The 72,089-nt window shown below is 40.1% G+C and overlaps 3 protein-coding genes across 5 annotated transcripts; all 3 read left to right on the forward strand.

Moving 5' to 3' along the window:
* Positions 1-2,749: 2,749 nt before the first annotated feature.
* On the forward strand, positions 2,750-42,399 carry LOC104594065 (glycosyltransferase BC10-like). Of its 2 annotated transcripts, none has more exons than XM_010254187.2 (11): positions 2,750-2,988; positions 3,085-3,356; positions 3,444-3,560; positions 3,683-3,783; positions 6,197-6,268; positions 6,443-6,524; positions 8,843-8,923; positions 9,566-9,607; positions 40,534-40,593; positions 40,708-40,854; positions 41,512-42,399. In XM_010254187.2, the coding sequence occupies exons 2-11, from the start codon at positions 3,102-3,104 to the stop codon at positions 41,701-41,703; spliced, it is 1,149 nt and encodes a 382-aa protein (XP_010252489.1). In that variant the 5' UTR covers positions 2,750-2,988; positions 3,085-3,101; the 3' UTR covers positions 41,704-42,399. The 2 variants fall into 2 exon arrangements, with proteins under 2 accessions (XP_010252489.1, XP_010252490.1); XM_010254188.2 differs by having other exon boundaries at positions 2,802-2,988; positions 3,085-3,205.
* Positions 42,400-52,624: 10,225 nt separating this feature from the next.
* LOC104594063 (alpha-1,3-arabinosyltransferase XAT3-like) lies at positions 52,625-56,410 on the forward strand. Of its 2 annotated transcripts, none has more exons than XM_010254185.3 (4): positions 52,625-52,701; positions 52,811-52,945; positions 53,173-53,298; positions 55,072-56,410. In XM_010254185.3, the coding sequence occupies exons 2-4, from the start codon at positions 52,834-52,836 to the stop codon at positions 56,241-56,243; spliced, it is 1,410 nt and encodes a 469-aa protein (XP_010252487.1). In that variant the 5' UTR covers positions 52,625-52,701; positions 52,811-52,833; the 3' UTR covers positions 56,244-56,410. The 2 variants fall into 2 exon arrangements, with proteins under 2 accessions (XP_010252487.1, XP_088744108.1); XM_088887982.1 differs by having other exon boundaries at positions 52,644-52,701; positions 52,808-52,945.
* Positions 56,411-59,247: 2,837 nt separating this feature from the next.
* Positions 59,248-60,212, forward strand: LOC148803385 (uncharacterized). Its single transcript, XM_088895528.1, has 2 exons — positions 59,248-59,805; positions 60,075-60,212. Exons 1-2 carry the CDS (start codon positions 59,248-59,250, stop codon positions 60,210-60,212), a joined length of 696 nt encoding a protein of 231 aa, XP_088751654.1.
* Positions 60,213-72,089: the final 11,877 nt, after the last annotated feature.

Consider the following 72,089-nt stretch of genomic DNA (forward strand, 5'->3'; position numbering starts at 1 on the left):
ACTTAAACACAAATTGATGCAAACAAGTTTCACACACTATTGGAATGCTCATACAACTCTTGAATCATCTTCAATCGTAAGGCAAGAGACCCAATTGCAATAAACAAGTCATAGAATTCACCTTTCATGAACTGGAGACTAGCAAACATGAATAAAGGACTCCCCTCATCAATCTCAAGGATCTCTTTTACGAGGTTAAAGCATCGTTCCATAGAACTTAGTCTCTTGTCTTGGCCAATTTTATGGGTAGTTGATAGCTCAAATGCAGATGCAATTCTGTCCATACACTTGCTAATCCGCATAGCACCTGATGTCTTCTTTTTCCTGGTAGAGTTGCTACTCTCCCCTACGTCTCTTCTATGAGTGAGTGCTTGTTGGGACCCTTCCAACATCTTGCATTGTTTCAGATGCAGACATGGGTGTCTCTGGTTCATGTTGTAATTCCTCATCCATCTGGTCATCATCTAGAGTCGGTTGCAAGCATACATCCACCCAAGTTTTATGCAATTCAGGAGTCCACGTAGCCCGAGAACTCCCCCCATTTCTCCCTTGACTACTAGCCATAACCTACTAATTATGCAATACTAATTATGTTAATGTTGACAATAAAATAAAAGATAAATGGCTACAAGAATAATATACCTTAATCCAAGTATATGAATTATGTTAGTATTGACAAATATGTTACTTTGTTTATTCTTATTCAAATCAAGTTTTGAATTAAGGCTTGAGCATGTAATAGGCTTGGACTAGCATTTGCTTGGCCTTTATGGCCAAGGTAGAGTTGGACTTGGGTTTGAGATGAGGTTGGGCCTAAGGTGGGCTTCTAGGTTGGAGTCGACACTGGCCTTGGTTGGGCCATAGGCTGAAATGGGCTTGGACGACTTCCTTGGCCTTGGCAGATTTTTGATGTGGGTTGGAATGGTTTGGACCTAAGGTTACAGCCGGCCTATATGGCCTTGGCCGAGTTGGGCTGAGCATGGAATCGGTTTGAGATGAGCTTGGGCCTAAGGTGGGCTTCTAGATTGGAATGGGCTTAGGATTCTAGGGGTGTGTGTGGGCCTGTGGTTCCTTAATGCCAGCCAACCCAAGGCTATTAAAGAGAAGAACTTCATTAAGAAAGTTTTAACAAAATGTAAAGCCATCATATCTAATACTAAAACATGCAAACCCTAAGTAAAATGCAAAGAATTAAACAATATAACAATCGATTGGTAAATCATGATCATTCAATAAGTGAGCCCATACAGAACATCCAATCAAACCACAGTGAGATGATTACACGGGAAACTGAGCTACAACAACCAACCAGGTCACTGGCTGTGAATGCTGAAAGCTGACTCCCAAATCCCAATTGTATTTGTTCATGAGATACTACTGCTCGGATGGTTTATGGTTCAAATCCCTCAGAGCTTAGATTACCGAGAAATGAAGAAAAGATGCTTGGTTGATTTGGTCTTAATGAGGAAAAACAAAGAGCATAAAAACAAATGGTTTGCCACATGTATTTAGGCTTATTTGTATCAGCCTCTTGTGTTTTGGCCTTGAGTATTTATCCTGTGTATTACCTAAGATTATTTATTTGAATGCAACTCAATTGAAGAAACACCTATTAGTGTCACTGAACTGAACAAGGGTCAATTGATCTTAAGATACTTATCACTCACTCTGTTCCTGTATCATATCCAGATCCACCCAAAGAACTACTTTGTAAGTATTCTGTAATAGAATTATCTAAATCCTGTTATGTATTCTTTTAAATAATCTCATTTTGGATGTTTCTTTTGATACAGAAGAAGCTATGACAAAACATGGTGTGTATTGTCCAAATCCTTTTTGCAATGGTGTGGGTTGGATTTGCTAGATGAGTCAGATGTCGACAACCCAAAATTCTTCCATGTGGGATTTTTAATGGAATCCCAAAAAAGGCTCCATGTGTCTGTCATAGAAACAAAATTCTTCCATGTGGGATTTTTAGTGCCTTTTGAGTTTTCCAAATCCCACTTAATAGTAATTAATTTTACTATTATTCTATTAATCATTTAGTGTTTTTATTTAGTACTAATACTAACTAAAATTTTGATTGGGCCCAAAGCCCAAAGGGAAATTTAGGAAAACGTGTGATGTATAAAACAACAATTAAATTAATAAGACATAATACAATTAATATAAATAATTAAATGTATAATATAGTTATACACAATATATTATTTTGGTTTTTGGTTCGATTTAGTTAAATTTTGTAGATAAACTGAACCAATACCGAAAACCGATTTTTAATGCAACAAAAACCGAACCAAATCCATATCGAATTAACTTATTTGGTTTCTGATCCAAATTTGAACACCCTTACTACTGAGTTGAATTCTGAGTAGGTTTAACACACACCAAACGTTGTTGACTTCCTAACCGATCCAACCCCTTACCCCTTCCAAGTTTCCGGAGCGATTTTTTTGTACTGTTTTGTTTCTATAACAAAACTAACCAACGGTTTTAACGGTTAATGATGAGTGGATGTGGATCGCCTTCTTTAGAAGTTGTAGCCTGTGGGGCAGAGAGGGGACCACTTTCATGTTCTAGTTCTTCTCCCTGTTCCCGAGGCAATCGCTAATCCTGACCATCAATCTTGAATAAAATAGTAAGGACAAAACATGAGTCTTAGTACCGAAACAAATCCTGCATACATTCCAACAAAATAATAAAAAATTAAGGATTAAAGAATAAAAGAGTTGAAAGACACATGATGATCATATATATTCATGCAGAAAAGAATCGACCCCGAAACAGAATTCAGAAAACCTTATTCGCTTTCGCTCCGCTTTGTTGTGTTTTAAAAACCTCTTCCTGTGTATGAAAGAGCAACACAGAGAGAAAGCGTATGAAAGAGCAACACAGAGATGGAGAGAGAGTCACAGACAAGATGCGGTTTCATTTCTAATTTTAAATGCTTCCTTCGTTTTCTTCACCTCTCGAAACCATCCCCTCAATGTAAGCTCTACCTCTCTTTCTCTCTCAGGAGATTTTCTATTCGATCTGTTTCTCTTCTTCCTCTTATTAGTCTTCTTTGTTTTCTTATGCATGCAGGAGGTCTAGGAGAAGCGATGACGAAGAAGAGAACTCCGTGTACGGTACGCTACGTGCTCTGGTTCGGGTTGAAGCTCGTCGTCTCTATCTCGATCGTGCTCTGCATCTTTGCGCTTCTCAGGTTCCACTCTTATTCCAAGCTTCAATCTTCGTTTTCCTCTCGCAGATTCCATAGATTGAATCAGCACTACGAAGGTCCTCCCAAGATTGCTTTTTTATTCCTGGCACGGAGAGACCTTCCTCTCGATTTTCTGTGGGGGAGCTTCTTCGAGGTCTGCCTCCTTTCTTTCAGTTCTTAATGATGTCTCCTTTATAAAATAACATGGAAGATTGTGATGATTGAGTTCGGGAGTTTACAGAATGCAGATGCCGCAAATTTCTCCATTTATATTCACACGGAGCCTGGTTTTATATTCGATGAATCAACAACGAGGTCGCCTTTCTTTTACGGCCGACAGTTGAACAACAGCGTTAAGGTACTTCATTTTGAAAGGATTTGGCTTTGCTTATTTCTTATCCTTATTTTATTCTATTTTTCTATGGTGCATTTGGTTGGAGTTGTTTTCTTAATCTGATGGAATTGAGTCACCGGTTGCAGGTAATGTGGGGAGAATCGAGTATGATTGAAGCGGAGAGGTTATTGATTGGAGCAGCTCTTGAGGATCCAGCAAATCAGAGATTTGTTCTCCTCTCAGATAGGTAGATTTCTTATTTCTAATAAATAAACCTTTGCATCCGCTGTGGAAATATAGTGGTTTCTCTTGATTTCTTGGATGTCAGGAAAAGCTAACAGTTGTCATTGAGAATGGAGTGAAATTAGTTGATCTTTTCCACTGTGACTATGCGATTTTTCTTGAAGAAGAACTATAAAGCGTAAGATAGATGTCTAGGAAGGTCATCTAATTTCATAGTGAGAGGACTCTGGTTCTGGTAGTCAATACTGAGGGCGAATGTTGCAATCTCCCAAGAAAAAAGGTAGTTTTCTGCATCAAAATAAGTTGAATTGACAAAAACAAAACAACTCCTTTTTACTCAGAACTTTCATTGCCTTATTATAACCCATAGGAATTATTCCCTAATCAGCCCAACACTCCGGGGGCTGGTATTGAGGTTGTTTACCATGCATTAAGGCCACCTTCTACCTTCTATTCTTTGCATTTATTTACCAATGCCTTAACCACTTTTGTTACTTAAAAAAATTTCTTTCAGACTTTTAGATGTTGAGTTAACAAATTACATATGATTCTTCACTTCTTAGATCCTAAACTTGCAGCTCCTCATTCTTTGGAGACTCAGGGAAGTTTTCTCTGCCTTTATTAATGAAATTACTTCACCTTACAGTTTCAATAAAAAAAGAATCCCCTTTTCTGCACATGCCTTAATACGCCACTTGAATGGGCAAATATAAAAGGAAATAACCTTGAAAGTTCCCTCAATCCATCATGATGAATCAATTCAAGAAGATTAAATCCTTTGAGGAATAGTTTTGTGGTATACCGACTTTATTACTGGTAATTAGTACAACAACTTCAAATGGGATATAATGGTGTCTAGTTGCTTTGCAGGCTGTGATACCTGGATAACTGAACATGCTTAAAAGTTAAAATACATGTATCAACACCATAAAACATTGATACCAAGACTGAATACTGCATGGATGCTTCTGACTATATGTTGATTATTTTTCAAGGTTACTTTCTTAAGTCCTAAAAATTTATGCACATATTTTGTCAACAAAAAAATAAATAATATTTTTGAACTTTTATCATATAAAACTTTGGAAATATTACAACATCACTGAATTTGAAGGGATATAGGCATTGAAAAAAAGATAAGTAGTGCAAAAACCTAGAGTAAAAGAAAATCACCAGCACATTGGATGGGACAATAATACCTGTACCAGTGCTCTTAATTTTAAGAAATGAAGAGTTGCAACAACCCCATATCGGTAGGGATATCTGGGGGTCTTTGTCTGCAAAGATAATAATCAAGATATGGAGTCAGTTGGTCTCAACAGCCAGGGATCTTCCCTATAACTCTTCCGTTCATATAGGGAGTGCATCGCTTTTCCTTCTTCCATCCTATTTAGAGTTGGGGTTAGTGGAAAGTGGGCATGACTCATAAAGGTGTAACAAACCAATTAGAAGCACCTATCTTTGGTAACCTAGGATATATTTTTAATGTCTTTCTGTTATCTAACTTTATATTTTCAACTTGTTGAAAGAAGTCAGTTTTAGTAATTAAGATTCCATAAGTACCTAATACCATCGATGTGGGTATCCTTTATCTTCTGGTACAACTTCTTGATGATTGAATTTTGTGATGTAGTTGCTCATCAGCTTTTGGATTATTACCCACACCATCACGTTTTCATGTACAGTCAAAGCTACATCACTAAAAACTTGTTGAAAAATGTAGCTTTATTATATTACAGATGTACTTCTCCACGTGATATTTGGATCTCATAAAGCATTTCCCTGGTTAGGTCTTTCCTGTTTCAAGGTTGGATTGAAGCAAGGAGTTTAGTTTGGATTCCATTCATGATGTCTCAAAGGTTTTGGGCCATGAATAGCTTCATAATAACATCTTCCTTCTTGGATTTCCTTACTAACATATCATTTCTTGTCCAATCAGGTTAAGCTTATACTACTTATTTTACTGTTGAATGTCAAGGATAAGTAAAATTAAAATGATTTTGAAACTTTTCCTCAAATTTCATATTTTTCTTAATTCAAATGACATTTTAAAGAGGTACACGCCTCTGATTGAGGTGTGAAAATTGCATGCACCTCTCACGAAGCATGTGTTCCTAACTCAGTTATCCTTTTTTTTTGGATAGGCCTAACTCAGTTATCCTTCTAACAGATTCCTTAGACATTTCACTTCATACTTACAACTTTGGGTGTTTTGACCATGTTTCACCTTGAGTTCTTGCCTCAGACCTTACACTTTGAATGCTTCTGAAAGCTTTAATTTAGACTATGGCCTGTTTGTGATTTCATGAATAACTGGTTGCTTGTTACAGGTCTTGTCTATTGTCTATTCTGTTGGTACATCTGTTTTAATTGTTTTTGTTTTCTTATTGATCCAATTTGTTCCACCAACCCTGCAGCTGTGTTCCCTTGTACAACTTCAGTTATATTTATGACTATGTGATGTCTTCTCCAAGGAGTTTTGTGGACAGGTAACTGAAGTTTAATGGTTTCTCTTTGAAAATTTTGTGCCAATTCTCAAAATTGTAATTTAACCTTTAACAACATTGTGCTTTTCCACCCATTAGTTGCTTTCTGTGGTTATGGGAAAGAAGGCTGGGTTTTATGCTGTTTATTCATTGAACTTGTAGTTATTTCATATGCAGCTTTCTTGACATGAAGGAAGGTCGATACAATCCAAAGATGTCACCTGTTATACCCAAGGATAAATGGCGAAAAGGATCCCAGGTTTGCTTTCTTTCTCCGTAGTTTCATTTTGTCATCATACTGGTTCTAAAAATCTTAGGACTTGGAATTGACTATGGAACTTGGTGTACTCGTGTACCTAGCCGTTTTCTTGATTCATGAGTTCTATGTAAGATACTTAACAAATGCTAATCTAATTATTGCTTTAGAAAACATATAAAGTAAATTAATTATTTAATTATTACTGACCATGTTACATGCACCTGGGTGTGAGTATTAATTTCCAATCATGGGAAATTAATCATATTGTCTGGTTATTTAATTATTACTGACCATGTTTAGTAATCATATTGTCTGGTTCTGACCTCAAATCTTGGGAAATGGAGATGGTTAAAGTCAATCCACCAATTAGTACTAACATACATAGACATCATGCATTGGATAATAAATATTAATTTCCAATCATGCAAGTAACCTGTGTTTAATTTAGAAACATTCCATTACTGACATCTGAAAATGAAAAGCATCAAGAACAAAAGAAAGCAAAGATAAATGAATTAAAAACCCATAACATAATGGTGTTAGAAAATCCATATTTTATGTATTTTAAGGGTTCTTAGTAGAACATTTGTATATCTTTAAGCTTCAACTTCTAGTTTTAGTGTTTATTTCTATCACAAAATTAATAATTTATGTTGGGTATGTGTGTAATAAAGTGGATAAATATCTAATCCATCAAGATTTTGCATAAAAGGCATAAATGGATTTGGTTGATCCAACATATATCCCATGTCTGTAACCATGTTGTGTTATGTCCAGCACAGGTACTTGGGGTAAAATCAAGAATCCTTATCAAACCAAACCATCTGAAAATTCATGTATTTTTTTTCTAATGCATGCTATGTTTTCCATATCTTAATTTTTTGGGTTCCTGTAACTAAAAAAATGAACTTGAATGTGATAAAACCCAAGGTTTTATTGGAAAATGGAAAAGAAGAGAATGAAGTTTTGATCACTTTGAGGGGATTAGACCTCCTAAGCCAAAGCTTGAAATTTTATCGATTGCTTAAGAGAAGAAACTCATTATAGGGCTTGGTCCAATTTTGTAATGGATGCCAACCTCAATTGGGAAGTAAAAAATTCCTACTATTCTAATTACTAAAATTATGGGATCCTAAAATCCCTCTGGCCTTCAAAATAGCCTTGTCATGAAGGTTGTGTGGCGACAAACTTGAGAAATTTCTCCTCTAGCACCTGATAAGTTTCCCAAGTTTCATCCTCAACTGGTAGGTTAGACCACTGAACAAGAACTTATATGATTTATTCATCAAAAAAAGAACTTATATGATAGCCCAATTTTTGCATTTGACAATTTGATGATCCAAAATAGCTTGAGGTTGGACCTGAACCTCACCAATAGATGAGATATCCAGCAAATGATGTTGCACAACATCATGCTCTCCTATATTTTTCTTTAAGCAAGGCAATGAAAAATATTGGATGTATCTTGGAACTTGCCAGCAAGTTTATGCGATAAGCAACAAGGCCTATGCGTTCCAATATCCTGTAAGGTCCAAAGTGCCAAGGGGAGAGCTTCATTGAAGACCATACATTGACTGACATTTGTCTAAAAAAGGTTGAAGTCTAAGAAAGCCCAGTTACCCATTGAAAATTCTCGTTCACTACAATGCATGCTAACTTGTTAAAAGATGGGAAACGAGGTACTTCTTTGAGATTACTTTTGAATGCATAGAAACTCCTATTCTTTTGAATGCATAGAGAGGTTACTTCTTTGAGATTGCTCTGAAACTCCTATTTTTTTTTTTGCTTCTTTTTTAGTCAGCAAAATTAAAAATGAAATTTTATTAAAAGATGGGAAACGAGGTAGTTTATCCCTGAAAAATTTAGGATGAAGGCAGATACAACCACTTCTCACTGACCACATAAAGGGGCAAAAAAATCAAGGTTGACTGTTTTCATTCAATAATTCTCCATCCAGACCTTGCTTACCGCAAGTAATTCACCTCTATGCACTCCCTTGCAAGCTATGAAGTTTGCAATATTGTTGGCAGATCAAGGGGTCCAATTATTGATAAGAAAAAAAATGAGGGATCCAATTTAATGAGCAGTTCCTTTAGGTTTCCAGTGTCTATGCTTCTCTTATCAAATATCTTAAACGAGCATTGCATCAAGTTATTCTGAACCTTCCACAATCAATGGAGAACGAGATTACAAGAAGGATACTATCTCTTTTATGCTTTGAAACAGGAAAACCCTCAGATCAGGATGAGAATTTGCTTTTCCTTTCAATTGGCTATTTCAAATCAAAGTTCTAACTTGAATTAGTTTGGCTATTTCAGTGGATAACATTAGTTCGAAGACATGCAGAAGATGTTGCAGATGATGAAAATATATTCTCAGTTTTCAAGACATTCTGCAAGGTATTCTGTGCTCTTGGTTTGGATTCTCATTATGCTATTTCTTGCCATTTCCTGCCTGAAATATTTTCTATTTTTGACTGGAAACAGAATGACAAGGAATGGTGGGAAGAATAAGGAATGATTAGTTCATTTTGCCAATAATTGAAAGTTCTCTGCAAAAGAAACAATAAGAATGAGAAATATATTTGGTTTAAAAGAAATTATATATGATACATACTATAATATACAATATATTTTCATATGCTATAAAATCATTATATATCATATTCTTTTAGAAAAATAAATATTGTTTTGTATCATATATAATATTTCTTAAGCATTATATATTTTTATGTTATATATAGTATAAATATATCATATTATTATGTTGTATTTATTATCTATTTTATATTATAATTCCCACAATGAATTGTTTCTTGCTAAAACTTGCCCAAATGTAGTGCAACTTTTGGGCAAGAAACGAGCCTCATTTCTTGCTCAATGCTGGACAGAGATGGGCTAGAGGGCCAACCAAGCACCATTCATTAGGGCACTTCATCTATGTGTGTGTCTCCCCCTACCATGCAAATATAGTTAAATATGTTGATCATTATTTTATACTTCTGTAATGCATTATCTCAAAGCAATGCTTTCACCATGCAGCGTCGACCACCCGTCGATCCCAGCAAGGGGGAGCAGAATATTGTGAGTGATCTTTGATTTAATCCTAAAAAAGAAGAAACTCTTTCCCTTTTACATGTAGTTCTGACATCCTCACATTGGTAATACATTGAACTGATTCTTGCTATCATCAGCATAAACTTATCTATTCACGTTGACTGCTTTATGAAATACATGTTATTGTATAAGTTATTTCCAGATGATTTGGCCATTTAGTCCACAATTTGTATGTTCAATGAATGTGTTTGTGCAATGAGTGGTGCAATATTTGTAATTAATTCTTTAGTACTAAAAAATAACTGATGAATTACACAAGTTTGGGGACTGATTTAAGGACATTATGTTTTTGCCTGTATGTGTTTTACAATTTCTAAATCTCACTCTTATTAAGTGAGAACTGGAGTATCTGCCTTGTACTAATGGATGAAAACTTTGTATCCCATTGGTATTGACCCATACAAAATATGTAGAATTCTAATGAATTCTTGGATCATTAGTGGCAAGTTTTCTCTTCAAAAGTTACAGGTGTCTTGGAACCGCCTATCGTCTAGTCTTCAAATTGTGCCTGTGAACCATATCTGAATTTTAGAAAATACAATTCCCATCTTTCTTGAGTAATCCCACCTAAGAAATAGAGTGAAGAGTCCTGATAAAGTGGACCACTGGGCAAGCCATTTTTTTTGATCAATAACCAGAAACTTCATTAAATAGAATGAAGATACATTAAGGAGAGGTAACCTCTCTTAACTCTCCAGAAGAAAGAAAAACCAACAGATTACAATTGAGCCCAAAATAAAGAAGCCCTGTTCACCCCTTGTTTGGCTAATTCTAACCCATCAGCAAAAGAGTTAGAACTTTTAATCCAGCACACTCTAATTTCAATGCTCTGCGTTAGCCATTTGAATTTTTTCTTTTCATTACTGTAAGCCCATAGATTGTGCCAATTCTGTTTTTCCTTCAACCAGCTCACCACTAATTTGGAATCTCCTTCAATGATCAATTTGTTAACGTTCATCTCCTTGGTGCCTTGAACATCTTCCGAGGCTGCTAGGATCTCAGCTTTAAGGGAGTCACCACTCCAATCGGCTCAGAGAAGAGGGCAGCTAAATTCCCTTCCTCATTTCTTATCACTCCTCCAATACCTGAAGGACCTGGGTTCCCAACACTGCTGCCATCAAAATTTAGCTTAAAAAACCATTAAGGGGAGAAGTCCAATGTAGGACTGAGGCCTCCTTAACTGGGGATGAGAAAGCAATTGAATTCCAATTTCTTAGCAAGTTATCTGTTGAGAAGTCTTGAAAAAGCTCCAAGGTCTTCAGCCAGTAAGCTACTCTGATAAGAATTATTTCCATGATAGCTTGTTTACTTCTTTCCTTCTATGAGAAAATTCTTGAATTTCTTTCCTCCCAATTAGTCCAGCTAATGGCAGCTCTTCCACATCTCCACATCATTTTCCCCTCTTCTTTGGCCATCTGAAGAAAGTAGAAGCAAACAAGCTCTGCATGGTTGGTGGGGGGGGGGGAGGGGTCCACCTGCACCCAAACAAAGAGTAGAACCATTCCCAAATACTTTTAACAAAGTTGCAGGAAATTAGTAAGTGATAGCACCTTCAGCCTTACAAAGAATGCACCAATGAGAGGAAATGTAGCTTTTAGGTCTTTTTCTTTGAAGTAAATCACATGTGTTGATTTTTTCCAGAAAGGCCTCCTAACAAAAACCTCTTATTAGGCTTGGTAGGATCTAGGAAAACCCCATCAAGGATGGCCATTAATAACACTACTTAACTCTGTGCCCCTAATAGCCCTTCTGAAACTCAAATCCCAGCTGAACCCGGTATTAGAGTTGGAAGGAACCAAAAAAGCAGAAATAGGTTCAGTTTTATAATTGGACATCGTAAACAGAGATGGAAATTGATCCCTTAGAGAAGAATCCCCAACCCATATCCGTTCCCAAAACTTAATTCGGTTACCAGAATTTAAATCATACCTGATCCAGGGCAACAACAACGGAAGGATGGCTTGGATGACTTTCCATGGGGAGGCTCCAGTAGTCCTAGCCTGGTTTCCAGCATCCCAACCGTTTTCTGTTTGCCCATTAATGCGCACCACCACCTTTACCCATAGTTTTCCTTCCTCTACAACTAATCTCCACAACCATTTTCCCAAAAGAGCCAAATTTCTCTTCAAAACATTTATAGTTCCAAGACCTCCATATCTTTTACCTTTACCAACCATTTACCACCTAACTGTATGGTCATTTCTTTCCTCCCTTGGCTCCCAGAGAAAATCTCTCATTAGTTTCTCCAACTTGCTAGCCATCCCTACAGGAATTTTAAACACTGACAAAAAGTATACATGCAAGTTAGCAAGGGTGGATCTAATAAGGGTCATTCTCCCTCCTAGAGAAAGGTAGTTTTTCTTCCAAGAAGCAAGTCTTTTCTCAAATCTTTCAACTACTGGGGTCCCAAAGCTTCCTTTCCTAGGGTTATCACCTAGAGGCAAACCCAAATGACTTATAGGCCAATTCGAAACCACACAATACAAGATAGCTGCACACTTTGATATCTCCTCCTCCATATTGATTCTGACAATGCAACTCTTCTCAAAGTTAACTTTCAAGTTAGATATCTGCTCAAAGAGTTGTATAACCAACTTCAAGTTCCTAATCCACCTCATATGCCCTCCTTCACAGAAGAGTAAAATCATTGACAAATTGTAGGTGCGTAATTCGTACTCCTTCCCTGCCAATCCTCCAGCCTCTTATTAGGTTTCTCAAATCTGCTCTAGTGATCAACCTTCCTAAAACATCTGACACTAAGGTGAACAAAAAAGGGGATAAAGGGTCCCCTTAGAGCTGGAAAAAAAGTTCACCACTGTTCCATTCACCAAAATGGAATAATGACATGTCCTAAGACATCCCAACACCCATTTACACCATCTTTCTCCAAGCCCAAAATTAATCAATACCTCCAATAAAAAGGACCAACCAACCAAGTTGTAGGATTTTTCCAAATCAAGTTTGCACACCACTCCTTTCTTCCTAGACCTCTTTAAATCATCCACATTTTCATTTGCTATTAGGATTTGATCAATAATCAGTCTCCCTTACACAAAAGCCCCTTCATTAGGAGCAATGATAGAGGGAAAAACAAGCCTAATCCATTGGGACAACACTTTGGCTATAACCTTATATAGGCTATTAACCATGAAAGAATGGTAGGATCCATCTAATGGACGCCATAAAGGTTGCGGAATGGGTGGGGCGAATTTCAAAAATTTCCTACCTTCTCCCAACTGGGAATCATATTCCCTGAATTTAGAATACAATATTCAAGGATCTACTTGAACCCTAATCAAACCAGATCTGTACCAAAAGATAAATGGGAGGATTATACCTGATCCGGAGAAGCAGTATCTCCCAAAGTTGGTGTTCACGCCCAAAGAATGCTCCAAGATCTGTCCCTGCTGAAGATGACACAGCTGTGGATGGAACAAAACCAGCAGGGTGCGTCCTACACACTGGATCCTTCACAAGAATCCCCGGATGTACTAAACACTGAATTCTTTCAGTCTTTCTTGCAAGACTGATGTCAAGAACTGGTTTCTTGACGTTCTTTTCTGCAAAGATCAAATCTTGCAACAATGCAGATGGCGGCGGCAGGAGGAGATTTCTAGAAACGAAAAGGCTGAACTGTTTTCTTTTCTGGAGAGAATGAGATCTAATCTCAATTCGCAGGAACCTTTCTTGCTTACCAGAACCTCTTGGATCGAAATCTGATTTCCCTGTCTTGGTTCATTCGAAAATCTCCTCTCTTTTCTTCTTGATTAAGAAATCTCCTAATTAGGAGTTATCCCAATCCAAATCAGTATTTGGATAGAGGATAATCTTAATCCCTTTCCCAGATAGAGTTAGCTTACTCCTGATCTTATCAGGAGGTTACCAGATTCAAATCTGATTTGAATTTGGTCTCTAAGAGTGGATAAGGCTAAGAGCCCAATCCTTTTTTGCTAACTTCAATCTCAAATTCGCCCCATTGATGGGTGATCAAATCAGCCCACTTCGAAATGGGCTTTTGGCCCATTAAGTATTCAGTGTTTAATTAGTTTCCAATCTGCTGCCCAGTTGGGCTTCTTTGTATGGCATGGGACCCAAGCATTGATCTACACACCAGCCACATGGGTTCGGCCCAGCCTTTAATACAAGGCCCAGCCGAATTCACTGAAAATCTCAATGAACCCCTTGAGTCCATCGTATGAACCCTATGGGCCCAACACTTACATTAAGTGGTCCCTGGGCCAAGCCATCTTATAAAAACCCAGGGACTGTGGGCAGGTGCAAGATTAGCCCATCAGGTATTATCCTAAATGGTCTTACACTTAACCTCTCAGCCCTTAATGATCAAGCACTGCCCGACAAGAGAGGACCTCTCCCTCGGCTGCAAGGAACAGTGCCGCACTCTCCTCTCACATGGATCCCGGGAATTAAAACCATTTGCAAACATTTTGAAACCGTACATATATATGTAAATATATTAATTTTGCAAAAACAAAATTCCAACGATTGAAATCAACTGCCGGCAGTTTGGTTTCCATCAGAGAGAGTGCATTCCCGATCATTACCCTTTGTCCGACAAAGTGGCTGATTCTGTCACTATGACCACCCACTCAGATGGATTCTCAAACTGCCCCAACATACCCAGGTTTTGATCCCCACTAAGGATCTCACTGATTGGCATATCAAAGGCAGCCTGATCCAGCACCTAGTGAAGTGTCATAATCGAGTCTAGGGGTCAGGTGTAACTTTCCAGTTTTGCCCATCTATCTCCAAGGTCCAGGGCAAGACTGGAAATCTGGTCCGGTTCAAGGATTCAAGTAATCCCATGCTGTATGTGCCTCGGGTCTTACCCTGATGGCTGAGACAGGCCATCCCAACACTTGGTGGCACACCAGTATCAGCCTTGGCAGGATAAATCTCCCCAGACTTATCCAACGGCTGTGAACATTTAAAACTAACATGAGTCTCTACAAATGTCCAGTTTTAGGGTTTTACACAGAATTAAACCAAACAACATGAATCAAACATGCACTTTATTTATTTCCACTAAATAACAAAAGTACATCAAAATGATTGAAGCTAAGGGCATACAAAACTGTCTAACAGCTCCCACTTGCACTTAGGTCCAATCTGGTACAAGCCGGAGTCCCATACTTTCCACGTGTTTCTCAAACACCTTCTGTGTCAGTGGCTTAGTCAATGGGTCTGCCACATTATCCGCTGATGCTACCTTTTGAATTAGGACGTCCCCTCTACCAACGATCTCCCGTAGTACATGGTACTTCCTCTCGATGTGCTTTGACTTCGAGTCGGCCCGAGGCTCTTTAGCCTGGGCGATCGCTCCATTGTTGTCACACAACAACGGGATGGGTGATGTGCTGGACGGAATCGCTCCCAATTCGTGTATGAATTTCTTCATCCACACGGCTTCCTTGGCAGCTTCACTTGCGGCAATGTACTCGGCCTCGGTTGTGGAGTCTGCAGTGGACCCCTGTTTGCTGCTTTTCCAGCAAACAGCACACGATCCTATCGTGAAAACATACCCAGATGTAGACTTTCTATCATCTGGATCCGACTGGAAATCGGCATCGGTATACCCTAGAACTTGCAGTGAACTACCATCGAATACCAGACAAAACTCTTTCGTCCTTCGAAGGTATTTGAGTATGTTCTTCACAGCAGTCCAATGCTCCTGTCCTGGGTTTGCCTGGAATCTGCTTACCACACTCACCGCCTGAGCTATGTCCGGGCGAGTGCACAACATGGCATACATGATGCTCCCCACAGCTGAGGCATAGGGAACGTCTCTCATGCTCTCAATCTCCTCAGAAGTCTTGGGAGACATCTTCTTGGAGAGAGTGACTCCGTGCCTGAAAGGAACGTTTCCTTTCTTGGAGTTTTCCATGCTGTATCTTTTGACAATTTTGTCAATGTAGGCAGCCTGGGATAATCCAATTATCCGCTTCGATCTATCTCTATAGAGTCGAAGACCCAGTATGTATGAAGCTTCTCCAAGATCTTTCATGGAGAACTGCTGTGATAGCCATACCTTGACCGAAGTCAACATTCCTACATCATTCCCAATGAGTAGGATATCGTCCACATACAAGACTAAAAAGGTGATCTTATCCCCACTGGATTTCCTGTAAACACAGGGCTCATCCGGATTCTGCTCAAAGTCAAACGTTTTGACTGCAGAATCAAAACGGATGTTCCAACTCCTAGAAGCCTGCTTAAGTCCATATATGGATCTACTAAGTTTACATACCATGTGTTCCTGACCAGCAGCAATGAAGCCTTGCGGCTGCTGCATGTAGATATCTTCACTAAGATCTCCATTCAGGAACGCTGTTTTGACATCCATTTGCCAAATGTCGTAATCATGGTACGCTGCTACAGCTAGCAGGATCCTAATGGATTTAAGCATGGCCACCGGTGAAAAGGTTTCCTCATAGTCGATGCCTTCTTTCTGAGTATACCCTTTCGCCACCAAACGAGCTTTAAAGGTCTCAATCCTGCCATCGGGGCCCTTCTTCCTCTTGTAGATCCATTTGCAACCAATTGCTTTTACCCCGGAGGGCGGATCCACTAGAGTCCAGACTCCATTGGTCTCCATTGAGTCCATCTCGGCTCTCATGGCCTCCACCCACTTCTGGGAGTCTATGTCTAACATAGCTTCCGCGTAAGTCACGGGATCCTCTTCACTAGTCAAGGCTTCCACCAGGTAACTATCCTGGTCATAACCATATCGGACTGGTGGTCTGGATACCCGGGTGGACCTTCTAGGTTGGTCATTACCTGGAACTTGTGGGTCATCTCCCACTGCTCCTGAGCTCTCCTCATCAAGAACTATTTCCTGACGATGGGTGTCCAGGATGTAATCGGATTCTAAGAATCGGGCGTTTCGACTGCAGAACACTTTCTGCTCACTTGGGTCATAGAATAGATAACCCACCGAATCCTTTGGGTAGCCTATAAACAGGCAACGGCTGGTTTTAGATTCCAACTTGTCCGCACTTGTTCTTTTAACGTGTGCAGGACAACCCCAAATCTTCAAGTGTCTCACACTTGGCTTCCTTCTGGTCCAAAGCTCATATGGAGTTTTCGGAACTGATTTGGTTGGAACCCTATTCAGCACGTAGATAGCAGTCTCTAATGCGTATCCCCAAAAGGATGTGGGTAATTCTGAGCGTACGAGAAGTGACCGGACCATGTCTAATAAGGTCCTATTTCTCCTCTCTGAAACACCGTTGAGTTGAGGTGTAGCAGGAGGAGCTAGTTGTGACACTATCCCATTGGCCTTTAAGTAGTCCCTGAATTCGTCAGAGAGATACTCGCCACCTCGATCTGATCGAAGGGCCTTAATTTCTCTCCCTAACTGTTTCTCGACTTCCTGTCTGAACTCTTTGAACTTTTCAAATGATTCAGACTTATGTCTCATTAGGTACACGTAACCATATCGTGAAAAATCATCTGTAAAGGTGATGAAGTACACGTGTTGATTCCGTGTCCTAACACTCAGGGGACCACATACATCAGTATGTATTAGGTCAAGTGTGCCTGCACATCTTTCAGGCTTACCGTCAAATGGCCGCTTAGTCATCTTACCTTGGAGGCAAGGTTCACAAGTGGGAAGATTTTCTACGGTTAGAAAATCCAAAGGACCATCCTTTACCAGTCTTGTGATTCGGTCGACACCGATGTGGCCAAGTCGGTAATGCCAGAGGCACGTGAGATTTACTGTATCACGAGTCCTTTTCTTGGGATTTTCGACCGACGTAGTTTCGGTTAAGTTAGTTTCCAAAGAAGGATGCAGAACATAGAGACCGTTCTCTAGTTCCCCGCATGCGATGAATTTATTATTCCGTTTAACAGTAATCATATTACTAAAGTAAACAGTATATCCATCAGCACACAATTTTGAAACAGAAATTAAATTCCTTCTCAAGTTCTGTACATAAAGACAATCTTTAAGTACAAGGACTCATTCTTTAAAAACTAATTCTACGGTTCCTATTGCCGCAGCTGCAACACTTGCAGTTTTTCCCAAGAACAGTGTCACTTCACCTTCACTCAACCTTCTGCTAACTTTGAACCCCTGCAGTGAGTTACACGCATGAGTTGAAGCCCCGGAGTCAACACACCAGGACACAGAAGTAACTAACATATTAGTTTCTATGACACAAGTTTCGATATTACCTTTCTTAGATTCCAGGTAGGTAGGACAGTTCCTCTTCCAGTGGCCGGTTTGCTTGCAGAAGTGACAGACATCAGATGCCTTGTTCTTCTTCTGCTTCTTGGGTTTGGTAGTCTTCTTCTGGGGCTTCTTTGCCTTTCTCTTTCTCTTGCCCGATTTGTTAGCTTCAGCAAGCATAACCACAGGCTCATCCTTCTTGAGTAAATCCTCGGCCCTCTGCAACATATTGCTGAGTTCCTGGACGCTGACATTCAGCTTATTCATATTGTAGTTCATAGTGAACGCATTGAAGGAAGAGGGCAAAGAATTTAGGATGGCATCCACTTGCGTGCCAAGATCTAGCCCGGATCCAAGAGCTTCAAGTTCGTTGATGTATCCCATCATCCGAAGACAATGGTCATGAACTTTCTGCCCTTTGGTCATCTGCGCGGTCATGAACAATTTCAGGACCTTCTGTCGAGTAGAACGGTTCTGCTCCTCATACATTGTCCTTAGACTGTCCAATATGTCCTTGGCAAGTTCGATCTGATCGAACTGCCTCTGTATTGAGTTGTCTAATGAGGCAATGACAAAGCAGCGGGCTAGGGAGTTCTTATCCTCCCAATCTTGGTAGTCCCTCCTACGGGCCTCAGAAGCCCTATCACCCGGACGTTCCGGGGCAGGATTTTTCACTACCTTGTCTAACTTTTCAGAAGTTAGGACCAGCATAAGATTTCTGTACCAGTCGGCATAGTTTGGGCCCTTAAGCTTGTTATCGTCTAGAAGCTTTGCAAATTGACCGTTTGCCATTTTCTGATAAAACAGCAAAATCATTAGTCCACAACCTTAGTTTGATTCATGTTTACCTACATAGATATGGCTTTTAATCTATGTTCCATTCCCATTTGTTCATCTCTGAGATTTCCCTCCTATCTCAGTGACGGAGACGACGAAATGTCTCTGGAAATGTGGGAAATCACATGGGGTGCGTGAAGCCAACTGTTTCAGCTGCATAACCCCACCACCTTTCTGTGACGGATCATATCCACTCATCAAATGAGTTTCCCTTTGGCCTCTGTCAGACAAGGTTCAGAGCCGTTTTCAGGTAAACCCTTCTGTCAGTGAGTGCACACCCATCATATTCAGGTTACGCCAAGGTACCGTGAGAGAGTTCCCATTTTCTGGTGAAGCCCCTCCCACATCGGTCTATGACGCCCCTATCATCTTATGAAACACTCTAACAGATCCAACAGCAAATGGATAGCCCAATTTTATGGTGCGTTTCCTCATTACTGATGGACCCATCATTGTGCTAATGACGGAAGGCCTTTAGAGAGTCCATCATATGGATCTCCCTATCACTTGCATTCATATTTGCTGGAGGGAACAAAATCACGGCCTAGTTCTAATTTAGGTCAAACCAAAGTGGCTCCCACTGACTTTCATAAAGTCAGATTTCTGGTGGGCCTTCATCGGCTAGGGGTTCCGTACGCATCCCTTTTCAGGGTTGTGGGGCCCACCAGGCAAAGAGGGGGTCATCCAATGACCTTCAGGGACACCATGGCAATGATGTGCATTCAGCCATGGTGTGCGCAAGAGCCACTAACGAGTCATCACGGGCCAAGTACTTATGGCCCATGGTCGCAGCACATCAAACATCCAAACATCACATGTAAAGGAGGAATTGATCCAATCAATTAATTGCTGTAAAGCCCATTCAACGGCCCATTTAAAAACCAAGTCATTAACGATTAATGTCCACTAGGTGTATGGGCTGAATCGCAGATAGCAGTTCGGCCCATACAGCTTATCTCACAATAATGGGCTTTTGCAGTTTTAACCCTTTAAAACTGGGCTTTACAGGTGGGCCGAATTAATCCCTGTAATTGAACATCAGATTTGGAACAAAAGTGTGAGACAATTGGACTGAGAACAGCCCCTTTCGAAACCCAGATTTGGTCCAAACAGTTTTGGTCCAATCTAGTCCGAAATGGTCCAAAACTGATTTTCAATTCAAGAATTAATTATTGAATGATCTGAAATTAATAGTTTTGATTTCTAGCAAACACAAAACAATTATGGACTGTTCGCACCACCTGCAAAACAGAGGTTAATCACAAGGGTTGCAGTTTCATAAACTGCAAATCGCAGAAAACGATTTCTCCATCTGCAAATCTCCAGCGCCGCCATCTTCTTCCATCTTCTTTAATCAAGAAAAATAACAGAAATCCTATTTCTATTAATTACATTCTTGATCAAATCCTATACATTCAGTCTAAAAATAAAAAAAATTATTTACAGACCGAATTGAATGAAATAAATAAATAGAAAAGAAAAAGGGTGCGCAGACCATCTGCGCTAAAACTGCACTGCGATCTCCAGGTTTGAACAGTCCATTAAATCAAAATAAATAAAGAACAATTCCAAATAAATTTTGGATTTAATAGAAATTAATTTCAGATCAATCGCCCTTAACAAGAAACAGTTTCTTGAAAAAAAAGAAAACAATCTGCGCAAATCTTGAAAGAACACCTTCTATCCATCTGCGCAGGGTCAGATCTGATTTTCTTTTGGTTCAAGATTCGAACCTGTGGCTCTGATACCACTGAAAGAATGGTAGGATCCATCTAATGGACGCCATAAAGGTTGCGGAATGGGTGGGGCGAATTTCAAAAATTTCCTACCTTCTCCCAACTGGGAATCATATTCCCTGAATTTAGAATACAATATTCAAGGATCTACTTGAACCCTAATCAAACCAGATCTGTACCAAAAGATAAATGGGAGGATTATACCTGATCCGGAGAAGCAGTATCTCCCAAAGTTGGTGTTCACGCCCAAAGAATGCTACAAGATCTGTCCCTGCTGAAGATGACACAGCTGTGGATGGAACAGAACCAGCAGGGTGCGTCCTACACACTGGATCCTTCACAAGAATCCCCGGATGTACTAAACACTGAATTCTTTCAGTCTTTCTTGCAAGACTGATGTCAAGAACTGGTTTCTTGACTTTCTTTTCTGCAAAGATCAAATCTTGCAACAATGCAGATGGCGGCGGCAGGAGGAGATTTCTAGAAACGAAAAGGCTGAACTGTTTTCTTTTCTGGAGAGAATGAGATCTAATCTCAATTCGCAGGAACCTTTCTTGCTTACCAGAAACTCTTGGATCGAAATCTGATTTCCCTGTCTTGGTTCATTCGAAAATCTCCTCTCTTTTCTTCTTGATTAAGAAATCTCCTAATTAGGAGTTATCCCAATCCAAATCAGTATTTGGATAGAGGATAATCTTAATCCCTTTCCCAGATAGAGTTAGCTTACTCCTGATCTTATCAGGAGGTTACCAGATTCAAATCTGATTTGAATTTGGTCTCTAAGAGTGGATAAGGCTAAGAGCCCAATCCTTTTTGCTAACTTCAATCTCAAATTCGCCCCATTGATGGGTGATCAAATCAGCCCACTTCGAAATGGGCTTTTGGCCCATTAAGTATTCAGTGTTTAATTAGTTTCCAATCTGCTGCCCAGTTGGGCTTCTTTGTATGGCGTGGGACCCAAGCATTGATCTACACACCAGCCACATGGGTTCGGCCCAGCCTTTAATACAAGGCCCAGCCGAATTCACTGAAAATCTCAATGAACCCCTTGAGTCCATCGTATGAACCCTATGGGCCCAACACTTACATTAAGTGGTCCCTGGGCCAAGCCATCTTATAAAAACCCAGGGACTGTGGGCAGGTGCAAGATTAGCCCATCAGGTATTATCCTAAATGGTCTTACACTTAACCTCTCAGCCCTTAATGATCAAGCACTACCCGACAAGAGAGGACCTCTCCCTCGGCTGCAAGGAACAGTGCCGCACTCTCCTCTCACATGGATCCCGGGAATTAAAACCATTTGCAAACATTTTGAAACCGTACATATATATGTAAATATATTAATTTTGCAAAAACAAAATTCCAACGATTGAAATCAACTGCCGGCAGTTTGGTTTCCATCAGAGAGAGTGCATTCCCGATCATTACCCTTTGTCCGACAAAGTGGCTGATTCTGTCACTATGACCACCCACTCAGATGAATTCTCAAACTGCCCCAACATACCCAGGTTTTGATCCCCACTAAGGATCTCACTGATTGGCATATCAAAGGCAGCCTGATCCAGCACCTAGTGAAGTGTCATAATCGAGTCTAGGGGTCAGGTGTAACTTTCCAGTTTTGCCCATCTATCTCCAAGGTCCAGGGCAAGACTGGAAATCTGGTCCGGTTCAAGGATTCAAGTAATCCCATGCTGTATGTGCCTCGGGTCTTACCCTGATGGCTGAGACAGGCCATCCCAACACTTGGTGGCACACCAGTATCAGCCTTGGCAGGATAAATCTCCCCAGACTTATCCAACGGCTGTGAACATTTAAAACTAACATGAGTCTCTACAAATGTCCAGTTTTAGGGTTTTACACAGAATTAAACCAAACAACATGAATCAAACATGCACTTTATTTATTTCCACTAAATAACAAAAGTACATCAAAATAATTGAAGCTAAGGGCATACAAAACTGTCTAACAAACCAAATTGATTGGTCTAAAGTCATGGGGATGGGAGGCATCAAATTTTTTGGGGATCAAGGCCAAAAAGGTGGAATTTAGGCCTGGATTGATTACTCCCCTTCTGTGAAATTCCTCAAAGACTAACCAAATATCCTCTTTCAAGATATCCCAATAGTCTTGGTAGAAGCCATTGTGAGTCCATTTGGCTCAGGAGCTTTTGATCTATCCATTGAGAAAACTGCTTCTTTTATCTCTTTCAACTTGAACTTTCTTTCTAACCAATCTTTGAGCCCTACCTCTAATCTTGGCCAATCCAAATCATAAAATCCTACTATTTAGAGGCCTTCTAAATAAGGATTTAAAGTGATTCACAAAGGCCCCTGTAATCTCTTCTTGATGGGTATGAGTTGAACCCTCAACTTCTAATTTAGATATAAAGTTTTTCCTTCTTTTATTGTTGGCCAAAGTATGGAAAAATTTTGTATTTCGATCTCCCTCCTTTAAACCACTTGCATCTTGACTTCTGCTTCCAGCTTACCTCTTCTTTGAACAAGATATCCTCCAATTGTTTCCTCATAATCTGTCTTTGTTCCTTCTCATCCTCCTCAGGAATACCCCTTTCTTCCTTCAAGTCAAGCTCCTCAATTCGATCTGTCACAATTTACTTCATTTCTTCTAACCTCCCAAATTTCATCTCATTCCAGGCCTTTAACTTATCTTTTAGGTATTGAAGCTTTTTATGAAATCTCATTCCTTTCCACAACACACTAGGTTCATATTCCTAGGGGTGGCCACGAGTCGAGCTCTTCACGAGCTACTTGAGCTCATATCGGCTCGGTCTCAACCAAGCTCGAGCCCAGATTATAGGTTCGATTAAAAATGAGCCAAGATCGAGCCTAATAGAGCTCAGCTCGTGAGGACCGCGAGCTGGCTCGAATATATATATATATATATATTATAACATATAATATATATTATATATATAATATAATATAATTATAGAAAATAATATATATAATAAAAATATTCTAATTCTTATTTTTTTAATATCAAATAAAAAATATTTTTTATATATAATTTTTAATTTTTATAAAATATATTTTTTTTCAAATCAAGCTCGAGCCTATGAGGTTTTGACTCAAGCCGAGCTCGAGCTCAAGGTTTTAGCTCGAATCGAGCTCGAGCCTCATACTATTCCGCTCGGCTCGGCTCGAATCCACCCCTACATATTCCTCCCACCACTCTTTTATCCTCTTAGTGAACCCCAGGTGGCACAACTACATATTTTCAAATCTAAAAGGGAATGGCCCAACACTTCCGAAATCCTCCTTACAGATTACCATAGACCAGTGATCAAAGGTAACTCTTGGGAGAGTTCTAGAACACAAACCTCCCTAGTGTTCCTCCCAATCCAAAGTAAAAAGAAACCTATCCAGCTTAGAACAAATAGGGTTGGATTGGAGATTGGACCAAGTGAATTTGCTATATGATAGTGGAAGTTCCTTTAACTCAAAATCTTCCACAAACTGATTGAACTCCTTATACTTGTGGTCACCCTCTGCCTTATGTTTTTGGTTTCCTTTGTAAACCTGATTACATTAAAATACCCCCCCATGCACCAAGGACCCTTCCACAACCCTCTAATGTCCCCTAGCTCTTCCCACATCTCTTTCCTTTCCCTATAGTCATTAGGATCATAAATGTTAGGCATGACCCATTCAAAACCATCCTCCACTTGTCTAAATTTCAATGACATTGAGAATTTATCAATTAGATCCTCCAAGCCCATTTGACTCCCCTAACATTCCAAATACTCCTTGCCTAGGTTCAAAATATCGATACGCCCGATATGCCGGTAGGGGTGTATAAGGTGATATGATACTTCTTTTTTTACTTTTTTTAAAATTTTTTTTTCAAAAGCAGTTCAGGGGGGCCAGTTTAAGGCTCCACCCCCTGAACCGGTCAGAACCCCGATACACCCTTTGTAGGGGCGTATTGGGGAGTTCCCAGAACGATACGTATTGGCCGATACGGGCCGATACTTTGAACCTTGCTCCTTGCTCATCTTCTGTCAAATTCTGTCCTTTTTGATTCTTGGATTAAAACCACATCCAGATTCAACTTTCTAATCACTTCTTTTATTATAACTCTTTTCCTCGCACTCCCCAAACCTCTTACGTTCCAGCTAAGAATCTTCATTCTAAACTTGTCCTTTTTTGACCCTTTTACCACCAAGACTTGTTTCCTTTCCTTCTTTTCCCTTTCACTCTAAATTGTTTGTCCCATTCCACATCCATTTTTAACCTTTCCACCTTACTTAGTTTCCTTTTCTTCACCTTACAGTCCTCATTTTTTAAGAAAAGCTTCAAATCATTTGGGTTCTTCAACTTACATCCAAGATTTTCAACAAATCCAGCCAGCGAATCTTCAATAGTAGGTCCCTCTTCACCTCCCTTCTTAGAGTCTGACCTGCCCTCTGCACTACCCCATCCTTCTACCCTTGTTCTCAAGACTTCATCCTTCAAACTTTCTATTTCTTCTTTCAGCATCTCCCCTCCTTTATGTTCTTCCAAAAGGTTCACAATGAGTTCCTAGATTTGTTAACCCTCTCCACCTCAACCCCAGAATCAACCCCTTCCTAATTCTCCTCTCCGGTTTCATCCCTCTCCTTGGAGACTTCAGGTTGGGCTTTCTACTCTGAGAATGAGTGAGAATCTGGAACATTGGCTATAGACAAGGAGCATGTATTAGTACCAAAGCCAGAGAAGACAAACTTGCCTAAAATTAGGCTTAGACGAGACTTTGGAACTAGAAAAATGCAATCAAAGGGGTTTTCTCGTCTAGAGGATAAAGGGTTAAATTCCATTCTGGTTTGGAGCTATCCTTTGTGCAACACAAGGATTACTTCCCAAAACTTGCTGGTTATCCCCTTTTGGTGAATCCTTTTTCTAGCTTAAATGAACTTTGACTACCTCGTTATGAAAATCTTGCCTTAGAGTTTGATATTTGGTTCCGATTCTTCTCTGCTTGAATTTTGTCCCCCCCCCCCTCAAGGAGTCTTTCCCTGCAATGCACCGTATGCTACTGTTATGGCCACGGGCCAAGCTTCTCACAAGCTATTCGAGCTTGGCTCGTGAAAAGCTCAACTTGGCTTAATTTAAACTGAGCTTCGAGCCGAGCTTGAGCCCGATATATAGGCCCGTTTGCTAATCGAGCCCAGTAAAGCTCAACTTATGAGGTTCACGAGCCTAATCGAGCCTAGTAAAATAAATAAATAATTTTTTATTATATATGCATACCCATACATATACATATATATATATAATAAATAATTTTTATTATATATAATAATATTCTTATTTTTTATTAAAACAGTAAATAATTTTTATAATTCTTTTTTTTGTATGTAAAATAAAAACAAATTTTATATGTATATATTTTGCTTTTTATATGTATAATAATAAATAATTTTTATAATTCTTAATTTTTTGCATGTAAAATAAAAAATATTTTTATATGTATAATTTTTATTTTTTAGAAAAAGCTTAGCTTGTAGTTGAGCTTGAGCCGAGCTTGAACTTGCGAGCTTTCGAACCGAGCCGAGCTCGAGCTCAATTCTCTAGCTCGTGCCTAACATTATTTCAGTGAGCCGAGCTCAAATAGCCAAGTATTCGACTCAGCTCGTCTTGAATCCACCCCTACTGTTACCTCATCAGACAAGACCAAAACATTATCTCCCTTGCATCTTTCCTCGTCAACATGAAAAAGAGATTCTAGGTTGAGAGTTTCCCCTACATGTTTTCCAAGTTGATTTTCATCCCCAAAACTTCCTAAACTTGATGCTGCTCCCGAGTCATCTTCATCTTCTTCCACGCTACAAGTGACCCACTCAATATCCTCTTCTTGTCTCTCTTCCAGCCGATGCCTCATGCATCTCGGGTTCAGACAGTCACATGATGGTGGGATAGCACCATTTTCCGATGCATCAGGCCTTGGATTCCAATGGAGGGAGCTTCATTGCAAGTCTGCAGTCGCTGCACCTCTAGCATTCGATGGAAGGGAGATGACCACATTCTTTTGGGACAATGATAGATACCCAAATCTGTCTGGAAATGGGCCCTTCCCCCGACTAATGTGACTCTTTAATTTATCACATGGGTTTGGTTTTTGACTGGCCTAAAGGTAGACTCAAGGTGGGCAGCTGGTTCGACTGAAAAAAGGTGGTCTGAGTTCCCTCCTAGTGAAAGAAAGTTTCCACCCTTTGCCACCTTAGCATAAGATTTCTCACCTGCCCCTTTTTTCTTTTATTTTTTAAAAAGAATTTGAAAGTTTTTCTTTAAAAGGCAAGCACCCCAATCGAGAATCCCCAATAGACTGTTCAGCTTCCTGAAAAGGATCCCTCCTCATCCCTCTTCCCTCCACCTCTCCTTCACTTCCACATGGGATTCTCCTTGCCACACCACCTTCATCTTCAACCTTGGCGTCGTCCCCCCAAAGTGTCGCTTCCACTTCTGAAGCTACCCATACCCTATACCAAACTCCATCCGGACAGACTTCGATCGAATGGGGAAGGTTTTTTTGGTTTCACTCCAGCAATCCGGATCTTTGCGGCATGCAAATCTTGCAAATCAAAATCTTCAGTAGTCCCTCCCAGAGCTCGTACCATTTTCTCAAGGAAAGGTTCTTTCCAAAGATGAAAAGGAAGGCCCAACAATTTAACTAAAAAACTTCTGTCTGTGATAATCTTCTCATTGCAACATGGCATCCAGCTTTGCACCAAGAAACGAAGCTCCTCAGTATCAACTATTTTGAAGTATCTTTCCATATTTCCTATGTCGAGAGAGTATTGCTTTCCTTTCTTTGAATGGCAAGAGGAGTTCCGTATTCTTGATTCCCAGTTTTTCCACCACTGTACCAGAAGTTTTGCTCCAATTTTTTACCCCTTCCTCAAACTTAATCACCAGTCTCATTCCTAATCCCCTCTTTCTGCCTTGACTAACGGTTTCTGGACAGGTTTCAGATTGGAAATCATGACTTTACAAAGGGTGGCCATCTTTTCTTTTGAGCTAGAAGTTCTCTTTTCTCCAAGAGGCTTGTCTAAAAAAGCTGGAGAATTAGAGGAAAATTGTTCTCCACGCTCCTTTTTTTTGATAGGAAACGGTAACTTTCATTAACTAGAACATCAGAATTACAACTGTCACCTACAGAAGGATAAGGTGACCCCTGATCATAAAATCAAATTACAACACAGCCCAAAACAAAGACTCTCTATTCACCCCTTGCTTTGCTAGTAAGTCAGCTAAAGCATTTGCTGACCTCCTAATCCAATTAACAACTACACCCAACTCCCTTGTAAGGCTCAATAATTCCCTTACAGCTTGTCTTAGGGACCAAGTTCCCAGACCATTTGTTTGAGGGTTGGCCTTATAACAGAGCAGAGGAAATCCTGAAGTTTGCCCACAAGAGAGAAACCACCCTTTTTTTTCTTTCCCTTCTGGTACAAATCATTTGCCTCCTATTCTTGTGAAAAGATTCTGTTATTGCCACGATTCATCCCTTCCTATTTTTTCTCATTTCGGCCTCAAAGGTCTTCTGCATTAACATTGTATTTTTTCCACCCAACTTTAAGTGAAAAAATCGCACCATCGATGAAACCCTTTAGCCAGATTATCACACTTACGGGTAGGAAAATGATAGCCCTTCTGTCTTCTCTGATCTTCAAAGTGGTTCCTCCATTGATTCTTCCTTGCTCAAGTAGTAATCTCTTCGACTCAATTTCCAACTCAAATCTCCACCCGTTGACTTCTTGGAAGCTTTCTTTCCCAAGCGCACCCTCCATCCCATTCTTTTCTTGCTCCCCAAAGTTTTGTTTCTCTTGTTCTTTCCTAAACTTACTAGTTTTAAGATCTCCCCCCCCCACCCCCCACCAAAAAAAAAAAAAAAAAACAAAGAAAGGAATGAAACTTAGTGCAACACTTCATAATCTGTAATAGAATTGGTACACAAAACAAGAAACCTATTAGAGAGAACCTTGAAAAAATTCCCCTTTTTGTAATCCCTTGTTATGCAAAACAAGTGAAAGGAAACTAATCTGGAATTGGGGAAGCGATTTCACTCCCCCAAACAATTGAACAATTGCAAAAATCTTTGATTTTGAATTGTAGAATGGTTATACACAATGTCCACAATCAGACTTACCATTCTAATCTAGCCAAGAAATCTCGTATAAGAGGTGTATTCCAAAATGACTAGGAGATATTGGTTTATGTAAACTAGGAAAGCTTTCAGCCATTGTTTTTTTATCAGCAACACAGAACTGATTTCATTAATAAAAAACAGGCATTAGTACAACAAGAATTTGTGAGTTCTTTGTACCCCTTGCTTAACTAGACCATCTTCCGCCAAGCTGTTGTAGTTCTTCTCACCCAAGGTTTAAAATTTCGATACAATACGCCCAATACCGGGCGTATCGTATCGTACCTTTGAAAAACCGATACAGGATATGCATGGAAATCGGATGTTTTGTCTTTTTTCATGCGTATCGGACCCGTATTTGCGGCGTATAAGGGCGTACCGGGGCATATCGGTAGCGTATCAACGAAAAAGATACGGCCAAAAACTAAAAAAAAATTAAAGGTGGAAAGAAAGCTTCTTTTCCCCGAAATAAGCCTTCTTTCACCCCCAAATGACTCTAAAACTCCAAACTTCATTCCTAGAGTGCTAGATTTGCAAAAGTTTGCAAGAAACAAGCGTGAATCGTTAATTTTTTTGAAGATTTTTTCAAATTTTGAAAAAATATGGAAAAAATAGGTATTTTATAATATATGTGATTTCTTTTTTCTTGAATGTTTAAATTTATGTTGATCTATATTTCTTACATTCAAAATCACAATTTTTTTGTGCTATCACTAGATTTATGGAAATTTCATGAAGATATTTGGGGAAAATATAAATTAACAAAAAATTTGAAAATCTAAGTTTTTTCTCTGCCTATAAAGACTAAATATGTTTTAGATCTATGGATTTGTCTATCATATCCATAGAGCAATTGAAATTTCTTCTTTAATATTTTTTTTTGATTTTTTATATTTTTAGAATTAAAAAATAAATAATAATTAATTATATTTTATCATTTGATCACAACAATTGAATATATTATAATTCTATGGATGATCTATCATATCCATAGACCAATTGAAATTTCTTCTTTAATAATTATTTTTTTATCTTTTTTAGAATTCAAAATAAATAATTAATTAATTATATTTTAACATTTGATCACAATGATTGAATATATTATAATTCTATGGATGATCTATCATATCCACAAAGCAATTGAAATTTATTCTTTAATAACTATTTTTTGAATATATTATATAATGTTTACTTATTTTTTATAGCTTTTAGAAATGAATAATAAACAATGATTATTTAAAAAATAAATAATTATTAATTATATTTTCACATAGAAGTTGTGCCATTGCATGTTTTGTGGTTGGATAGGAGAGTTTGTTTTTGCTCATCGCATAAAACATTAAAACTTAAGAATTATAATTTATAAATTTATGTTAAGCATAGGATTTTTAATGAAATTATAATTAACTATAGTATATTTCTTCATAAAACTATTAAATAATATTAATTTAATGTATATACACCTCATTGAGGTCTTATATTTAGTGTTGTTGATGTATTTTTATGATTTATTAAAGTATTTATAGAGTTTCCAAGCGTATCTATGCGTATTTTAGTTTTTCTATGATACGCATGCGTATCTCGATACGTCTCTTAAAATTGCCTTTCCGATACACTTGGCGTTTCTGATACTTTGAACCTTGTTCTCACCCACTTAACTCTCTATACAACTCTTTGAACAGATGTCAAATCTTAGGGTGAACTTTGAAAAAAGTTGTATAGTTGGAGTCAATATGGGGGAACGGGAGATTAAGGAGTATGCAGATATGTTGGGATGTGTAGTGTCTAACTGGCCATTAACCTACCTGGGCTTACCTTTGGGGGATAATCCTCATAGAGATGATTTTTGGGCCCCTGTTGTGGAGAGATTTGAAAAGAGACTTGCCAACTAGAAAAGAAATTATTTGTCTCTAGGAGGGAGAATCACCTTAATTAGGTCTACATTGGCTAACCTTCCTATATATTTTTTGTCAGTTTTCAGGATACCGGTGAAGGTGGCTAATAGATTGGAAAAGCTAATGAGGGATTTTCTATGGGAGCTGGGGGAGGAGAAGAGGGACCATAGGGTAAAGTGGGAGGTGGTCTGTAGAGGTAAAAAGGAAGGACGGTTGGGTATTGGTAATATTAGGATTAGGAATCTTGCTTTACTAGGGAAATGGTTGTGGAGATTCTCATTGGAGAAAGAAAGGCTGTGGGTTAAGGTGGTGGGAAGTATACATGGACTAGCAAATAATGGATGGGACTTGGGAATTCTAGCACGGGCTACGAGAGCTTCCCCTTGGAAAGATATTCAAGCCATCTTGCCTTTATTTTCTCCATGGATTATGTATGATTTGCATTCTGGTAACCTTATCAAATTCTGGGAACATGTTTGGGTTGGGGACATCCCTTTGAAAGATCAATTTCCAGGCTTTTTTGCTATGTCTTCCCTTAAGAATGAACCAATTTCATCCTTTCTTGTTCCTTCCAATTCACCTTCTGGGTTTGGTTGGAATTAAAGTTTGAGAAGAGGTGTTAGGGAGACAGAGTTTGCCTGTACTATAGCCTTACTATCTATCCTTGAAGGGGTATTCATTGAGCCATCTAAAGCAGATAACAGAATCTGGACACTCACTCCCTCGGGTTCCTACACCTGTGCCTCCTTTTTCAAAGCACTGTTACCCTCTCATCCTGTTGGTTCCTCTTTTCCTGTTAAAGAAGTGTGGTGTCGACTTATACCTCCCAAGGTTGGGAGTTTTTGTTGGGAAGCCTTCCTGGGAAGAGTTAATATAGGGGATCTACTCCAAAGGAAAAGACCCAATAGCTGCTTGTCTCCTCATTGGTGTGTTCTATGTAAGTCTGATGGTGAGTCTGGATGTCATTTACTAATATCTTGTCAGTTTGTTAAAGCTATTTGGGTATAGTTTACTTCTCTGTTTGGATGCAGGTGGATTCCCCCTTTGAATGTTCCAAGCCTGTTTTCTTTCATGCCTAATTGGCCAACTAAAAGGGCTAAAATCATGTGGAGGTGTGGTAGAGCTGCAGTATGTTGGACAGTGTGGGAGGAGAGGAACTCAAGGATCTTCTCAAATAAAGAGAGAAGTGCGGAAGAAATAATAGAGATCATCCACATTAGGATGGTACAATGGTTGAGAACATTGGAGCTGTTCAAAGAGTTCTTAGTTGATGAGCTGTTAAGGAATTGGAAGGAGATTGCAGATTCAGGTTTATGTAGAAAGATATTAGAAGTGTGCTGGACTCCACCCCTTGGGTTCACTAAACTGAACTTTGATGGCAGCAGCATAGGCAACCCAGGGCCTTCCGGAATTGGGGGTGTGATAAGGGATGAAACAGGGAACTTGTTAGCCTTGTACTCTGGGCCGATTGGGGTGGGTGACTCTTTGAGGGCTGAGATTTTAGGAGCTATTGAAGGGATACAAAAGGTCAAGGAAATGAACATCAAAAAGGTGATTATAGAAGGCGATTCTGAAACGGTGGTGAAATGGCTAAAAGAGGACAGTGCTATGAAGTGCAAATGCATTGGCTGATGGTTTAGCTAGGCAAGGGGTAAATAGAGATACATTATTTTGGGCTGTTTTGTAATCACTGCATGGTCAGAAAGTTTCTTGGGTAGCTGGAGTTAAGACTTTTTAGCTCCATACGTATGTAATCACTGTTTTGTAAACCTGATTTTTATTATTAATAAAATTTTACTGTTATTGATCAAAAAAAAAATGTAACTAGGGGTGATCATTTCAGCCCGGCCCTGGGCCCAACTCAGGCCCACAAATTTTAGGGTCGGGCTTGGGCTTAATACTTCAAGCCCGGCCCAGGCCCCGGCCGGCCCGCATATATTTAAACTTACACATTTTTTGTATAATGTATACATACGTATACATGTTATTTTACATTATATTATATATTTTTTATATATAAATATTATAACATGACATGCATAACTTATACATGTTATGTCATTTAATATAAAATATTATAGATATGTAATGTTTTATATATGAAAGACATTGGCCCAAAGTCAGGCCCGGCCCGGGCCCATGTAGACCTAGTCTAGGGCTTATGTTTCAGGCCCAGAAACCCGGGCCTAAGCTATAGCCCTTATCATAAGTGCAAAGCCCTTTCTTCAGCCATTTCACAATAGTTCTCGAATCCCACTCAATGACTAGATTATCAATGCCCAACTCCTTTGCCTTCTCAACCCCGTATACTACAGCTAATATTTCTGCTCTTGCCACATCACCTTGTTTAGTAGGCCCAGAGTATAAGGCTATATTGTTTCCTTCCTCATCCCAAATTACCCCCCTATTCCTGAGGGACCCGAGTTACCTAAACAACTCCAGTCAAAATTCAGCCATTGTTAACACCCAATTTTTTCTTGGTCCTCTCATCCTACCTCTTTGCCACCCCCTTTCAAGGCCCCAAAATGTGAAAAATGACCAAATCCTTTAATATGTGCCAAAACCCCTAGAATCCCCCATTTTAGACACAATCCACATGAAACACCTGATCAAACCACATCAATAAAACTTAGAATGTCGGAAAACCCTATGATACCCAAAAATTCACCTTCAGTTTCCAATAAAATCACCACCCCTTTCCGATTAACAAGAACAACAAAATCAATATTGGACAATATTGGGGACATTAATATCCAAATCAAACACAATTCCGAGATTTAGGAAATTAAAACTCAGTTACACATTAAATTTCATGGTCAAACTCTAAAGATTCACCATTCATCGTACCAACTTTCCTTTTGATGGATCCGATCAATGCAATATTCTGACCTTGAATTCACAAAATCAAATCCAACACATCCATTGCTTTAAGGACACTAAGACATGATCAACCACTAAATTCTGTCTCAAAACTTTGATGATCAACCATAAAAATGGCCAAGATTCTATTTTGACGGCCTTGGATGAACAAAACTAGACCGACCAAGATTAACATGTCCTCTACCAGATCTGGACCTTCTACATGATCCAAATTCTTAACTTACATCTGCATTCCAAATTCTAACTCAAGTTCCATAAATTAATCATCTGATTGTTAAAGATTTCAATCTGCCACTTGTGATCAAACTGCTTTTCTTCTGACCAAAAAATAAGACCGAACCCCAATTTGAACAATAGACCTCACCATCATGTTCAAAGACCCAAAAAACCCTACAATGTCAAATTTCATGCCCTAATTCTACCCTTTGACTAGTGAACCAAAAGGTTTCTATGCACCGGATTAAATCGCCCTTTCATCTACCCTACTCTGAGACCTCAAGAGAGTGAGGTTTGATGTCAGCCCTACACTTAACCCCTCTAAACACTTGGACCAATAAAATTATGTCTATTAGAGTTAAAAAAACCCAAAAAGCCTAAAGATACCCCCACTTAATGCTTGGAAAAAACCAAATGGCCTTTATGGCCAACCCCAATTTACATTTTATGCCATTCGGAGCCCCAAATTTGAACCAGATGTGTTAGTAACGCCCTAGCCTCCCATTGGATGCACAAAACCCCTTGGAATCGGCCCCAAACCAAGGGGAAAGATTGCACCCATAAGGTAAGGTTGATTTTGCGCTTTCTCCATATTGAAAATCTTTTACTTTTTTTCATGAAAACGTTCTCTTGAAACTCTAGCCATGTGTCTGGGCAAGTTCTAGACCTGATTCACCCTTCAGTTCTCTATAAGAAGGGACCCAAATTGTGTCCAAATGGGGGGAGGAAACAATTCTACAACATTCTTAAGCATCTAAAAGAACTCTGATTTCATTTTTCACATGAAACACCCCAAAAGCTTGCAATCCAAGGTTCAAATCCGCCCCAAACAGTTGCCCCTTGCTCGTTGCCTTTCCAAATTTTGACTCACTTCAAAATAACTAGGGGTGTAAACACATTGAATTCGAATCGAAAAAGGCAATATCCGAATTCAGATCCGATTAGAAAACCCGATATCCGACGGATATTGAAAATTAATATTTGAATTCGAATTCTATTAAATATTTGAATATTTGATTCAAATTTGACCAATTGATTATTTTAGGTAATTAATAAATATTTTATTTATTTAAAGTATATAAATATATAAATTTTTTATATAGTTTAATTTATATATCTCAATTATGTAAAAAATTTAAATATTTTATATATTATATATACGAATTAAATAATTGGTTGATTTCGGATATTTATCGAATCAAATCAGGTCATATCCGAATTCGAATCCGATTAGCTATTCGATATGGATAGGATATCCGAATTCGACCGATTAGATATTCGAATTATCCGAATTCGATTCAATTACGGCGAATCTCGAATTTGAAATCGAATTTTTGAATACCATTGACACCCCTAAAAATAACACAAACCCTCTCATATTTTGCTTGGAAGGTTGATTGGAAATGTTCTACAAGGCCAAATTCTCCATCAAACACAATTTCCACTTAGTTTAATCACTAGAAGTTGACTGCTAAGGCCAAATCCGAGAGGTAGGTCCTTCAATCATCTATCTTGTTTCCTTGACATATTTTAAATTATTTGACATTAGCCTCTAGTAGTTTTCTCGCTTATCTTAGTTATTGGTTGCTTGAAATTTCAAGAACTTGAGGAATTTGCATTCCAAGCTTCTTTTGCACTTGGATTTGGATGAATAAGGATGCAAACAGATTGGATCGGATTCGGATCAGGGTATATTCAAATCTGATCTGACACCGTTCATATTGGATATTTGGATCTGATCCGAGTGGATCTGATAGGACTCAATTTGAATTGGAATCCTATTGGTAAGTCAGATCTTCAGATCTGATCCAATCTGACTTTTTTCTTTACAAATTAATAAATTATTAAAAGAGAAATAAAATATACTAATTTAAATAAAGTAAAAAAATACAAGCTTTTTTTAATTATTTTCATCATATATATACATGTTTTTTATAAAAAATAAATAATATAAAAATATATATTTATAAATAAATAAAACATATATATATGTATTATATATATTTATATTTATAAATATATAATATACATTGGATCGGATAGGAGGTGATCTGAATCTTATCCGATTTCTGATCGGGTCCTATTATTCGATCTGATCCGAAGATCCGAATAGGGGTGACCCGAATTTGACCAAATAGGATCGGATGATGATCCGATCCATTTGCACCCCTAGATGAAGAGGTAGAGAGATAGAGGGTTTTAAGGAAATTAGTACCTAATTCTTGATAACATCTCCTCAAACCAAGATTTAGAAGGACTTGAAAGCATTCTCCACTGAAAAGACACTCAATAGACTTATTTTTTTTTTTAATTTTTTTTGCAAAAGTTTAGATCTTTGTATTTGGGTTTAGTTGGAATACTTCAACTTGTAACAATTTTAAATTTAATTTTAATGCTTAATGAATTTCTTCGTTGATCAAAAACAAAAATCTTATGATTTTGTGATACAATTATTAAAAATTGTGCAGTTATCATCTGAATCTTATGATTCATAAGAGTCATATGATTCAATTAAATTGAGATCTAGTTCTCTACTCTGTCATTCCTTTGTTTCTTTTAATTTCTTTAAAAGGGTATTTGTTTTGAAGATCTTACTAGAATGAGATTCATTATTAGGTTATTTAAAACCCATTTAGAAATCATAGCCATCATATGTGAGTTAATTGACTTAATTCAAACTTAATTGCATCATCTTATGTTTCTTGTTTAAAGGTGGTAAAATCTGTTCTATTAAGTACAGTATGGTGGATGTGAATTAAAAACGGGGTATGTTTCTTCTTTGGTATGTATTGTTAATTTTTAAAAGAATCCTGTAAAACAATAGTATACTAAATAAAACGATCTTTAAAACAATCTTACAATTGATTTACAATATGATTCATGGTTCATCCTTCGTACACTTTATGATATGATTGTGTTTTTCAGAATACTATCATTAAAAAGTTCACTATGTCAAGGTTTTCCCTCCCAGACCTGTTACAGTTGGAGCCTTGGAGGTTAAATGAGAACCCTGTATTATTGTTTTTTGGGAGGATAGACAAAATTGTGGAATTCTTTAAATGTTCAAAGGAGAAGCTGAAATGGTGGGTAGTTTTCAAGGCACCAAGGTAAGGCAAGGTGGCAGGGGGTCACCTAGCCACCTAGGCGATGGATTTTTTTTTTTTTTTTTTGAATAAAATCCACGAAACCTAGGGTAATTCATTAGCTTCCACGGCAAGCAGCAATCATCTTTCACCAGTAATTGTCTATAATCATCATAAAAAATGTGTGAACTTCATCTAAAACATAGAAAATCAACATATTCATGAAGAAAATGGAAGAAGGAAAAGAAATTTTAGAAAATAGAGGGGCTGAGCCCCTATCTTTGAGGCTGTTTGGAGTGCAGTTTTGTTTTCAAAAAGACCTGTTGGCATTGCCATGGAGCTGTGTGATTTGTCCAGGAAAGGAAAGATTGTACGGGGAGTAGTTTCAGTAGCAGTGATGTGATCCATTTGGACAGAGAGAAATAGGAAGTTCTTTATAAATAAATTCAGCACAGTAGATACAGTCTTAAAAGGTTGTTGGGGAAGACTATACTCTTGGGCGGCAGCACACAGGATGTTCAAGAATATACCTTATAACTCTTTTTTTTTTTTATTTCAGTAATATTTTTGTATCAAGTTGACTGAAATGGGATTTTGGGTTGTAAAAAGAAAAGTACTTGCCCTGCCCAGTGTCTTATTGTGCAGGGCTTTGTATATATTTTGTGTTATCAATATAATAAAATATTTTACCTTATCTCAACAAAAAATAGAAAATTGTCCTAGGAAAAGTATATAATAGCACCATGTACAAAATACCTTGGCAATGAAGTGAGTGACTCCATGGGCACCTTGTTGCCTAGGCAGGTGCCTAGGTGTTGCCTTGACAACTACCTATCATATTGGGTACTTGGGAGGTTTCTTTGAGAAGAGTGTGTAGAAAAGGGGAGGATGTAGGGGCAGAGGTAGAGGATTAAATGGAAATTGTCTCCTCTTCCTTGACCAATATACCATACCCTTTTCTGGAATTTAAATTTCCTAACATATCCTATTAGTAGAAAATGGAAATTAAAAAAAATTACAAATTTATAATGTGGAGTCTAGCTGCATTGGTGCTATACACCTGTGAAAAGGATAGAAACACTAGACACTTTTGTTAATCAAAATGCCCCTAGTGTATTGTCCTTTTTTACAGATGTATTGGTGAAATTGCCCAAACAAGTAGCATTATTCATTACTCAAGTTTCCCATGACACTTTTCATTTACGGGAGTCCCTGAGTAAAGTCAATCAACTTCTTTACTTTTTGCTTTAAACAAAAAGGTGTTGAACAGGACAAAGCTGCCATGCTCTTAGGAGATCTGCCAATAGTTTAGCAAAACAAGGAGTAAATCGACAGCAGATGTACTGGGCTCAGTTGTAATAAAGGCTGTGATACAGTTAGGTGGGTTTGTCTTGTATTGGGTTAGACAATAGACAGTTTCTTCACAACCTCTGGTTGTAATGTTTCTCTTTTTTATTAATGAAATGAATGAATTTGTGTTGCTGATACTAGAGCTTTTGGTTTTTGGGCCCAAAATTGCATTCTGTTGCCTAAGGTTGAGAATTTAGGTTTAAAATAAAATTATGGGTATAGGTGTGACCAACTACTCTCCAAAACTTGTAGCAGAAGGGTTTAGGGAAACGAAAAGAGTAAGACATGTATGGGCTACTATAGGGTCTCTGTCATGAAAATAGTTCACAGTTACAAAGCCTAATATATGCAAAACAGCTGAGAAAGAAAAAAAATCACCTAATCAAAATGTGGAGTAAAGAATGTGACACTATGTGAGTAGGTTAATGGAGGCTTACCCAAACAACTATGGCTAAAAAACTGTTAAATCTGTACAACTGAATAAAGACTTCTAAACCTATGACTTTATTGTTAGCTCAGTCTTGTCTTGCACCATAAACAATGGACTTGTAGATCTATTAAACTCTAACAGCAACTGCATACCATAGAATTGTTGTAACGATTGAAATTTTGAAATTCGGGATTTTGCATCATGGATCTTGTATGCTTTCTATTGTATAGTATAACAGACCTGTTCATGGGCCTTGGGCTTGGCTTTTGTCAAAATTTGAATGGCCCTCTACTACGGGAAAATCAATACTTTGGAAAGCTTGCAGAAAAAGAGACCCTTTCTTTGTCTTTCCCCGAACTGGTGTTCCTTGTGTAAGGCCCAGAATGAGGACTGTTTCCATTTGCTGATCTCCTACTCCTTTGCTACAGCCTTATAGAGTTGGAGCCTTAGTTTATTTGGAGGTAAGTGGTCCACGCCATCTCATGTGAGTTTGTTATTTAACCCATCTATTTTTGTATGGCACACCAGAAGAGGCAAGTTCACGTGGAAATGTATTAGGGCAGTCACCTTATGGACTCTCTGGGAGGAAAGGAATGCAAGAGTCTTCTTAGAGAAGGAAAGAAGCTTGGATGAAGTGAAGGACTGTATTCTAAAAAGAGCAATACATTGGCTGAAAATCTTGGATATATTTGCTGATTTCTCTTTTGATGACCCGTTGAGGAATTGGTTAGTAATAGCTAATACTTCTACAAAGAAGAATATAAGTTTGTTAGAATGGGATCCGCCTCCAGAAGGTGTCATCAAGTTAAATTTTGATGGGAGCAACCAAGATAACCCTGGGCCTTCAGGTATAGGGGGTGTCCTGAGGAATAAGGATAGCAACATCATCTCCTTATTCTCAGGACCGGTGGGAGTGGGGGACTCTACAAGGTCAGAAATACTAGCTGCTGTACAAGGAATTCAGATCACTAGCCAGCTTGGGGTGGAACATCTCCTAGTTGAAGGGGACTCTCAGGTGGTAACAAGGTGCCTCCTAAACCCGGATGCTACCATTTGGGGCTACAAAGACCTCCAAAAAAGTAAAGTGGTTAACCAATAATATGAGAGTTGAAGTAAAATGGGTAAAAGCAGGTCAGCTAATACTATGGCTGATTTTTTGGCCAAATAGGGTTTCCAGGGAGGATCTTTTTTGTGCTACATTAACTTGTTCTAGTATATTGGAAAGTTGTACTTAATTAGCTTGGAGAGGTTGCATCTTGTGCCTCCCCTTGGGGACATTGTACTATTTATCATTGCTGATTACTAAATTTCTTTCAATTATCAAAAAAAAAAATTGAATGGCCCTGGCCTGAAGCCCAAGCCCGACACAGTGTAAAGTCAGGCCCATGAACAGGTAACTTGAATCACATTTGTATTGTGTGATCTTGGTCTTATTGGAAAATGGATATTGATCAACCAAGCTTTTTATAAAGCCTAATTTTAAGAATCGAGGCTTTGTTGATGTAGAAAAAGATACCAGTAGGCACAAATGCAATTGGATCCCTCCATTCAATAACTCGCAGAGAATTCTTAAAAGTTTGACTGGTTGGATTATCCTAATTATGGAACTACGTTATTCTGTTAATAGTAAGGAAATGTTGATTGGTTGGAAGGGAAGCATGCAGATACAACAATTACACCCATTTGTTTGGTCTATCTTTTACTTTGAATCACCAGTGGCTTCCCACTTCCCCAGAGTGATAGATCCACCTTCCTGGATGTGTTCAACGCTTCTAACAAGCAGAGGACCTGCTTCTCTGCTTTTAGTGATGTCAGCATTCTTCAATGTCATAGCTTGTGGTGGAAGTATATTCAGATGTTCTGGGGATTGATACTCTCCAAGGGGGAGAACTGTAATAGGCTTACCATGGGTCCTTCAAGAGCTGGTTAAAGAAGTCTAACAAATTCTGAGGGATTTGCCATCTGATGCATGAAATTAGCTTTAGCACTTTCTTATTACCATTAATAAAATTCAGAGATGTTATTCATCAAAAGAAAAAGATATTTCTTGTTTGCTAGCATTTTATATTTCTCATTCTTGATGACACTCCTTCCTCTTTGTTCTGATTACTTCCTCAATATCAAATGCAGAAACTTCAGAAGCAGCATAACTGTATCCCAGATGAACACTATGTGCAGACATTACTTGCAGTAAGCAATATATGCATATATACAGACAGAAATAGGCATACTTAGGTTCATATTCTAGAGGAGTTTCTTCTTTCAACCAAATTTCTGATTCTGTTCTATATATGGTCCTGCCAGATGACAGACCTTGAAGATGAAGTTGAAAGAAGAACCTTGACCTACACCTTGTGGAACCAATCTACAACAGAAACGGAGGGGAAAGCTTGGCATCCTGTCACATTCAATTATGCAAATACAAGTCCTCAACAAATCAAAGAAATTAAGGTGAATTATCTTGCATCTTTTGATTTGATCCCTTGATGTATAGGCCATGTGATGCTTCAGCAGGCACATTCACATAACATGCGATCCTGGTCATATGCATCATCTCCCATTATAGAGATGGATGTGTTTATTTATTTATTTATTAATCAGAGTTGGAGATCTTCAATGCGTAGTTGGTAGTCATGGCAATCACAATGTGGACATAATAAGAAATGCCACTGACATTACAAAGTATCTAACCTGTAAGCCATCAGAAAGGTTGAAAAAACGTCGCTCCAGTTCATTTTATTAGCATAGTAAAGGCTCATTGAGGAAGAAAAGGTAGCCCCAATTTCATTAAATGAAACTTAGGTGATCTTGAGCCACTCTACATGACTTATTTAAAGATTTTACTCCCCTATTTTCCCCCTTCTCTTGCTGTTAAGGAATAAGTGGCTTCAACTAGGCACAACTTTCAGAAGAAATTATGCTTCTCTTTCTGTAGAATGCTTCAGGATCTATATTGTATAATGTTGCTTTCTTGATGTTTCTTGCAGTCCATGGCTCCATGCATGTCATTGTTCGTTGCTCTTGATTTGAAGACTGATTAATCTGTAGCTTCTCTCTGTCTCTGTCTCTCTCCCTCTAACAATTCCATTTTGCATTTATATAATGCAGGGCATTGACCATGTGTATTATGAAACTGAGTTACGGACAGAGTGGTGTCGTACCAATTCTACGTTTGTATCCTGCTTCCTATTTGCAAGGAAGTTCTCGGAGGATGCTGCTATGCGCCTTCTGAATGAGGGGATAGTGGGTTCCTTTGATGCCACTGCCACTGCCACTGCCGTGATAGACAACCACTCATAATTGTCCCACCGGTACCAGTTCTCATCTTCTAACAGCATCACTGACCATCTTCTTTTAATTCCGGGAAAAGATAATGTCGCAGGGTGTCATGAGAGACACCGAAAAGAGATTTACATGAATTGATGAAAATTATAAATGTACAGAGTAACAGTTTCTTTATGCTTTACATCCAAACTTTGTAAGGTAACAGTGGCTGTTCAACATCATATTCACACAAAATGATGAGATAAGAAAAATAGCAGATGGCTATAGCTTAAACGGTTAAACCTCCCCTCCGATTTCCGGCAACTGCATTGACCTCCCCTGAACTTTGACCTCACCGGTTCGGAGGAGCAGGGACGTTGATGAGCGTGAAAAATGTCAGATGGATGTGCCTTCCTATCCCAAGATGATCACTGTCTATTTGAAATTGCTAGATATTATAAGCCTTTTTTTAGATAAAACGCCTGGAAAAAGCATATGGGATGATTTTGCGATGATCAATTGAATATTTCAAGGCTAATGGTGTATGCCGGGACCAGTTTGATATCTAGGTGCATGGGAGTTCGTCGGGTCGCAAAAAAGCTGGTTCCAGGAAGAACAATGTTTCCTGGAAGCCAATAGTTTTGGGTAAATGCTTGGTGCTCTGGTTGGTGAGTCTCTGGTTCTATTTGAAATTTTGAATATATCAATAGACAGCAACTATATTCTCACTGAGATGCCATTGAGGAATCTGTTTTCTTGGAATATAATGATTTTGTGCGGTTTTCTAGATAATGGAGAGTAAGCGAAGCAATTAAAAATTTTAAACTAATGCCTCAGAAGAATGTAATTTTTTGGGCAATTGTCATTTAAGGCTACCTTGGCCGAAAATGCGAGGCAATACATTGATCAGATGCCAAGGAATCTGATGTTACAGATGCTGCGTAAGCTTTTTAGTCTGAACAGTATTTCTTCTATTCATGGGGAAAAGGATGAAAGCAGGCTAAATTTTGAGTAGTGAAATGAACTACGAGAAAGAGATCATAAGCCCGTTCTTATCAAATTGGAAGCTACACCAGTTTTATCTACACTTATGTTTCATGATTCTCAATGGTCAGCCTTTCATTATTCTCCACCATTCCTATCTGTAATGTTGCAGAGTTCTCCATAAATTGTGTTTTCAATGAATAAAAGTTTTTTTTCTCCTCAATTCAATGAGTAGCGAGTTTAGTTGCCTATGGGAATGATGAATGACATGGGAAAAGCAGCAGCGGTAGCAGAGCTAGCTGAGTTCAAATCTTCACCCCACAGAGCGTGCCTCCACTAATGCCCCGCATGCACATCATTGGGAGATGTTTTCAATACACAGTTGGGATGTGCTGTAGGGCATGCTCTATAGATGCAAAAATAAGCACTTGATAATATTTTGATAATTGTCAAAAGTTGGTATTAATGTTTTTTCAAGGATAGGCTGGGGGTATTTTAAGGATTTCCAAATACTCATTTAACGTGCTTACCTTATCGGAACTGGCATAATACAACCCTTGCGTGAAGAATGGGACCTGCCTTCTAGCTTTTATTTTCTTGATTGTGAAAACGAAACAAGAACACTGGAGTTGGAGTCGGACTGTCGGAGTAACCCAGCTTTAATTGGTTAAACAAATCCGACAGCTTTCAACAAGGAAATGAAATGGATAATACTCTGACAGAAAAGAGATGCCACGGGAGAATGAAATCTAGATTAATATTGCGGTGTAAAGGTGATAATATGTACTACTTTCTTACAGGATGACGAAATAATTCCATTCAATAGTTTATGGAAAGATATCTAGCTGCTGCTAGGATTATGTACAAGAGCTGTAGGCTTTACAGAAAACAGCTCATCAGCTCCTTTAGAATTTTGGGTAGCTTTCCAAGCTAGTTGGATCGGCAGTCTGGTGATTTTTAGTATTAACACTCACTATGTATTCGGATTTCAGACTCATTGTCAACTTGTCAAGCATTATAGGACTAGCAAGACACGTATAGGCCACGGGCCGATTCGTATCATTCTGAGACCTTTCCGATATGTCCTTATAGTGGGTGTATCAGGAGTCTTGACTGGTTCAAGGGATAGAGGAATTTTAAATCGGCCCCCTTGAATCAGTTTTGAAAAAAATAAAAAATAATAAAAAAAAGGTATTGATTCGCCCGGTACACCTTTACCGACATATCAAGCATATCAATATTTTGAACCTTGCTTAGAGCCTGGAGCCATTTGCGAGCGATTAATGGTAAAGGCGCTAAATTTTCATTTGTTTGTCTTTCCCCTTGTGAACCAGTAGAGTTTTGTTTGGTCTTAAGATTCATCACGAGAAATGACAGTTATTACTATCAAAGGTTAAAATGTTGCAATGTATCGTAGCGTATTAGTCGATTCATATCGTATCCATGACCTTCCGAGTTCCGCATGCCAATACAGTAACCGGAATTTGACATGTTTTAAGGGGTTAGACATGTCTAATAGCAACCAAAAAAAAATCATCTAGCTTGAAAATAAAGAAAGGCTTCAGATTGGCAATTTTTTTTTAAACAAACCATCTACTTTTTACTTTTTAAAACAAAAATACATTTGAAGAACATGTAATTTTGCTGACGTGGCAATTTCTAAAACAAAGGAAAAAAATTGTTTGTCAAGGCAATCTTCTTCTCCATCTGTTTACCTTGTCTGGTGCTTTGAATAAACCCGGCTTAACTAAGCAAACAATGTCTTCGTCATTCGATGTCAAAGGGAAATGGGTGGCATTTTGGCTCTAGTGATAAACATCAAAAAGCCCACTACCACTACCAGATTGATATGGACTGGCTGATCGTTGTTGGGTTGGCATTATCACGTATCCATATACCTATCACTAATATCCATATCCCAGACTGTCCTAGACTAATCTCCACGGTTAGGGCATCACTGTATCTGTGTATGAGTCACCATTGATCCAGACCAGATTTAGTTGATGATGGCAACCCAGGGCCGAGGCCTCCAGAAAAAAGTAAACCTTTATTAATTTGGATGCTTTGAGCAATGGATAAGGAAAGCCTAAGGGAATCTCTTTAATTACTTGGTTCAACCATTCAAGGCTTTTTAAGTCTTCTTCTTCAGTCTGAACTCAAAAGGTCTCAAGACTCTCAACTCTCAACTCTCAACATTACTTTTTGTAAATTGTAACACAAAACTTTGAGATTTATAATATAAAGATGTGGTTTGGTTTAGCAGTTCAACCGGCAGGTTAACCCACTGAATGACCCAAACCACAAAAAGGGACCCACTGGTTTAAATTTCTTGATCAATAAGACTGTGTTTTGATTGCAGTGCAATTTTATTTGCACTAGTACAAATGTATGGGAATGCAAATTCTGGTTTAATTTTGTTTTGGGTTTTATTTTATTTTATTTTACTTCAAGCTTCAAAATAAGATAAAAGTAAAACCATAATTTGCACCAAAATCATTTGCACTGCCATGATTTTGAATCAGTACAAGTAAATTTGCATTGCAATGGTTTGAAAACATTGCTACTACTTGGTTAGGTTAGTACTACGGCCGCAATTTCAATGATAAACAGTAACCATAGAAATATCTGGGTTGATAGATAACAAGATGGGATTGGGGTCTGGGGAGATCAAATCAAGCAGAGTGGGAGATTGGAATAATAAAACTCATGTAGACGTAGTAAGTGTTGTCATGTATTTGGGGATATCTCAATAAAGATTCACCTTTTTGACTCTAAATTCTTCCAATTTCAGAGAAAGAGGCTTCACTTTTGAACACAGTGAAGAGGTTGCTGACTGCTGAGGAGATTATCCCATCCCATCAATGAAAATCTTTGTTAGTGGAAGTGGAAGGCTGACTGAAGCAAAAGTGCTGACGAGATGGGCTGTTTTGATGGCTTTTGGGTCCAAGACAAATTTGGGCTGTATATCATTTTAACCGACTAGTTGGGATTACTGGCCCATGGGTTTGGCTGGATCCTTCATTCTAGCACGCTTTTGAGCTTTGAACTGCTTTCTTTGGTACTTTGGTACAAGTTGGAGGTGTCCAAACAGAAATGACAAATGAAGAAATTTTGATCAAGAATCCAGCTTTGCATTGTGATTCAGAGATTCGCGGTTCAATTAGATGGGCCAGCAACAAAATTGATTCTGTCTTTGAATGCATACAAAGAGCGGTTATTTTCAGATTGTATATGTGCTTTGAATCTAATAACTCTGTTCCAAAAGCTTCTTTGAATGCATTGTGCTTGCTCTTTCTACTAGTTGCACTTTAGCTGGAATGACATAGGAAATGAGAGATATTTTATATTGAAGAAAAAATCAAAACATAGGAGAAAAAGAGACCATTTTATGAAATATGAACGGTTCAGCCTTAAGCGCTGTAGACAAACTGGGCCAAGTTATTGGGTATATTTCAATTCGAGAATCAAGATTACGTTGGGTCCAATGGTTCGTATGGCCCATATGGACTGCAGAGGGCCCATAATGGGTCCTGTGGTTGTACGCTAGCTGAGTGTGGCATCTTCCCTCCCAGAAAAACTGAAAGGAGGTTGGGGCAGGCGGAGGCAAGTTGGGGTGTTAAAAACTTGAAAATATGGACTGGACCCAGAAACCCACAAATCCAAGTTGAAGATGGCCGACGACGAGATTCGTTTTTTTGCTTCTCTCTCTCCCTCTCCCTCTCCCCTTCTCAGTAGTTTAACCAAACAAGGTTCCTAGATGGATCATGGATGTGTCGTGGGTCCCCCAGCTTTGGGACCCACAGAAGGAAACCTAGCACCAGGCACCGCACGTTTCGAGAGGCAACGTTTTCAGAAAAAAAGCTGTGGGAATATGCTCGCGCACCGACCTTATCTTGCAACACCCAATTAGATTTGTACTTCACCTCTGCTGCATGTATATTATTGTCTTGGCTGCCTTGGTTTACATACGTCTCTTTCCATCTATCAACCCTTCCTCCACTAGTCCACTCCCTTCTTTGCTTGTTACAGTGGAGAGCCCAGACTCCATACTCCATACTCCAGAGCAGTGCCCGTGTCTATATGTCACATTCCGTCTATCAACTTTCTTTAGTCCTCAAACGACGAAAGAGAGAGTAACAGACTCTCTCTCTCTCTCTCTGATGTTTATCAACATCTATATGCATTAATTCCTACTAGCTTGTGATTCTATATATACGTGTTCAAGTCCTATATATCACGATTAACTACTACTATCTAGCTACCCCGCGCAATCGAGTTCGAAGAGAAATAAAAACATGGACAAGCTTCAGAGGTCTGAAATTGTTAAGGTGTCTTTCATTGCTTCGCTCCTCCTCATCACGCCTCTGCTATCGACATCAATGAGGCCCCCTTATCTCTATTTCCTCGTCAATCTCCTTATTATTGCTCTGGGTGCCGATGCTGGGCTTCTCTCCTCATTCTCTGGTCCCCAGGAAGACAAGAAGCCCGATTCTGTTGTCGCTGCAACAAAGCCAACTGCCGTCTCTTCGGCTGTTGCAGAGGCCTCTCCTGATTACACACTGAATGCCACCAAGACCAATGTCCTTGGTGGCAATGACGGAGTACCCAAATGCCCTACTGAACAGAAGCCCAATAAGGTACCGGTGGTCGGAAAATCGGCCTCCGAGAAGATTGTTACGGTTGTCAAGGTGCGGATGATGAAGAAGTGCCCCTCCATGCCAAGCCTTTTCTTCATAGGAGGTGGGGATGAGGAAGAAGAGATTGGAGAAGATGACGAGAAAGAAGAGGAAATGGGAATTCTTAGTGCACAAGAGCTGTTTACTAAGGCTGAAGATTTCATCAATAACTTCCACAAACAACTCAACATACAGAGGGAGGAGTCGTGGAAAAATGTTCATGGTTTCTATCAGAATGAGGCCATCTAACTAATTAAGTGTATCTTTTAATTCTTTTCTACTAGTTTTGTATGTTTCATGTCAGTCAGGTTCATTGGTTGGGACTGGGTCGTACGTATTGTTTGAAAAGAGTAAGAGAGGTACCATGCTATTCTATAAATATTCCATGCATGGCTCGATCCCCTCATTGGGTTTCTACTTTGTACAGAGTTTGTTTTTTTGTTTGGTACTCATGTTTAATATTGTACATATTAATGTTTTTGATTTTTTTTTTCATTAGTTTTAATTTTATTTAGTGAAAAGTACTTGGGTTTGTACAGAATTTGTCTCTTTGGTTGATGCATGGCCATGTTTAATTCATATTAATGCACATTAGTGTTTTTGTTTTCTTAATTTTAATTATTTAGTGAATATAACAGAGGGAATGATGTATAAATTAAATTAATGAAATTGAGGCTTGAGATACTGGAGGTTGTTGGTCCGGTCAGATCGTACTCACAAAAATATGCTGATGTTCGTTGAAGAAGAAAATAAGGGTTTATGTATAAGATAAGGTTACATTATTCTTTTAAGCAACCATGCATTTATAATGTATAACTATTAATAGCATACTTTGAGATTCCAAGCCAGGAGTATGGATATGACACATCTGGTACATTTGGGAATATCCGTGCAAAATACCATGAAGTCATCAATATGAGATGGATCTCTCTCTCTCTCTACACACACAGAGAGACAGCTAATGTTGGTTAAGACAGCTGAGAAATGTGTTAGTGTGAATATTCTATTAGCTAGCTAGGATTACAATGTTTGGATGTTTATGTTAAAAGTTGAATGCCTTTATCCCTTTTTCTTTATGTATTGGCGAGTGAGAAGCGAGAACATTCCCTCTGTGAGAGAGAGAGAGAGAGAGAGGGGGAAGCTCTACAGACGACGAATCGTATCCTTATCTGGACCATGAATGAGAAGTAGCTGTCTCACAATGACACGGCCAGTCGGCCATCCCATTTCAAATCCATGCTTTCATTCAGCTCAAGGCTCAAGCTGCTTTACTCTTGTTATCTTTGTGATCAATGGCCATGAATGATGTGATAGCCTAGAATAGAATGATGAGCGCACGTGACACGCCTCATGCACGTTATCAGCACTTGTCATGAGCATTAATCAACGGTCAATAGAAGCCTAGACAAAATAACTATCATGCATGCAGATTGCAGGATACCTATGAGACATGCATCCACCATTGATCTCTCCCATGGCCACCAATCTCCAAAATCTTTGAGAGGTATCCTCCATTAAAAAGATATCCACTATTGTATTAATTGTTGTTTTGCATGCCTAGGCCTACCTACTCTATTATTATAAGTAGTATCTTCAGATACATCATACATCCAATAATGAACTAGTGATACGTGAAGATCCACTGGGGCCCAGAACGAGGAATAGGATGAGAATTTGATGGGCTGAACTGAACTACGTTTTGATGGGTTGGTTGCAGCAACATGGGCCAGTCTAGATTTTGTACTTTGGACTGGACATACAACTATATATGTCCAAAACAGCATCCACCCAACACGGCAATGGTCTTCTATATATTTAAATTTTGAACCATCCCAACTTCCGAATAGCCCACCTCATTTCTCTGACTGCCGAAAATACTATAGGTTCTGTTTGCTGGTTGCATTGATAATTTCATTTGCATTAGAATTAATGCATGATAACCCAAACAGCCCATTTAAATTGTGATTTATTTTTGCTTTCATATTTGACTTTATCATGTTTGTTTGGGAGAAAGTCAAATAATAGTAAAATGATGCTGTCTCCGTCTTATACAGAAGAGAATGGAGGTAGGAGGGTTATTTGTTGAGGAGTGCGGTAAGAAGCTAGAATAGATGATGTGGTTCCCACTTCATATGAGAGATAATAGAGGTAGGTGGAAGATGTAAATTTTGCATCAGTTCTTAGAGATACAAAATTTGCACTACCAATGAGTGGAAGTGCCAAAAAAGTAAAGATGAGCATGGGTTGATTCAGTTTGATTCTAAAGCAAAACTTGGAATCTACTTTGTAGAGGTTATTCCATGTTTTTTGAACCGTAACCTACCATTTTGAGATTATTTTCATTGTCTACATGTGGAACCTGCTTTTTTCTTTAACACCCCCTCACCAAAAAAAGAAAAGAAAAAATGTACAAGGTAGGTTCCAGCTTTTTGGAAACACAACCAATCATGTCAAGATCAATTCCAGGGTCGGTTCAGGTCTTGACATTTTCAAAGTTAATTCCAAGGGCTACCTATGGAACTTGTTATTTATTTACCCACCCCGTTTCCACAAAAAATGGAATCTTTTCTTTAAAAATTTGATTTTTCAATAATAATAATAATAATAATTGATGAGAGGTAATTTAGCCCTCTAGTGACATTGCACCACATGGCACTTCCCAACTGTTGCATAACACCTTGGTGCCACGTCAGCATGATGCATCCTTGTCAAGTTAATTGGAACCATCTCGAATATTGCACCTTTGGAGCCACCTCAAACACACCTTGGATGCACCTCGCATGCTTTGAGAGAGAAAGCACCCAACATCACCTTGGCTAGGACCAAGGAGGACATAGCCTTATGTAGCATACACACCTCAGCGGAGTAAACTGGAGACCTTAGTAGGGGTAGACCAAGGACCTTGGTAGGAGGGCCGACCTCCCATCGAGCAGTCACCGACCTGATTGAGGTCCGAGGTGGCAACCTACGTGATGTGGTAGCCAACTTTTGCCACGTGCAATTTATCATCTCCAAGCCCTCCGGGATCACGTTGCCTGATTGATGGAGCTGGCTCTTGCACCGCCCGTTTCGGAGGTAACTGGATAATCTTTATCACTTTAGCGAAACCATCTCCGAGTGCGACAGTTTGGTAAGCCACGTCCTCTCGAAGATCTCGAACGTGCTACGTGAGGCTCATGACTACCTGTGCCTATATAAAGACACCCCTTCAACTAGAGAAGTTACATGTGGTTTAGTTCTTAGAACTCTCTAGCTCTCTTACTTTCTAGCATTTTCAAACATTTTTCACTAATTTAAGCATTAGAGTGTCCACCCCGGGTGCGTCCGAGCTGTCCTCTAGCAGGGAGCACTAGATCGCGCACCATCAATAATAATAATAATAATAATAATAATAATAATAATAATAATAATAATAATAAATGGAGATATGAAAAGTACTGAAAATCTAAACCATAAATGGGTCAGATCCCTTTGCCACCTATCCCAAGTTTTCACAATTGGGGCATTCGGATTGTGTTTTAACCAAGGTTCAAAGTATCGATGCTCCGTATTGAACGTATTGTATCATATCTTTTGGTCTCAATACACTTATTTACAGATGTTTCGGGACCCTCATTTATTTCAATAAAAAAACACTTAAAAAACATCTTCAAAATTAAAATTTTGAAAAAAAAAATTAAAAAGAACACATTGAGTGGTGATTTTTTAGTACCGACACGCCCCTGCCGATACACAGGGCGTATCAATATTTTGAACCTTGGTTTTTAGGTGTTTATAGGCGTTAAGATGCCCAGGCCATTAAGAAAGCTCCTAGCCCAGGCCAGGCCCATGTACCGGTGACGGGTGGCAAACTGGCAATATTGGTATACCTGGTCCCGGCATGCTCGATGGAATCGGTTCTCACTTCTCAGTTATCCAACCCAACCTGATACCAAGTTGGAGACGGGATTATCAAATTTCTGGTGCAAACGGATCCACAGTCTCTGTCTGATGGATTAGCCTTTTTGAATGTTTTTATTATAATTGGTCAAAGTTCTTCGGTATCATCCGTTTCCGGCATCATAGAGTTTCCCAGAAATAAATAAATAATCGATGAAGAAAATATGTGGAGGTGGGGACTGGGGAGTGATCGTTTGGGAATATCTCGTTTCTGATAAGTGATAATAAACAAACAGGAAGGCACATGTGTATGATAGTAACAGTGGATTGAAATTTTGAAATGGATAAAAGATCTACTGTTCATAGCATTTCTGCCCGAGTTGAAGCACCCCCCCGCCCCCCTTTAATTCCCAGAGATGGTGTTAAACTGTTAATGTAATTCACCAAAGTTGGTCGATGGTCGATGGTCGATAAAAGATCTACTGTTCATAGCATTTCTGCCCGAATTGCCGATTTGTCATGTCTTTTTCATTCTCCTAGCCTTCTGCTCTGGTCCTAGCTACACTGCAAGTATGTCATAATTAAACAATCGATGTTTTTTTTTTATTTTTTGAGGCAATTTCTTAGTTTTCCCAACCATTTGCTAATTTCCTGTTACTTTATTTTTTTTTTTTTTTGTTTTGAGAATTCTTGTTATTTTTGTTGTCTTTTGAGATTTAATTGTTTATAGCATGTACTTATTATCTGACTAAGCATAATTTTTCCTTTATCTCTTCCGGTTTGCTTAAGTTTTTTTAATAATTACAGTATTAACAATTAACCATATTTTACAATAATTGCAATATTATTTATTACAGTATTTATTAATTAACAGTTTTTTAAATTGTTAATTAATATAAGCTATAATTTAAATTGTATTTTAAATATTATTTAAATTATATTTGATATTGTAAATAATATAATTAAATCTTAAACTGTAATTAATAGTAATTATATATAATTTAATCAATATATAGCAGAAAATTACATTTTATGAACAGAGATTAGCCAAGAAAATAACCAAAATAAAGTACCAATAATTTTGTTATAATTACCAAAAACTATCCAAGAAATTACCAGAAATGGATTAATATGGTTTCTAATAAATATAATAAATTACCAAAAAAATAAAAATATAACCACTAAAATGTTCTAATTATCAATAATCTTCAAGAAATAAATGTATTTAGTTCATAGTATATTTAAAATACATTTGCTTTTTTTGTATAAATTATAAATTATATAATTTAAACACCTATAATGATATTAATTAATAGTATTACAATAGAAAATAAAAATATATATTTTCATTATTTCACTTTCAATCAATAAAATCTGGCACAGATCCCCACTATTTATTTATTAAATAAAAGAGCCGCCTTGTGTTACAAGTTAGAACTTAGAAGGGAGCAGCGACTCGCGAGAGTAGACTTTCCACTCTCGTGGCTTCTTCTTGGTTAGTATTTATTTATTCATGCAGTACTATTGTATTCACTATCGATATTATCGATACATCTTCTTTTGAGTCTTTTGACAAACACCACCGTCGTCCGTCGAGCCAGCAGGTTCTCCCGGTCAGCACCGGCTCATGGCCAAGGAATCGCCAAGGGTAGCACTCACTGCAGCCTCTTTCTTCGCCTTACTTCTCCCTCTGCTCTACCTCGCGTTTTTCCGGTCAGATACTTGGTCAATTGATTCATGTAATTCACTTTTCCATCTCTTTCTCTCTTTGCATGTTTCCCCCCCCCCTTTTCATTGTTTCTGGCGTGGTATCTGGCCCCTGTCTACTTTCCGAACAACCTTAGGAATTCATCAGGGTCGATTGATCATGTCGATCAACACAAAATTCGTTAATTCAGTTAATGCTATCTAATTGTCAAACACTTATTCAATCTTAATGTTTTCGTTAATATTTCATTTTTAAAAGGGAGGCAGCAATTAACAGATCGGTTCAGTGCGAATACCAACAACCACGACGAAGACAAAGGCCCACAAGCACAAGACATAAAGGAGGAGAATCCTCTGAAGCTTCATCTAAGAAGACTCGTACGAGGTACTCTTCCTTGATATATTATTAATATTATGCTCCTTCTGTGTACAACATTCCTATCTCACCTCTGCATCTGCATCAGACCCAATAGCAGAAAATTTCGGTTTGAAAAATCTGTTTGAGTAACTTGCGCATCACGGAGGCCTTAAATCACAAAGAGGACAAAATGCAATACGAAAAGGGTTTTATTCTCTAGCATTCAAATATGTCTAAAAGACTCTGGGAGATGATGATGCATTACTCTTCGCCAACTGTCTTCTATCTTGAATTATTGAATCAATAATTCTGATTAAGGTCATGTTTGGCAGTGCTTAAAAATAAGTGTTTATTCAGAATGAGTGTTTATTTGGGCCGAAATTACACCATTAAGTACTTATTGATATTTAAAAAATAAGTCTTATATAAGTGCTTATTTTAAAAATAAAGGTTTATTTTTTAAGTCCAAATTTTTAGTTTTTTTTCTTCTAAGTGCTTATACAATAAGCATTTATCAATTTTTTTCTTCTAAAATTATCCTTAGTTGAATTTTAAAATACTACTTATAAAACTATCCTTAGTTGAATTTTATAAAAATACTTTCGTAAAAATGCTTTTATTAAAAATGATTTTATAAAAATACTTTCATAAAAATATTTTTATAAAATAAGACTTAAAAAAGGTGCTAAATACATATAAATACTTATTTGAATAAACACTTGTTTTTAACATAAACACTCTCAAACATCGCCTAAATCTCACTAACATAATTTTATCTTTTTATCTTTTGACTTTTGTAAAAAATAAATGCAATAAAAAAGAAGGGGTTATGTCAATCATATGGAGTGGGCCCGGTGGGGTTGGATACATGGCGGCGAATACTTTTTTCCATTTCCGACCCATTAGAGTCGTTCTGTGTGTCCTTTATATGCTGTGGCTTTGCTCCAACAAGTGTTCACATTTGGAAATCAAATTGAATTGCCACGTGGAAAAGCTTTCTTAACTATTTGGCTATCTTATTCAGCTCAGCTAGGGATTAAGGAGTTTTTCATACACAAACTGTTTTTATTTTTACCAGATGGAGTGATGATGTTGCCCATCTGGCATCTGAGCTGTCTACCTCTACCAAGTAGGGTATCCTTTATATTAGCCACCTTTTCTAATCTTTTAGTCCATATGATATTTACTAATTTGCCCCTGTTCCTGATTTACATTATAATTTTCAAAATCATCAACAGTGACAATAAAGGTTGTAATATTCTAGAATTAAACTTATTTGCATGCAAGGGATTTCAAATTCAATCCATTAATTCCGGATTCTTAGTTTATTATGGATTCGTTTGGTTCATAGTCGGAATGGAAATTAGGATCTAAATTCCTCATCATAGTTGTCGAATGAGAATGAAAATTGGAATCAGTTTCGAATAATATTTTATTCTTAAAGGGAGGCAATGGGTGAATGCCATGAATGTCATTCCACCTGAGAATGAGATTCTAATTTCACCCAACGAAACAGTTGGACCGATTCCATACTCCTATTCCTGAAAATCAAATGAGCCCTATAATTTTGCTCTATAATAATCAATTAATTCCGTGTTCATTACATTCCATCTTACATCTTAATAATTTTCAATTAAAGATTAATCCTAACTTTGCAGAAAATAAAAAAACCAAAACTACATAGTAAACAGATAGATTGATTGAAATTTAACAAGCTATAACGATCGATTTGTTATTGTATTCTGGTTTCTGTATGAAATTAATTACCAGATTGAAACTTGGCAAAGTTGCTGCTAACAGGAAAAAATCTAATGGAGCTTGAAACCACCGGCTACTCATGCGAATCTGATATACACTCCGATGTGTGTGTCGCCGACCAACAAGTGAAGATCGACATGCGTTCCTTAACAATTTATCTGTCGTCCAAACAAATTCCACCGGATGCGCCGCTCAGGGTTCGGCCCTACCCCAAGAAGGAAGACGAGAACAACATGAGAATTGTTACTCCGGTGGAGATAAAGATCCCAAACAGCACATTTATCCCACCAGCCTGTGATGTTACCCACGACGTCCCTGCCGTTATATTCGCCACCACTTACACCGGCAACATCTACCATGAATTCAACGAGATCGCCATCCCACTTTTCCTTACATGCCGCCACTTTCAGTCGCGCATAAGGTTCATCGTGACTGATTTCAATGCCTGGTGGGTCACTAGATTCGACTCACTTCTCTCAGGCTTATCGAGTTATGGGATCATCAATCCGGCCGACGACGGCAGGGTGCACTGCTTTCCTGCAGCTGTTGTTGGGCTCAAGTACCATGACACCCTCTATTGCAATACCAGCAGAATTCCGGGTGGATACTCTACGCTAGACTTCAAGCAGTTCCTTCGAGAATCGTTCAACTTGAGAGTAAAGCATGAGTCTGAGATACCAGAGCTAAATCTGGTCCTTATTTCACGCAAAAGAACGAGAATGTTCGTGAATGAAGAAGATCTGGTAAGGGTGGCAGAAGGATTGGGGTACCATGTGACTAGAGCTTCGCCTGAACATATGGCGAATTTACGAAAGTTTTCTGGGGTATTAAACAGATGCAATGTTCTTGTGGGGGCTCACGGGGCAGGACTGACAAACATGGTGTTCTTGCCGGAGGGAGCTGTGGTGGTGCAGGTGGTGGGATGGGGTCTGGAATGGGCTTCTGAAGCCTACTATGGTGGGCCGTCCCATAAAATGGGTATATATTACTTGGAGTACAAGATCGATCCAGACGAGACCACGTTGATTGATGTATACGGTCGAGATCACCCAGTCATCACGGATCCATGGTCTATACATAGGCAAGGCTACAACGTGAGCAGGGCAGTGTACATAGATGGGCAGAATTTCAGGATTAATGTAGATAAGTTTAGAAAGACCCTTGAAGAAGCACTAAAACTTGTTGGACGCTCAGCTTCTCCTTCTCCACCTTAAGCTGCCCACCATGGAACCTACCTTTGTCACACTATTAATCTGGCCTAAAAGCTAAAACTGGCCAGCATTCAAATAAAATGAAATTCTTTCATTTTTCTCTCCATTCTTTTGCTTTTTTTATGTTTATTGTGATAAATACAGAAGTTTATTTTATTTTATTTTTTTGACTTTGGAGGCTTTTTTTTTTCTTTTTGAAGGCAAGACTTTGGAAGTTGTATACAAAGACTCGTTTTGGGCTATTAGGATTATTTGCCCAAAGCATATCGGAGTGAAAACTGGGTTTGTCAATGGGTAGGGATTGCCCTTTTGGACTGGTGATGATTCTTGTAGTTCTAGCCTTGTAGGGGTCGGATCAATTCTGATTCCTTTAGGCTATGTTTGATTGGATAGAAAATTAGAGCGAAAAAGATGGTTGAGGGAAAATTGTAAACAAATTTTGTGAAATTCCTTAGAAAATTTTCCTTTAGCTTTCTGTTAGTTTTAGGGGGTCAGCAATTCCTTTTACCATCTGATGTGAGTTAGCTTGGCCTAGCCCATCATGGGCTGGGAGGCCCAGCCCACTAATGTCTAACAACGTCAGCCACAGCAGGAGGGAGCCCTATTGCTTTTGTACGGAGCCAATCGCATGGCGGTCAAACGCACCCACTAGGGCCTATCGCCTAATCTCGTACGGCTCTCATCCAGGGTGTTCATCTTCACCTACCTCTAGCACGTTTAAGTATAAATGGGATCTGAAACAGAAAATTCTAACACAGCTTACTCATTTACTCTAGGAGATCTAGTGCATCCGAGGACTATTGCCAAGACCTCGCCTGCACCCTCTCTTACTTTATACCTCGTACTAACTTGAGTGTCAAAGCCTCTGCCTCGGGTACCCGCCCGAGGCCTCTAACATTCCCTGTCTTGCAGTACCTTTGGTCACCAGGGACCTCACCTCAGTCTGCGGTCCTCGGCTTTGGATCACCTCTTCCAAGGCCACGAAGTCCTCGGTCAACATTCGGAACCTAGAGAGTGAATTTACCTCTGTGGGAAGCCGTTGCTAAGATGACCCCCACATTAGGATAAAAAAAACAGCATACTCTAAATCCAAACCCTCTTAAGCTTGAAAGCCATGGTGCGGAGAACCAGGAACAATCAGAACCTGGTCACCTATAAACAGTTTCAGGTTGTCCTCAATCGTTTAGACCGCCTTACTCAATGAATGGAAGAAGCTTGTTCCCGAACAAGAGGTCCCTTTTGAGGTGACCGCCCCACTGGGGTGTCAAAGGATCAGGGTTGACACGAGAATGTCGAGCCACCGACGCTCGGCCATGGTAACTTGCTAGCTGAGCCATCAGAATCGGGCAACAACCATCCCCCGGATTCACCATGAAGGAACATCTGTCCTCCTAGCCGAAGGGAAAGCGTGCCCGCTCAATCCGAAGATAGTCATCAATCTTCAGAACAACACCACCGCCGCCAGAGGGAGGCCCCCCGGGACGATGATGGGCATCTCAGCCGCCCTGAAGTTTGCTTTCGAGGCGAGAGCCAACGCTATGCCACTCCCCCTCCCGTCTTGGATCTCTAGGACGTTCTGAATGATCGTCGTGCCCGTAGAGGAACACGCGACCCTGTCTCGAAGTATTTGGAAGTCCGAGTCGACGCCCACCAAGTCTGCGAGGACAGAAGCGGGGCCCATGCTCACGCTGACACAGGGCTTGCCGAGTTGTGAGCCGAGATTGGGGCCATCAAGGACGTGCTCTACAGGTTAAGGAGAGTTGAGCCGACACCTCAACTAGTCATGACAAGTCTGCTGGCCGCATGGACATATTCACCCTGGAAATCATTTCGGAGCCTCTTTCCCCACACTTCAAGGCTCCCACATTGGAAATGTACGACAGGAGCACCGACCTCGATGACCACATGGAGGGTTTCAAGGCGCTCATGATACTCTACGGGTATTCCAATGCCTTGACGTGTCGGACCTTCCAAGCCACCTTCAAGGGAGCCGCTCGCTGCTGGTTCTCCAGCCTCCCTCCCCGATCAATCAACTCGTGGGAGCAATTTATAACCTTGTTCCTTGCCCACTTCATCAGCAGTAGACGATGCCAGAAGAGCGTAATCTCTATGATGTCGCTCAAATAGGAGCTGGGTGAAAGCCTGCGGTCTTATATTGACAGCTTTAAGAAGAAAGAGCTTGAAGTTTGAGACCTTGACCCTATGGTCTCTATGCATGCAGCCATTAACGGACTCCGCCCCGGCTCGACCATCAAGTGCTCGGTCGCCAAGACCCCGCCAAAGACTAAACTCGAATTCCTTAAGAAGGCCCAAAAATACATTGCGGCCGAAGAGGCTTCGCCCGGGGACAACCAAGAAAGGGCAACTGAGCGCCATGACGGGCCCCCAGAGAAGAAGAGGAAAGGTAGGGACCAGCGCCACCCCGACAACCATGGTGGCAAAGACAACAAGAAGCCACCGGCTCCGGCTTTGGCTTACAAGGACTACGCGCCACTCAACTCCACCCACACTCAGATACTGATGTAGATTGGGGAAGAGAAGTTTGTGAAGTGGCCAATGAAGCTGAAGTGGAACCGCAAGAGGGGGAACCCCACGAAGTACTACAAGTGTCACTGCGGCACTTGGCATGACACTGAGGACTTCTACGATCTAAAGAACGAAATAGAGTCCCTTATCTGCCGCAGGCACCTCAAGCAGTTCGCCAGAGGAGAGGCCGACGCCTCATCCTCCCAGTAGCAGTAGTAGCAGCATCAGCAAAAGGCAGGAGTCATCGACGAGGACTTAGAGGGGGTCATAGTCTCCCATGACTATGACCTCGGCCTCGGCTCAAAAAGCCTACGCCTAGCAGCTTAACATCCAAGAGCTTGCCCCGAAGAAGCAGAAGTACCCGGACGCTCCATAGAGGCCGAGCTGTCAACATGCCCTCATCTTCACCAACGAGGACTTAGAGGGTGTCATAGTCCCCCATGACGATGCCCTCGTAGTTGCAGCCATCATCTCCAATTTTATGGTGAAGAAGATCTTGGTGGATAGTGGTTCGTCAGCCAATATCCTTTTTTACGACACCTATGAGAGAATGAAGCTCACGCCAGAGCGGTTCCAGCCTATTGACGTTCCCCTCGTCAGCTTCTCCGGTGGCAGCGTCAGGTTGGAAGGAAAAATTACCCTACCCATCACGGTAGGGACAGCACCACACCAGGTGACTTGGATGCATGAGTTCCTGGTGGTGAAGGTCGCCTCTCCCTACAACGCAATAACGAGGAGGCCAACCCTTCATGCACTAGGGGCAGCCATGTCCTCCGATTACTTGGCCCTCAAGTTTCCCATTGAGCACGGTGTCAGAGTTGCTCGTAGGAACCAGCAGATCGCTCACCAATGCTACGTGGTGGCGCTAAAAGGAAAGAATAAGGAAGCCCTGTCATTGGAAGGCCTCGACCTATGGGAGGAGCCAGTGAGCCGAGGTCAGCCAGTCGAGGACCTCGTCTCGGTTCTCCTGGATAAGTCAGCCCTAGAGAAGACGGTCCGCGTTGGGTCCAACCTTCCCCCTGAATGCCTATCCGAACTGGTAAGTTTCCTCAAAACTAACGCCGATGTCTTTTCTTGGTCCGCCGCTGACATGCCCGAAATTGACCCCTCGGTCATTACTCATAGGCTAAGTGTGGACCCAAGCTCTAGGCCAGTCCGACAAAAGAAGAGGAACTTTGCATCGGAACGATGAAAGGCCATAGGAGAGGAAGTTGATAAGCTACTTGACGTCGGTTTATCCGTGAGGTACATTACCCTAACTAGTTGTCTAACGTGGTTTTGGTAAGGAAAGCTAATGGGAAATGGCAGATCTGTATTGACTTCACAGACCTTAACGAAGCCTGTTCGAAGGATAGTTTTCTTGTGCTGAGGATAGACCACCTCATCAACGCCATTGTAGGGTATGAACTACTCAACTTCATGGATGCCTTCTTCGGGTACAACTAGATCCAGATGCACCTAGACGACGAGGAGAAGACCTTATTCATCACTAAGCATGACACGTACTAGTACAAGGTAATGTCGTTCGGCCTTAAGAATGTAGGGGCCACCTACCAGCGCCTTGTCAATAAGGGTTTCAAGAATCAGATGGGGAGGAACGTCAAAGCTTACGTGGATGACATGGTGGTCAAGAGCCTGAAGGCCAAAGCACACACCTCGGACTTGGCTGAGACCATTGATACTCTATGCAAGTTCAACATGAAGCTCAACCTGAGCAAGTGTGCCTTCGGAGTTACCTCGGGAAAATTCTTAGGCTTCGTCATCACTCAAAGAGGCATTGAAGCCAACCCGAACAAGGTACAGACCATACTAGACATGGCACCCCCTTGGTCAGTCAAGGAGACCCAGAGACTCACCGGTAGGATAGCCACCCTCAACCGTTTCATGTTGAAGTTGACAAACTGTTGCCTTCCCTTCTTCTGCGCCATCAAGAAGTTGAAAAATTTTCAGTGGACAGAGAAGTGTCAGCGTGCCTTCGACAAGCTGAAGCTATACCTCGCCTCACCCCCGCTCCTTGTTTGGGCGGCATCAGGGGAAACTCTATATTTGTACTTGTTAGTTGGAGACAAGGCCATCAGTTAGGTCCTGGTGAAAGATGACAGAGTCCAGAGACCTATATACTATGTCAGCAAGGTCCTCTGCGATGTCGAAACTAGGTACCTCGAAGTGGAAAAGCTAGCCTACTCATCACCTCAGCCAGAAAGCTCATGTCGTATTTCCAAGCCCATACTATCATGGTCCTAACTAATGAGCTCCTTAAGGTCATCCTCGCCAAGCCAGAGACTTTGGGACGCCTAATCAAGTGGGCGATCGAACTGTCAGAGTTTGACATCCAATACCAGTCGAGGCCTGCGATCAAAGCGCAAGCCTTAGCTGACTTCATAGAGGAATGCACCTTCAGCAGGCCCCTCGGCCGGCCTCATGAAGACGAATCAAAAGAAGCACGCCCCGCCGAGGAGACCCCCCCCATGTGGAGACTTTTTGTCGATGGTTCATCTAATACCAAAGGGAGTGGAGCGGGCCTCATTCTCCTCACCCCCGATGGTGTCGTCATAGAATATGAGCTGAGATTCGAGTTCCTTGCATTTAACAATGAAGCTAAGTACGAAGCCCTCTTGGCAGGGTTACAGCTCGCTAGAGATCTCGGCTCTAAGCACATGGAAGTCCTCAACGATTCACAGTTGGTAGTGAATCAAGTCAACGGTGAGTACGAGGCCAGAGAACAAAGCATGGCTAAGTACCTCGCCAAGGTTCAAGAGTTAGCCCGCCACTTCCAACGTTTCTCCCTATAGCAAGTCCCGCTTGCTAAGAACACCCGAGTCGACACCTTCTCCAAATTGGCAAGCACCTCGGATCTTGGATGGACCCTATCATCGACTTCCTATTGACGGGGAGGCTACCCGACGACCAGAACGAAGCCAAAAGACTCCGACATCAGGTAGCACGGTACACCCTGTTGAAAGGTAAATTGTACAGGAGGTCCTTCACCTTGCCTTACCTTCGATGCCTCCGCCAGGACAAGGGCAAGTATGTGCTCCGGGAAATTCCAGAAGGCATCTGCGGTAACCACCTTGGTAGTCGGACCCTAGCCTAGAAAACATTAGGGCAAGGGTACTTCTAGCCAACCCTTCACAAGGATGCAGCTGAGCTGGTGTAGAAATGCAACCAATACCAGAAACATGCCAACCTTTGCTATCAACCAGCCACCACCCTCTCGGCCCTCAGCAGCCCCTGGCCCTTCGCCAAGTGGGGGATGGACCTTCCCAGCCCCTTCCCTTAGGCAATGGTGGGTAGGAAGTACCTCGTCGTTGCTGTGAATTACTTCACCAAGTGGGTGGAGGCCGAACCCCTAGCCACTATCACAACATGGACAATTCAGAACTTCTTTTGGAAGAACATTATTTACTGCTTCGGCCTCCCCTACATTCTGGTCATGGACAACGGAAAACAGTTTGATGATGCTAAATTCTGAGAATGGTGCACCTCTCTCGGAATTAAACAATAGTACACCTTGGTGGGCTACCCCCAGACGAACGGCCTAGCCGAGGTTACGAATAGAACCATCTTGGATGGACTAAAGACCAGGTTGGATAGAGCTAAAGGTCTGTGGGCTGACGAACTACACAGCATCCTTTGGGTGTACCGAACCACACCTCAGACGGCGATAGGAGAGACCCCTTTTGGCCTGACCTATGGTACGGAAGCAGTGATCCTAGCAAAAATCGGCCAACCAACGCTTCAGATCGAAGGGTATAATGAGGCCAAGAATGATGAGGCAGTCAGAACGAACTTAGACCTACTGGAAGAAGCCCAAGAACAAGCACAAATTAGGATGACGGCTTATTAGCAGCGAGTGGTCCACTACTATAACTCTAGGGTGAAAGAAAGACACTACAGAGAGGGAGACCTTGTCCTCAGGAAGGTCATGGTCCTTGAACCTGGAGTGGGAAAGTTGGGCCCCAACTGGAAAGGCCCTTTCCGAATTAGGCAAGCTCTTTGCCCTGGCACATTTCGGCTGGAAAATTTAGATGGAAGACCCGTCCCTCGGACGTTGAACTTGGAGAACCTCTGGATGTACTACAAATGATTGAACGAATGAATCCTAAGTCCAAAATGACCCGTAGCTAGACCTGTTCATGGGTCGGGTGGCTCGACGGGCCGACTCAGCCCCCGGATGGGCTTGAACACACAAATGAGCCAGCGGGCTTAACCCCAATCCAAAAAGCCCGGCCTGCAATAAATTTGAGCTAGGCTCGGGATTTGCCAAAATAGCTCGGCCCGAGCCCGACCTGGCCCGACCTATAGACTAAAGTTAAAAAACCTTAAGTCGAACCTCTCTTCTCTTTTCACCTCTTTCACCTCTTTCCAGTCGAACCTCTCTTCTCTTCAGTCTTCACATCCTCCTTTGTCCTCAATCCTCACACTCTCAGGCAGCCACACAACTGGCGACAGCGAGGCGGCGAACATTCACCGGCGCAACAACTCCGGCAGTGAGTCCTCTCCTTCTCTCTCTCTCTTTCTCTCTCTTTCTTTCTCTCTCTCGTTCCTCTTCTCACTTCTCTTTCAAATCTCAGACACCGGCGAGGCGGCGAATATAGGCACTGGCGGCGGTGGTGAGTTCTCTCTCTCTCTCTCTCTGACGCGAACTGACACACTTTTCACTGTTAAAATCGCAGCTCACAGTCACCGTGAACTCAACTCCGGTGAACACAGTCATTGACAGTGAGTCCTCTTTACGAAATTATCATTTAATGCTTAGTGTTTACTGTTTACATAGCCGAATACTATTGCTTGTCCAATGCTGTTGTTTGTCTGAATGCTATTAGAGATTTGTTAGAGAATGATGAAAATAGCCTATGCATTAGGGATTCACTACAGATATTTATTGGCTTAGTTTGTCTTTCAAAAGTGCTGAAACTGTTAGATTTGATTATCCTAATTCCTAAAGCAAAAACATTGTATTTGGCTTTGGTAATGTTGCAAATCTGCAATTGGTTTTCCTTTTTTTTTGCAAAATCAAAATTTATATTGAGTTTATATTATTTTTTTAATGTAAATAAATTCTAATTTATATTGAATTCAGAATTTATATTGAATAACCTGCAATTGGTTTTCCTTTTTTTCGCACATTCAGAATTTATATTCTTTTTTTAATGTAAATAAATTCTGATTTATATTGATTATTGAATTCAGAATTTATATTGAATAATCTGCAATTGGTTTTCCTTTTTATTTTTTTTTGCAAATTCAGAATTTTTATTGAATTTATATTCTTTTTTTAATGTAAATAAATTCTGATTTATATTGATTATTGAATTCAGAATTTGTATTGAATAATCTGCAATTGGTTTTCCTTTTTTTTTTGCAAATTCAGAATTTATATTGAATTTATATTCATTTTTTAATGTAAATAAATTCTGATTTATATTGATTAATGAATTCAGAATTTATATTGAATAATCTGCAATTGGTTTTCCTTTTTATTTTTTTTTGCAAATTCAGAATTTATATTCTTTTTTTAATGTAAATAAATTCTGATTTATATTGATTATTGAATTCAGAATTTGTAATAAATAATCTGCAATTGGTTTTCCTTTTTTTTTGCAAATTCAGAATTTATATTGAATTTATATTCTTTTTTTAATGTAAATAAATTCTGATTTATATTGATTATTGAATTCAAAATTTATATTGAATAATCTGCAATTGGTTTTCCTTTTTATTCTTTTTTTGTAAATAAATTATGATTTATATTGAACTTAGATATGTTGTTGACTTGGTCCCATCTATTTCTTAGTAGATAAAATTGACTCTATTTTTGTTTTAGTTTTTTTGATAAATGATTTTTCTTTTAGTTTTTTATCTAATATATACTTATCTTATTGATAAAATTGGAATTCATTATGCAGGTTATTTCATATTTAATAATTACTATCATGTCAATGGAAAGTGAAAGTGTGGCTATAGGAGTAGATATAGTTGATGATGACTACCAAGAGTTTGACCAGACTTCCACTAAGAAAAGATTGACATTTAAGGTGTGCGAAAAAATGGAAATGATTAATTTGAAGAAGGCACGATGTAAGCACTGCAAGAAAATCTTACAAGGTAAGTCAAGTAAACGAACTACTCACTTGAAGCGTCATTTAGAGCGTTGCCCTAGATGTAGAATTCAGGATATTAGACAGTACAAAGTAACTATTCAATTAAACACTAATGGGAGTACTTCTTTTAAAAACTACAAGTTTGATCCACAAGAGTCTTGTAAGGCATTATCAATTTTTCTTGTATGTGGAAAACACCCTTTTACTACTGTTGAAGAACCTGGTTTTAGATTCTTTATTCAATGTATAAATCCTGAATTTAAAAATGTGAGTAGGCATATTGCTAAAAGAGATATCATGTCTAGTTATGTGAAAGAGAGAGAGGGTGTGAAAAGTGATTTGTCTAATATACTTGGTCGGATTTGTTTAACTTCTGATAATTGGAGATCTGAGCACACTGATGATGAATTCATGTGTATAACTGCTCATTGGATTGACAATAATTGGAAGTTACAAAAAAGAATTATTCGCTTTAAAGCTTTGACACCTCTTTTTGATGGACTATCTTTAGCAGATGAAGTGGCCATGTGCTTAAGCGAATGGAATATTGATCAGAAAATTTTTAGCATCACATTAGATAATGCTAGTTACAATGATGTGATGGCTAACTCTTTGAAAATTGAGTTCAATACATAAATCTTTGGTGTGTGGTGGTGATTTTTTCAAAGTTCGTTGTTATAGCTATATTTTGAATCTTATTGTGCAAGCTGGTTTGAATATTGTTGATGATATTGTTTCTAAGATTTGTGATGGTGTGAAAAATATAAAGAAATCAGCTGCCCGGAAGCATAGATTTTATGAACTTGCTGAAAAAAGTTTTCACTTAAACACAATTAGAAGATTGATGTTAGATATGTGTGTGAGATGAAATTCAACTTATTTGATGCTTGAACATGCCATTTATTATAAGCAAGTCTTACAACATTGGGGGCAAAGGGATAATATTTTTAAAATGTTTATGCTTTCGGAAGAAGAATGGGAAAAGGTGGATAAGGTTCACAAGTTCTTAAAGGTTTTTTATGATGTTACTTGCATGTTTTCTGCCACTAAGTACCATACTTCAAGCATTTACTTCAAGGGAGTGTGGATGATTCACAGACATTTAATGTTAGTGAGTAAGGAATCTCAAAATTTTATGACTGACATGGTTAGAAAAATGAAGGAGAAATTTGATAAATATTGGGGAGAATATAGTATGATTTTGTCTTGTGCTACTGTGTTGGATCCTCGTTGTAAGATTAGGTTAGTGGAGTATTGTTTTGATAAACTTTATGGGAATGAAGTCGATGAGCATGTTAATACTATAATTAAAACTCTCCATGATTTGTTTGATGAATACAAAGAAAATTTTTCCTCCACCTCCTTTGTTGGATCTTCTAGTCAATTTGACATGAGTGAGAGAAATGATGATGGTGATGGGTTTGAGGATTATAAGCAATTTTTGAATTTATTCAAAGTGAAAAATCTCAGTTAGACCTTTACTTGGAGGAACAAAACCTTGATATCAAGGCAGATGTTGATGATTTGGAGTATTGGAGTAACAGTTCACTTAGGTATCCTGAATTGGCATCAATGGCTCGAGATATTTTGGCTATTCCTATTTCCACAGTTGCATCCGAATATGCATTTAGCATTGAAAAGAAGGTGATCAATCATTGGAGAAGTTCACTTAAGGCCAAGACAATTTAAACTTTGGTTTGTCTTAAAGATTGGTTTCGTGCACAAGGCTTTGTATTAGGTAATTTTTTTATTTATTGTTTATTAAAATATATGATTCATTGAATTTTTTCTAATAGATTTTCTAATTGTATGCGGGGGATCAAGCTTGTTAGGGGCTTCTTCAGGATCAAGCTTGTTAGAAGAGGATGAATGATCAAATAGTAGTGATAATGATGATGAAAATGCTGAACTTGATGATATGTTTTAGGTATTGTATAACATATATTTCCATTATTTATTTGTCATTTGACATGATAACAAATTACATATGTGACATGGGTACTGAATTTATCTCTTAATTTCTTTTGTAGGATGACTTGGAACTTGGAAGTTGGAATGCTCAATCTTGTTGGTGAATTCAAGAATGAATGGAGATGGCTAAAACATGTTTTGTTTGATATGGTCATATGGACAATGAAGTTGTCTTTTATTTTATTTTTTAGAATGGCTTAGAACTTGAGAGTTGGAATATTCCATCTTGTTGGTGAATTCAAGAATGGATGGAGAACATGTTTTATGGATTTTGTTTGTCTTATTCAGATTTTTTTTTTATGACTTTGGAGGAACATGAACTTGAAGTTATATGAATTTAGTTTTAGTGTGTGATACTATTTGTAGGAATATGAACCTATATGATTTGGTCTCATGTGTTTTATTTTCAGGTTTTCCTTGTCTCATATGTTTTATTTCAGGTTTGCCTTGGTTGTATAAAACAACCAAACAACAGGGAATATATTAAACAACCTTAAAGAAGGTTGCTGATTCACTTGATTGTAAGAAAAACATGGAATTAAAATGGATTATCATATGTTTTATTTCAGGTTTGCCTTGGTTGTATAGAAACAACCAAACAACAGGGAATATATTAAACAACCTTAAAGAAGGTTGTTGATTCACTTGATTGTAAGAAAAAAAGAATGAAATTAAAATGGATTATGTCCATTTGAATATATTTTTTTATTTAAGAATGTAAAACTGTGCTTTAAAACGTAAAAGAAAGGAAAAAAAAAACCATCTTGTAGGCCCATTGCTCATTTGAATAGGGAAAAAAAACCATCTGAATTAAAATAGAGTGTCCATTTGAATAGGGAAAAATCCCAATTTTTTTATTAGGTTGGGCTTCGGGCTCGGGCTCGGGCCTAACAAATTTCTATTCATGAAGAGTAAAAGCCCGGCCCGAGCTCGGCCTGGCCCGGCCCATGAACAGGTCTACCCGTAGCCTCGGGACCTACCGACGCAGGAAGCCCTCTTTCGAGGGATGAACCCTCGACACGGGCCACTGCGGAAAACAACACCTCACCCAGGACATACATGCCAGGGCGGAAGGCTTGTTACGCCTCGTCACCTCAGAGCACGGTGACCCCCTCGGCTACCCGCACTTAGCACAAAGAAAATAGCGAGACAGAGCCCTCGGCTTCGCCGGTGGGACGCCTTGTCCTCCTCTGAGAAAGCACTTGGTAAGAACGAGTAAGGGGAACTGCACCCCGATGGTGCCACTCCACCTTGTTTCTTTGTCTACCCAAGTACCTCGGCGGCATACCTCGGCCCTAGACCTTGGCCATGGCGCCAGGTCCCATTCGGCCTTGCCTAAGTTAACATAGGGGATTTGGAAACCTGGTGAGCCCCACTTCGAATGTGTGACTCCGCCTCGGCTCCCAATGTCCCAATTACTTGAGGCGAGCGTGCAAATAAACAAGTACTACGAATGAATCATGTGTGCCTTGTGTATCGTGGTCTTGATTGTTCGGAGGGGCAAGGACCTCTCAAAAAAAAAAAAAAAAAAGAGAAAGAGGAATAAGAAGAGAAAGAAAGGGGAAGAGACAACATGCACAAAGCACAATAGATACAAAAAATGGCTTCATTCATTACTCAGTTTTGGTCTTGTACATCCTTTACAAAAAGTTTTGTATTGCCTTCACAAAAAGAAAAAGAAGAAAAACAAACAGCAAAGTATTACAACAATTGCACAAAAAAGGGGGGGGGAGGGGAATCTATGCCTGCGCTTCGTCATTGGGGAAAGGAGTCTTCGACCAGTTGAGCCTCGGCGGGAGCATCGGGGATCACTTGCAGCCCCTCGACGTCAAAATCTGGCAGCACCAGTAGGAGTGCCTTCTTGGTATCTTCAATACCGTCGAGGTAGGATGATGAAGCATACTCCGCCAATGCATCCAGGTAGTCAAAGGACTTCTTGTACACATCCACTGCCTTGGTCGCTGCTTTCTTTGACTGTTCTGCCGAGGCTAAGGCTTCGATAGCTTTCTTCTTTGCCTCGATAGCCTTCTTCTCGGCATCGGTTGCCCGTCACTCTGCTTCCGTGACTATGCTCTCCAGCCGGACCCGTTCCATTTGCTCCTTGGAGTGCCCTTGCCGCGCCTCCTTCAGCTGAACCTCGAAGTCCTCCCGAACTGATTGCTCATCTAGGAGCACCTTTCGGAATTTTTGGTACTTGTCATCGGCAGCGACAGCTGCCTTCTGGAACTTCTCCCGTTCTGTCTGGAGCTTCTCCTCGGCGGCCTTCTTCTCCTTCTCTGCCTTGTCAATGTGAGACATGGCCAGTCTTGTTCGGTCCCCCAAACCGACAAAGTGCAGACAGGCCTACAACAAAACCAGTTAGCAAACAAAAAGGTAGGGAGAGAAGAAAACGCGAAGCCAAAGAACATCTTACCTCAACCAAGTGATACAGGCCTTCGTCGTAGATTGCCTTGGGGTCGCTCTACAGTAGACAGTAACGATCCCTCGGTAGGATGGCCCCGCTTACCAGCTCTTGGCTGGCCCCTCATCTTGAATGGAGTCCCCCTCTCGGAGCTGCCATTGTGGACAGAAGATCCTCCCGGCCCCCTCGGCTCTCTTGGGGAGCCCCTGTACTGATGGAGGGGCTGATGAAGGCCCAGATGGGCACTCCTCGGGCGTGAACCTCCTTACCACCTCCTCGGCTTGCCTATCAGTGTTGGCCACCTTCCACGGAAGCTCCTTCCTCAACGTGTCTACTGCGGGCCTCTTCTTATCTGCCTCGGGCCCGCCTATAGGCTTCTTCGGCACCTCCATCAGCTTCTTCGATGCCACCACCGGCTACTTCCCCTTGGCGGGGACTTGCGGATCTCCCCCCTTCACCAGGGGCAGGGGACAGCTTCATCGCCGGGCCTCTCCGGCGTTTACCCTCTGGCTTTCTTCCCGACTTGCTTCGCTCAGGCCTTCTCCAACAAACGCTGCTTGGCATCCATTGGCACTTTTGTGAAACAACAAAGGAAAACAGCTAGTGCATTAAAGTGAAAAAGAAAAGAACGTGGAAGACGCACTAACCACAGAACCTCTCCTACCGAGGGGGGTTGGGCTAATCCCAATGAAAACTAAAGAGACCTCCTCGTCCACCAACGGCTTTGCCTGGAATGTCCCCATCACAAGCAGGTGAGCTATAGCTGCAACCTCTTCGTCTCAGAGCGGTGGGGGACATCTCTCGACGATGACGCAGGCCTCCCCCTAGTTGGACCTGAACCGCCATCCCTCAGGGCAAGAGACGTAAAAGAACTTATCCTTCCACCCGTGGACGGATGACGAGTTATGCACAAGCTTCCCCCTCCTCGGGTGGAAGTAGTACATGTTGGCCTCAGAGGCATGCTTTCTCGATGCGAACATGGCTCGGAATAGCCTCAACGTCAACTCCACACCCCTGAGCCGAGCCCACACCATCATCGCCACAATGGTCCTGAGGGCGTTGGGTACGAGCTGGCTGGTAGTGATGTCGTACCACTCTAGCAACTTGAAGATTAAAGAAGGGAGGGGAAACCTAAGGCCAGACTCTAAAAAATGCTGGTAGACACAGATTTCCCCCTCCTCAAGGGTCCACGGCCGATCGCCCACGTCGAGGACCCTTAGGTCATAAGATCGGGGTATGTGGAACCTCCTCGCCAGGGATTTGACCTGGCAGACGTCCAAGGAGCTGTCAAACTCCGAACGCGGAACACCAACGTCAACCACCCTTCGGACAACACTCCTCGCACTGGTCCGACGACGACTTCCACAACATCATCCTCGAAGAGAGGAGATCCCCCAGGCTCCCTCGGCGACGCCGAGGCGGTGCTTTCATGGGGAGAGTCATTCCCCCAGTGGTTGCCCTCGGCACCCCCCGAGCTTAACCTTCCCAACTAAGGACGGCCACCTCCTGGCGAAGGGGCTCTACAGCTAAGGAACCCAGGGAAGATAGGGGAGAGGGGGTTGCAGGAGAGCTCCCTCCCGAGATGTTCGGGAGTTCATGGCATTTAGGGCCAGAATCTGAAAACGACATATTTGATTACTTAAGAGAGGGTGAAATGTCCCGAAGAGAGGAAGAAATAGGAAAGTCCTGGAGAATTGAGAGTTGGGGAGGTGCGTTCACTCGAGAGCAAGGGCGTCTAAGTTCAAATGGAGAAAGTCACCGCCAGGGTCCCTATTTAAAAGAAAATGGACGGCATGGATCTCTCTGAATCCGACGGCTGAGACAAATCCACTCCCACTATCCAACTGTGATGCGCCACCCGACGCTCAGCCTCGAAAGACAAAACGATGCCCAAAGCAACGGTTCTGATTGACGTGAATCTAACGGATGCAGGACCTCCATTTCTACAAACCAGTTCCACCGCACCCCCTAGTGCATGCCTTCGGAAGGCGAAATGATGCCGGGTGGACTGTGAAGATCGCTCGCGGCAGCCCGCTGAGCGAACCGTAGGGCCTGCCCATCATGAACCATCGGGTGGACCGCTCAACCCGGCAAACGCACGGCTACTGCAATAATTGTTCCCCACATGATAGCCCCCTAACGTGGCTTGCCCGTGCATGATACGGGACACCTCCCCCAAACTGAGGCATCCACACCACATGCGTTTCCGAACCAAAGAGGGATGACACACACAGCGAAAACGACGCCACTACACGACGCCCCTCAGTTGACGAATCCGAAGGTATAACGACCACTACTCCCAACGACCGAAGCTGATGCCTTACCTCGACTACTACCCTTGTTGCCAGCCAAAGCCAAGGCCTCACCTCGGCCTCGGGAGTGTGGGGCAAATGATGTGGGTTAGCTTGGCCCAACCCATCGCAGGCTGGGAGGCCCAACCTACTAACGTCTGATAGTGATAGCCACAGCAGGAGGGAGCCCTGTTGCCTTCATACAGAGCCAACTGCATGGCGGTCAGACGCGCCCACCAAGGCCTGTTGCCTGACCTCGTATGACTCTTATCCGGGGCGTTCATCTTCACCTACCTCTAGCACGCTCAAGTATAAATAAGAGGTAACTCCCCCTTAAAGGGGATCCAGAACAGAAAATTCTAACACACCTTACTCATATACTCCCTACACCTACCTTGCTTCCTTAGCATTTATTTTGGGAGATCTGGTGCATCCGAGGACTATCGCCAAGACCTCGCCTGCACCCTCTCCTACTTTACACCTCGTACTAACTTGAGTGTTGGAGCCTCTGCCTTGGGTACCCACCGAAGGCCTCTGACATTCCCTGTCTTGTAGT

Source organism: Nelumbo nucifera, chromosome 1 (genome assembly GCF_055504915.1).
Source record: "Nelumbo nucifera cultivar China Antique chromosome 1, China Antique-T2T, whole genome shotgun sequence".
In the NCBI taxonomy this organism is placed as follows: Eukaryota; Viridiplantae; Streptophyta; class Magnoliopsida; order Proteales; family Nelumbonaceae; genus Nelumbo; species Nelumbo nucifera.

Coding starts and splice junctions, on each gene's coding strand:
- LOC104594065 (XM_010254187.2), top strand. CDS start 3,102: ATGACGAAGAAGAGAACTCCGTGTACGGTACGCTACGTGCTCTGGTTC. Junction 9,608..40,533: donor GCAAGGGGGAGCAGAATATT/GTGAGTGATCTT, acceptor TATCAAATGCAG/AAACTTCAGAAGCAGCATAA. Junction 40,855..41,511: donor AACAAATCAAAGAAATTAAG/GTGAATTATCTT, acceptor TATATAATGCAG/GGCATTGACCATGTGTATTA.
- LOC104594063 (XM_010254185.3), top strand. CDS start 52,834: ATGGCCAAGGAATCGCCAAGGGTAGCACTCACTGCAGCCTCTTTCTTC. Junction 52,946..53,172: donor TACTTGGTCAATTGATTCAT/GTAATTCACTTT, acceptor CATTTTTAAAAG/GGAGGCAGCAATTAACAGAT. Junction 53,299..55,071: donor TCTAAGAAGACTCGTACGAG/GTACTCTTCCTT, acceptor TGCTGCTAACAG/GAAAAAATCTAATGGAGCTT.
- LOC148803385 (XM_088895528.1), top strand. CDS start 59,248: ATGGTGAAGAAGATCTTGGTGGATAGTGGTTCGTCAGCCAATATCCTT. Junction 59,806..60,074: donor CTGAATGCCTATCCGAACTG/GTAAGTTTCCTC, acceptor GGGAAATGGCAG/ATCTGTATTGACTTCACAGA.